This window comes from Elaeis guineensis, chromosome 3 (genome assembly GCF_000442705.2).
Source record: "Elaeis guineensis isolate ETL-2024a chromosome 3, EG11, whole genome shotgun sequence".
NCBI lineage: Eukaryota > Viridiplantae > Streptophyta > Magnoliopsida > Arecales > Arecaceae > Elaeis > Elaeis guineensis.
In genome coordinates, this window is record NC_025995.2 from 125,396,366 (window position 1) to 125,468,454 (window position 72,089).

Here is a 72,089-nt window from a genome sequence, read left to right on the forward strand (position 1 = left end):
ACAAATAACATGAAGTAATTTTCATAATCTTACCAAAAGACGTACAGTAGAACTCTCGCCCTCGTATCCAGAAACTGCATACTGAGACTGTCCAATGACTCGCACCGTAATGCTAAAAAATCAAGTCATGTAGTTATCAGTATATGAACGACCTCTCAAAATAGGATCACCATGAACAATATGATCTCGACGTGCATCCCAAATATCGATGTACTGTGCATGTCTGATACGCCAGTCGATACAAACTCTCCCTCGTCGATCAATACGATGAAGTCCCTGGCTGATATCAAACTGCTCTGGACCCACAACCAATCGAGACGGGACCCACCGCCGGGAGAGACGGGGGCTGAGGACCGCCGTCGGGGCGCGGGAGCCCGCCGTGGCCATCGGGATGCGGGGCTCGCCCCCGGGAAGTACGGCCCGCCGGCATAACATTTTCTCTCCTAATGTTCTGAGACACGTTCGAGTATGTGTATCCATATGCACAAATCATAATATCCAATAATTTAAAATTAAATAATATAAAATGAAATCAATATTTAATATTATTCAATAGAATCAAAATGTTAAATATATCAAAAAAAATAGTACAACAAAAATGTAAAAATACTAAATACAAATACAACAAAGACTAAGTCCCACAAGGACGTCGCGGCGCCCGTGGTCGCTTGGACCTTCTCAGGAAGGTCCTCGCCGGCTGTTCCTGCTGTGATAGCTCCTCTCCTATATCAGTGGAGGAGATCTGCTGATCATGCTGCTCAGGAATAACTGATGCTGTCGGATCATCTACGGACTGAGAGACCCGTTCAACTCTCTCATCTGGATACACGGATGGACCTGAAAAAAAAGTATCATACTCATGTGGCCAACTGGTACCCGGTGATGGCATCTGGGGGATGTAGGACGAAGAAGACGCTGCCATCTGTGGATGAAAAGGCGGTGGCATCTGTGCAGCATCGAATGATGACATATGCGGAATATGCGGTGATGGCATATGTGAAGCATATGGTGACGGCGTATAACTCATATCTGGCGTCCGAACTGCTCCATACCAAGGCGCACAGGTATGTGGATCAACACCAATCACCCTCAATGCTCCAGAACCTGTTCTCTCCATCTCCCGCAGTATCTGAATCCGCTCGTCCTCATCAGTCGTAGATAAAGCACGACGAGTGTCCAACACGAGATCCGACACAGAATCAGTCTATAAAATAAAAATAGAACTGTTAGTATAAAACAATCAGTATAGTGTACAATATAAAACAAAAATATAACACAAATAACATGAAGTAATTTTCGTAATCTTACCAAAAGACGTACAGTAGAACTCTCGCCCTCGTATCCAGAAACTGCATACTGAGACTGTCCAATGACTCGCACCGTAATGCTAAAAAACCAAGCCATGTAGTCATCAGTATATGAACGACCTCTCAAAATAGGATCACCATGAACAATGTGATCTCGACGTGCATCCCAAATATCGATGTACTGTGCATGTCTGATACGCCAGTCGATACGAGCTCTCCCTCGTCGATCAATACGATGAAGTCCCTGGCTGGTATCAAACTGCTCTGGAATGCCCTGAGTCTGACCAAACTGCCGCAGGACACGATCGGAAAGATGCCACTCTACCACATCAAAACAAATAAGCGGCACCCTAGCAGTCCATATGTCGTGTCCAACTGTACACATCTGCGGCAGTATAGCCAATATCCCATCTGTATATGGCTCCCACAAAAACTGATATAATATAGTTAAAATAAAAAAAATTAATAAAAATTTATAATAGATTATGAATACTGTAAATTGATATTTGTAAAAAATTTAAAATTTACCCGTCTAGATGTATCAACTAATGTATCCAACTGGCACCTATAAATCCGTGCCACTCTTGTCGATACGTGATGAACGTTGAATGCAACGTTCCATCTGTTTCACAATGTACTAATATTAAATAAATTTAAAATAAAAAAATTTAAAAAAAAATAATAATATTTCGATACCTGTATCCTAATGGTCCGTCTAGTCTGAATGGAACATCAGGATCCTGCTGCTCTGATGGCATCTCGAGCAACTGTCGTCGTAATGGACTGATAGTCGGCATACGCTCCCATACCCAAATCTGCAAATTTCAAAAATTAAATAAATAATATATTCAATATCAAATATAATTAAATATTAAAAATAAAAAATTTTAATTCACATACCTACAATAATACAAGATAACCGCCAATCTCGCTCTGATCAGCATAGGCCCCCCGACACATAGCTCGGTATAGACAAGCTAGTACTGCACTGCCCCAACTGAGTCGACGAGCGAAGTCTAAATCCTCTAATAATGGCAAAAACATCAACTTCATCTTATTCGATGAAGTATCAGGTAACAGGACACCACCTAACAATCGCAGCACCTGACCCCTAACATATTGCTGCACCATCTCCTCCGGTGCATCATCCGCAATATGAAAATGACGATAACGATCATCCAAACACTCAATCCTGAGTCGTGAATGATCGAAAAAATGTGCGTCGGGCTCAAACCCTAACAATCGCAAGCACAAAGCCTACCACTCCGGAATGGTAAGTGCGGGATCAACTCCGGTAACTGGATCTCCATCAACTGGTAGTCCAGTAAGGATGCTGACATCCTGTAAACTGATGGTCGCCTCACCAAATGGAAGATGAAATGTGTGTGTCTCTGGACGCCATCTCTCAAGCAAAGCAGTAATAAGACCAACGTCCATCTGTATACGACCGATCCGATATACTCCATAAAATCCCAGATATCGTAAATAATCTAACACTCTATCTGGGATATCCTCTGTCCTCCAGAAATCTGCATCGGATCGTCGTAGACGAAGATGTATGGACTCCTGCAATAAAATATAATAATTAGATAACGTATATGATTTTTAAAATAAAAATTTAAAGAGTAAAAAAGATTGTAATGCTTACGCCGCCATCTAAAATAGTCTGCGATCGATGATGTTCCTGCAATGTAAGAATACTGCTGTCTCGAGGACCGGGATATCGTGGATCGTAAGCCATAATACGCTGTCTCAAGCAATATTATCACAGATATATTAAAAAAAATAAGATAATATATTTAAAATTTTTTTTAAAATATAATATTATCACACAATACAACTTAAACATAAAATTCAGTTCATTTCAACATATTTTATATATATTTTATACGGATAACGTAGAATATTATACATTGATCAATTGACATGTCTACGTTTTCATGAAATACAATATATTTAAAAATTTAAAATACAATTGAATCTAATTAAATAAAGATAAAAATAAAAATAATTAATGAGATAAAAAAAAACGAGCGCCGGAATCCATGGACCCCACCGTCATCGCAACCCATCGCATCGGAGCCATCACCATGCGGGGCCCGCCTTCAGGGCATGCGGCCCCACCGACCGTCTGGGCCCACCGCCGAGACGCGGGGCCCGCCGTCAGGGCATGCAGCCCCACCGGAAGAGGCGGGGCCGAGGACCGCCGTCGGGGTGCGGGCCCGCCTTGGCTACCGGGACGCGGGGCCCACCGTCGGCCGTCTGTGGCCAGCAACTGAAGAGAAGGGAGAGAGAGAAGAAGAGAGAGAGGAGGGCGCGGGGCCCGCCGCCGGGGGGAGCTCGCCACCGGCCGCCGGCCAAGGAGAAGGGAGAGAGAGAGGAAGAGAGAGAGGAGGGGGCCGGGGTCCACCGTCGGGATGCGGGGCCACCGCCAGGATGTGGGCCCCGCCGTCGGGAGGCGCGCCCCGCCGCCGGCCGTCTGTGGCCGGCGGCCAAGGAGAAGGGAGAGAGAGAGGAAGAGAGAGAGAGGAAGAGAGAGAGGAGGGGGCCGGGGTCCACCGCCGGGACGTGGGACCCGCCGTCGGGACGCGCGGCCCGCCGCCGGCTGTCTGTGGCCGGCGGCCAAGGAGAAGGGAGAAAGAGAGGAAGAGAGAGAGAAGAAGAGAGAGAGGAGGGGGCCGGGGGCCACCGCCGGGATGCGGGACCCGCCGTCGGGACGCGCGGCCCACCGCCGGCCGTCTGTGGCCGGCGGCCAAGGAGAAGTGAGAGAGAGAGAGGAAGAAAGAGAGGAGGGGGCCGGGGGCCACCGTCGGGACGCGGGATCCGCCGTCGGGATGCGCGGCCCGCCGCCGGCCGTCTGTGGCCGGCGGCCAAGGGGAAGGGAGAGAGAGAGGAAGAGAGAGAAGAAGAGAGAGAGGAGGGGGCCGGGAGCCACCGTCGGGATGTGGGACCCGCCGCCGGGACGCGGGACCCGCCGCCGGCCGTCTGTGGCCGGCGGCCAAGGAGAAGGGAGAGAGAGAGAGGAAGAGAGAGAGGAGGGGGCCGGGGCCACCGTCGGGACGCGGGACCCACAGCCGGGGCGGGCGGCCCGCCGCCGGCAGTCTGTGGCCGGCGGCCACGGAGAAGTGAGAGAGAGAGGAAGAGAGAGAGAGGAGGGGGCCGGGACGCGCGGCCCGCCGCCGGGACGCGCGCCCCGCCGCCGGCCGTCTGTGGCTGGCGGCCACGGAGAAGGGAGAGAGAGAGGAAGAGAGAGAGAGAGGAAGAGAGAGAGAGGAGGGGGCCGGGAGCCACAGTCGGGACGCGGGACCCGCCGCCGGGACGCGCGGACCGCCGCCGGGACGCGCGGCCCGCCGCCGGGACGCGCGACCCGCCGCCGGCATGAGAAAAAGAGAGAGAGGGGAAGAGGAAGAGAGAAAGAGGAAGATGGAGAGAGAGGCGGGAAGACCTCACCGCCACCGAGACCTCGCCGCCGTGCCGCCGTGCCGCCGGAGAGACGCCGGAGAAGATCAAGAAGGGAGAAGGGAGAAGGGAGAAGGGAGAAGGGAGAAGAGGAGAAAGAGAAGAGGGAAAAGGAAGAAGAAGGGAAAAAGGTCCTGGGAGGGGAAAACGCCATTCTCTATGGCGTTTTCTCCTTTTTTTTTTCTTTAATTATTATTTCTAATCTTTTAATAAATAAATTAAATTAAATAATAAAATAATAATTTAAATGATAATTTTTAATTTAAATTTAAATTAAATTTTTTTAAAATTTATAATTATAATTTTTATTTTATTATTTTTTTTAGATATTTTTATTTATTTATTTTAAAATAATTATCATTTGAAATTATAATTTTAGTTTTCTTCCTTTTTTATCTTTTTAGCATTCTATTACGTATTCTTTTCTTTTAATTAAAAAAATATTATTTTTCCTAAAGTTCAATTTATAATTTTTTTTTTCATATTTTTTCTCATTTTTTAACTTTACACTGTATTTTTTTTATCAAAATTTAATTCAAATTAAAATTTTAATTTTTCTCTCATTTTTTTTCTTCATTTAAATTAGTTTTTTAAATAATAATATTTAATTTAATTTAATTATTTAAAATATTATTTTTTATTTCAATTATAATTTTAATTTTTATTTCTTAAAATTAAAAATTATAAACTTTATTCTTCAATTACAATTACAATTTCTTTTTTTTTTCAATTCTTTATCTTTTTATGAAATTTTTTAAGGCTATTTTTAAATTTTATTTGAAAAATATTTCAATTAATTTAATTTTAATTTTACAAAATAATTTAAATTTTTTTTTATTTTAATTAATTTTTATAATTTTTTTTAAAAATTTTAATTTATAATTCTTATTTTTGGTGACTTCTTAAAAATTTTCACTATTTAACTTTTCCTCATTTCTTTAACTTTTTAATGTATTTCTTTTTTTATCAAAATTTAATTCGAATTTAATTTTTTTAAGTCACATTGATAAAATACCCTAACAAAGAAATTATAATTAATTTAATTTTATTTTATTCTTTTATGATATATTTTTTCAAATCTTTATATTTTAAATTTAAATCAAAATTAAATTTTTAATTTATTTACTAATTTCAAATTTTAAAAAACAAAATTTTTCAATTTTTCATTCAAAATGGCGTTTTATATTTAAATTAATTTAGTTATTTAGAATATAATTTTTTATTTTATTTATAATTATAATTCTTATTTCTTAAAATTAAAAATTATAAACTTTGTTCTTCGATTACAATTATAATTTCTATTTTTTTCAATTCTTTATGTTTTTATAAATTTTTTAACCCTATTTTTAAAAAAAAATTTAATTTTTTTAAAATAAATTATTTTTAATTTCTGAAAGTAATTTGAAATAATATTTTTATTTCAATTAATCTTTAAAATTTTATTTCTTTTTAATTTTCAATTATAATTCTTTTTCTTTGATTACTTCAATTTTTTTTAAAAAAAAATTTTAAGACAAATATTTCGAATGATGTTTTTCAATTAAATTTCAAATTTTATTTCTTTCTCTTTTTTTTTTACTATGATAATTTTTTTTTCCTAAAATTTTTTTGACATCTTTTAAAAAAATTTTGAAATAAAAATTCTAAATTAATTTTTTAATGAATTACAAATTAAAATCTTTATATTTTAAATTTCAATCCAAATTAAAATTTAAATTTATTTACTAATTTCAAATTTTAAAAAAATAAAAATTTCCATTTTCCACGATTTTTTCCTTTTTTTTTTGGGTGGGAAAATTGGAAAACGCCGTTTTGAATGGCGTTTTGATAAACGCCATTCAAAATGGCGTTTTTAAAGTCGCCATTCCAAATGGCGTTTCTTCATTTTTTTTTTTTTTTTGGGACGATGCCAGCGTGGAAATGGGGGGTGACGTGGAAGGGAAAAAAATGCCATTCAAAATGGCGTTTTTCCCTTTTGCATTAGATTGGTAAATAAGTTTCCTTTTGATATATTTTAGTAAATAAATTTTTTTTTAATATTATTTTAGAAAAGTACTCTAATTTCTCCCCGGCTGCTGCCCGTTTCGGTTTTTCGTTTCTCGAAGCTTCCGATATGGCGCGCAGGGTGGGATGGCCCACAGGTTTAGGCTCGTGGATAAATCGTCTAATTATTGGATGGACCAGGTCCACTGGGCTCGTCCGATGGCCCCTCCCATATTTACCTTTGATATTTAAACAATTTGATATTTAAACAATTGAGGATCAAATAAACGGTGCTTGCCTATCTATCGCGCTTCAAAATTGGACTGAACACTGAACCTGGTCCATGAATGATTTCTTGGATAAATGGGCCGCGAGAGCGGGACGTAGCGTCAAAGCCTGTTGGTTTGATGCCGCTGATTTGAGGGTTGTCAGATCTAAGGGCTTGGGTTATCCCTGGATGAAAACTTGCGTGGCACGTTTTCTTGGTTTGGGAAATCAGCTGCTAGCTGCCGGCGAAACAGCTTAAAGCGGTGATCGAGCCTTCCTTCTCCTCCTCCTCCTTCTTCTTCTTTTTTTTAATATTATTTTTTTAAACACTTATTTCCTAATCTATCTCCTTCCCAACTTAATTTTCAAAATACAATAATGTAAATAAAATAGTACAGACACTATAAAATTGCATGTTGAAAATATAATTTTTGCTTGAAACCTTATCTTCAATATACAATTTCAAATATAAGATAGATAAAAATTTTAATTTTAATTTTAATTTTAATTTTAAAATTAAAACCGTATATTGGACATGCAGTTTTAGCTTTCAAAAAAAAATTGAATCTTCAACATACGATATTTTTTTTTATCGTTTATGAACGCAATTTTTTTTTTTCATTTTCAATTTCATATCGGACCAGAGAGCTTCGCTGAAATCCAAAAGGGAGGGGAGGGGGGACCACACAATCTGTTAGGAAAGTGGTCGGGCGATGGAGGTAGTGGTGTGCGGCGGCGGGGTGGTGCGTGGGGTATGAGCGCAGTGGTCGGAGGAGGGCGAAGAGGTTCTAGGAGGTGGGGGGCAACTTTTGTGTTCGCACGGACGGATGCCAGGGCTGGGGGGAGGGGAGGGGGTTGGTGGTCGCATGGAGCCAGGGGGGACGGCAATGCAGGGCGGACAGTGATGGGGTGGGGCCACGAAAGGTGCGGCACTGACGGCCATGGCAGAGAGGTTGAACAGATGTGAGACTTGCGAAGGATGGCGCAGAGGATGGCGGTGGAGTGGGGCTGTAGGTGGCGCACCAGAGGGGGTGGATGCAGGTCAACCATTGGCAGAGGATGGTCAGCGGGAGGGTGGGAGGAAGGAAAGGGAGAAACAAGAAAAAAAAGAAAAAGGGAAGGTCCTCCGATGCGCCACCCACGGCCCCGCTCCACTGCCATCCTCCACGTCGTCCACAGCGGCCCCTCCCAGCCATCGTCCGCCCCCAGCTCTATGCGACCACCACCCGCGTCCCGGCCGCGGTTTCAATTTTAAATTTTTTATCTATCTTATTTGAAACCGCATATTGAAGATTAGGTTTCAAACGGGGGTTTTGCTATGGTACTCCAAAAAATATTTTAGTCTTTTTATTTTTTATGTATTTTTGACCATTGAATTAAATATGGACCATTCAAATTTTAACCGAATGAGAGATCTATATACATGGTTGGTGCAGTAAATATTTCAAACATTAAGGTTATTTTATACCTCCATTTTTTTTTTCAAAATACCCTCTCTGTACCATCGAGAAGGGGAGGAGTGGGAGAGGATAGCAGTGGGGGGTGTGGCATGGAGATGCCACAATAGGGGTGGTGGTTTGAAGAAGCCATCGGTGCCACCGAAGGTGGAGGAGGCACAGGAAGGGGGGTGGGGGTATGGCACGGGGAAGCTATGGGTGGGGGGGGGGGTTGGCATGGAGAACCTTTGGGCTGTGAGGAGGGGGGAGGATGGTAGCACGGAGAAGCTACGGGCCATTGGAGGAGTTGGGAGGGGCTGTGACGGAGGTGGAGGATTCCGTAGGCGGAGGTGCATTAGGAACATTGTGGGCGAAGCAGAGGACCCACTAAGGAGTGGCGGGGGTGCCGTGGGTGAGGGAGTGAGGCACGGTAGCGGAGCCGCACGAGCGGAAGAGCATCGATGGGTGGAGGTGGCAGTGGATAAGAAGAAAGAAGGGAGATGGCGCTACGCTGGTGAGGGGGAGGGAAGACCGATGGGGGAGATGGGAAGACCGCTAGGAGACGAGGCACGGCATGAGCATGAGAGGGGAGGGTTTATGGGGGCAGCACAACCACGAGAGGGGTTTGGAGGGGGGAAGTGGCACGGGAGAGGAGGGAAGACAGCCGGGGGAGGAGGCGTGACACGAGCACAAGAGGGGGGGGGAGGTTTGTGGGGGCAGCAAAGAGAGGTTAAGGGGTGGAGCGGCACGAGCGCTGATGAGAGAGGAAGAAGATCGCCGAGAGGGGGTGGGCATGAGCATCAGGGAGGAGAGGAGAGACCGCGAGGGAGAGGGAGGGGGGTGAGGTGGTGCGGTGCAAGGGTGGGACTGATGGAAGGGGAAAGAAGGTAAAATTTTTAAAATATTTTTTATAATAAAATATTATAAAGGAGTATTATAGAAAAATATTCAACATGCGATTTCGTATTCGCGCCACCTCATTTAAGCTGCCGTATTTTGAGAAATAAGTTGAAAAAAAGATAAATTGAGAAATAAATATTAAAAAAATAATATTAAAAAAATCTTTCCATGTTCCAACCAGAACTGAGGAAGGAGTCCATGCACTAAAAAAAATAAAAAAAATAAAAAAGCCCCATCTTTATTTATTGGATGATTTTTTAGCCTCTCCGCTGGTGTATGAGGGTTCAGGTTATCACTTTAGAGTGAAAGAATGATTCATCTTCTTTAATGCAAATAAATTGAGTTGACCATAATCCAATCTAATCCGATCTATTTACATTCGATTTGATTAGATCAAATCTAACAGATCATATCTAACCCATTTAGATCTAATCCAACTCATTGTAAATGATCCATGAAGCTGAGTCGGATTCTAAAATTAAAGTTGTTTCATTTTTTGAGTTGAATATGGATTCATTAAATTTGAAACGCAACCAACCAGATTCCAATTCGGTATAATATTAAAGTCCAAATTTGTTTGAGACTTTAATTTATGCTTTAAGATTTGTATGAACAAGATATTTGACATAAAAAAATAAATTTAAAATTATTTTTGTAACATAACTTATTTTAAAAGTAATATTATTTTTATCCATTTAAGCTATATTATTATCCATATATCATGTATTTTGGTTAATATCACGTCATCTCCTTCATCTAGACAGTTTTTACTCTATATAAGTGTCGATTTTCATCCGCTTTGATTTCCGATGGGAGAAAGTGATTGAAATATGGAGAAATGATCATATTAAAATACTTCATAAAGTATTTGGGCTAAATATTATGTTTTGGATGTCCATGGATGTTTTGAAAAATGCACGATGGTTCAGGAACTAAAAAGATAATTTATCAAATTATTTATTATGTATTTTATATAATTAATAGTAGTTAGTTATATGATAATTATATATTTGATTCGAATCTAATCTAGATCCAAATCTTTAGAGTTTGGGCTGGATTATATGCAGGCTTGGCTTGATCTGAATGATTTATTGGTTTGGAAATTTTAGCTATGCACCTAATCAGATCCAATTTGATCATCTACTAGATTGTGTATAGATCCAACATGAGAACTAGATCTACTAGGTTGTGTATAGATCCAACATTAAAACTAGATCAAGGAATTTGATTGGATTGAGATCATTCGTGATCTGATCCAATATAACTTATTTGCACCCGGATTAATAACATTAATCATTGGATCCTATTTTGCATGTTTTTTAAGATGCTCCTATCTTTTATCTGCTGTATAGATCATGCACGCAACATATTATAAATGCTCTGCAGAATATGATCCACCGTTGATATCATAAAAAAAAAAGGAAAAAAAAAAAAAGAGAAAAAAACAAAGAGGAAAATCAATCATTCTCCCGTGCAAAAGGAACCCGTGCTCAAGCTGGGCTGGAGTCGTGCTAATTGGTTCAATGCAATATGGCGCAGGTGACTGTACTCAGGGTGAGCTTGAGTCATTACTCGAGTTAGAATGGCGGCGAGTTCGATACACCGCTTACCAATAATCATTATCTTGCATTTTGTTTCGATCTCGCCACTTAACTTTTGTGCACGGCATACTATCAAAAATCATGGAGAAAATAGATAGATATTGTCTGGAATTACACATCATAATGGCAAAGAATATGGACGATTGGCTGCAACTTCCACTAAATCAAGCCGATGAATCGATATCCCCTTTAATGAGATCGAGGGCCATGATTTCGTTCATCATCGTTGTGTCGTGAGACCTATCAATGGCCATTAGCGTCTTTAAATCGTCCATTTTTCCGGACGGTAAGGGCCATCTCGTCATATCGCGTCCCAGTATGGTTTGCCGCCAAAACCCTCCATGTCCACCCACCGTGTATAAAGGTTCCAGGCCAGGTTCCCCCTTCCAAAGCTCTTGATCTCCCTTCGGCCCCATCGTTTGTCCCCGTCCTCAGGAAAGGAAAGATGCAGCGCCAGAAGTCCATTCTCTCATTCCTTCACAAGCCCTCGCCGGAAAACCAGCGGACCGGCGGCCCTACTTCGTATGCCGACACGCTCGGCCGCCGGTCGGCGGCAAATCAAGACCCTCGGCGGAGCTCCTCCGTAGCGGAGAAGCCCTTGAAAGAACCCTCGCCGGAGATCCAAGGAACAGACACTCCGCCGGAGAAGCCGCGCCGCCCGATCTTCCCGGCGGGAGTTCCGGCGACCGACGATGACCACAAGAACGCAACCCGGTCATTCTCGAGCATCATGCATAAATTCACCAGGGAAGGCAGATCGGAAAGCAGCAGTAAGGGGTATGACGTTTGTACCGAGCTAGGGTTTTATGTGATCTCCTTCTGGACCTTTTCAATTATTCTTCATCTTTTTTGGCTTATTTTTGATGGTTTATCCTCATCTTTTTGCTTGGATTACAAATTATGTTCCGACGTGTTTTTTTTTTTGCAAATATTTTTTTTAAAGAAAAGATGGTCTCCCATCGGTTTCGTTAAGACAAGAAAAAGTTACAAGTCGCAACCGTTTCCCAGAATGGGAAGGCATACATACCGAACATACAACGAGTGATTGGAATGGTGGTGAGAGAGGGATGGTCGGAAGGGAGATGAGGGAAGGGGACTCTCTCAAGAGTTCCATGTCTCAATACCTGGATTTTCGCCTCCTCTTGGAGATCCAATCAGAAATAAGAGACCAAGCCCCTCGCCTAGTTGCTTTTTGACTGCTCCTCTCATTTCATTTCCCAAAACCCTGTTATTCCTCTCTATATACTCCAGGTGATTGTCTACGACTCGGAATCTGTGCAAGATCTCAGTCCATAGACCTTGGTGAAGATCCAGTCAAAGAATGGATGAGTAGAAGTTTCATCTTGGATTCATCAGGATGGTTATGCGGAACAGGTTTTCTTTGGTTGGCAGTCTGTTCTTGTGTAAAGCCCAGTTGAGGATCCTGAATTTGAGAGGGGCTTTGGTCTTCCAAATGCCTCTGAAATTAATCATATTGTTTGTTGGCTTAGTTGAGAGCACACTTTTGTTATCCCACTTCTATTGAATTTCATCTTTATAATTATCTACTCTCTGCTTTCTTAACATAGCATACAAGGAACAGGCTCCAGTTACAAGGTCGTTCTTGGGTTCCTGGGTAAGTTGCAGTTTCCAACCATGTTCCTGCCACACTTCAGCCACTCTAGCTTCAGGAGGGAAGGCAATTGCAGCAAGTCAAGGAAATTGAGATCTGGCAGCTCATTGTCTCCTCAACATTCCACTGAGTGTTAGATCATTTGAATGCAGAGATATTAATGCATCCCTCCAAAGCCCTGTGTCTCCTTTAATTGTCTTCAACCATCAAGTTTTGATATAGATTTACACTTTTTTTTTTGGCTTGAATTCATATCTGTGTTTCTTTGACCCACGATTATCACTGTGTTCAATTCTGTTGGGATCCAGGAGAAATTAGGGTTTCCCCTTTCTTTATGGAAAGACGATCTATAAGAAAGAAAAATGCTTTCTTTCTGCTCTGTTTAATAAGGATACATGATCGTCATAAACTTTTTTTTCTTTTTTTTTTGAGAGTCTTTTTTTTTGCTGGATTTATTGCATATTTTAGTTAAAACTTCCTATGCAAATAGGCATGAGATATTGGTTTTTGACCAGATTCTTCTCAGTTCAATAGTTCATCTTGGACAATGACAGCATATCTGCAGTTTTTATCCTGACCTATAATGAGATGAACTATTGAACTGAGATATTAGTTTATCTCTGCGAAGATTTAAGGCTGAATAAAATTTAAGAGAAACAAGATACATAGAAATGTTGGCTGATAGGTACTGCTCTGTCCCCATGATGCCATTGATACTCTTTTTGCATTAAATAGTAAATATGGTAGGGCATACACTCAAAGATTAAAACATAGCACTTAACAAATTTTAAAATCGCAATTTTAAAACAAATCTCTGGTATGAACTCTAACTGAATCATTTTTGTAATCTGAATGTGAATGCTTACCATCATAAAGTAACACAGGCATATTCTGCTACCAGATTATTAGTTACTGGTCAGCTTGTTTCTGTTTTTGCCTAACCATTAGTTTCTTTTTTCTTTTCTTTTTTTCACCTGAAGGAGATTTTATGTTCTTCGGTATGTGATCACAATTTGACTTGGAATGCTTTACCCTTGTCTTGTGCAAGCATTTCACACTCTTATAGATTAGAGAATGAGAAGTGCAGGAAAGGTGGTTGTGCTGGCCCAGCACTAAAACTGAGCTACTTGCTCCTTTATGGATCTCTTGTAAATTCAGTTTGCAAGAAAACTCTCTACAACTGTGTATCTATGTTAAAACATCGTTTATGCAGATATGTGCCCGTGCTTACCATTAATTTATGCTAAACTTTTTCCTGGTGATTTGCAGGAACCTCCTACTTGCTCCTTTATGGATCTATTGTAAATTCAGTTTGCAAGAAAACTCTCTACAATTGTGTATCTATGCTAAAACATTGTTTATGCAGATACGTGCCTAAGCTTACCATTAATTTATGCTAAACTCTTTCCTGGTAATTTGCAGGAACCAAGATGACAGTGGTTCCCTTGGCTCTCATTTTAAATCTGATACCCTTGAAGAAGATCATGGATATGTGAAAAAAGAAACACGGTCCCTTGAGCATGCAAAATATCATTACTTAGTGTCTAAAGATGACTCCAAAGGGATGGAGCCTCTGCATTTTGAACTGCACTCAGATGTCTTGGGGCCAGAAACCCCTGCCACCCGGCCACTTGTTCCTCGTTTAAAGCGGGTACAGGAGGATCCTTGTGATAGTGAAAATAAATATGATTCTCTCCTTTTGTCTTCTAGCAAAAGGTTGAAATCAATTCAAGATTCTGTGATTGAACAAAAGACTCGTGGTGAAGTACATGAAAGTCTGACTAGCAAGTTTGAGTGGCTCAATCCTTCTGCTATTAGAGATGCAAATAGAAGACGGCCAAGTGATCCACTTTATGACAAGAGAACACTGTACCTTCCACCTGATGCATTAAAGAAAATGTCAGCATCTCAAAAGCAGTATTGGAGTGTGAAATGCCAATACATGGATGTTGTCCTCTTCTTCAAAGTTGTAAGTTCCGTTATCAGTCACACCAGATATGCTTTCTAAATCCTGTAATTTGCTCAAGCAGTCCTAATTAGAGTTTCTTTTTCTTATTATCTCATTTAGATGGCTGCACCTTGTGCTATTTAAAATAGAGGATTATATGCTAATAATTATTTGGTTTCCCTGTAGCAACAGATTGGATCTTTGAGTTCCTTCTACAGTAAACTACAGCTGATCTTGCTGTTTCAATGTCAAAGAAAGAAACACCATATGATGCTTGTAGTTGTAGCTTCTGAGGGTCTATTCATCTTAAAGATTAGATGGGCACTCTGCATGATGAACATATCTAAGTTGTTTACGTCAGGTTTTGGCAGAGGGTAAAATGGATTCTATAACTTTTCTGTATCAATCAATTAAAGAACTACTCTAGTAAACATGCCCCAAGAATTTGTCTGAATACTCTGTGGTAGCTGTTGTTTTCCATATTCGTGAGAATAACTGGATTTAGTAACTTGCCTGTCTCAAACAATTAAAGAACTGCTCTGTTAGATATGCCCCAAGGATCTGTCAGAATGCTCCAGGGTAGCTGTTCTTTAACACATTCGCAAGCACATTTGTGATCCTTTGATGCACCAATACATCATTCCTACATAATTGCATATTTGCTTTCCAAGCAAGGTTTTTGGTTTTTCCTGTTTCACTTAATACTCAATGTGTGCAGGTGAACATTAAGGAGCAGGTGTTGGAGGAAATGTCCTATCTCAGTTAGTACATGAACTTAAAAAAAAAAAAAAAAAAAAAAGAGAAAAAGGCAAAGAAATGATCACATTGTTCATGTTTTGAGCCACGTTCAGGTGGCTGAAGTCTGTTATATACCCATCCATCTTTTTAATGGCTCTACAATCCCATCATTGACACCTAAATTATGTTTTGCTTGCTTTGGTCATAATATCTTTCTATGCTTATTCATTTGCCATAGTTCATGATTTTCGATTCTGAAAGGCTAGTAATTCTTCTAACATGCTTATCTTCTTTATATGGCACATTGTTTCTCAGAATATTCTAATGGCAACGTAATCTTTTACTTTTTAAATTTTAGGGGAAGTTTTATGAGCTGTATGAGTTAGATGCTGAGATTGGCCAGAGGGAGCTTGACTGGAAAATGACTATGAGTGGTGTAGGTAAATGCAGACAGGTAAGCTGGCAATGCTCGTTTTGTGTTGTACAGGCATAGTTATATTATTTGTAGTTTCATACCCATTTTTTTTTTGTTTATTATTTCTTAATGTCATAATGTTATAATAGTCTTATCTTCTCTGTACATTTGAATTCAACTGCAGTTGTTAAATTTTGTCTTAGATTGCTTGTTTCTTGTTGCTATCGAAGCTTTTCTCCTTGCAACTTGATATATTTTCTTGATTTGTTCGCAAGTTTATTGCTGATGATCATCTCTGAAATTTATCTGCATTACCACATGGTAATCTTTTGTTGTGGTCGTTCAAAAATTAATGTTAAACCATTTCTTGGAATGATGCCCACTGGTCATTATATAACGAAAACAATGACGGTATGCTATTCCACAACTTTGGTGAAGCTTTGGAAGCCAAAGGGCACAGAGTTACCTGCTTTTCTTGTACCACTGTCAACAATGTATACAACTGTGTTCCCTCAAAAAGAAAACATATGTGACTGTACCTTGTCATCAGTACAGAAAACAAACTTAAATTTTCAATGCTGATTGTTCATTATGTTTGAATTTCATGTATTTTGTCTTTTCCCTTGCATACAGAGGTTTTATTTGAGATCATCACATAATTAACTGGACTTGGAAAGGATTAGAATTTTCTTTCACAATTCAAATCATGAAAATTGTGCATGTGTTCTTGGAGATGAGTTTCTAATTTTTCTTTTAATCTTTTATGTCATAAACTGCTCTTGTCTGTGTGAAGAGAGGGTTGGAAAGGTGCAACCCAGAAATGATTTTGCATTAATGATTTTTTGTTTCTTTTGTTTTCAAAAACTGTTATCCAATAAAGAGGGTTTCTTGTGCTATATTATATGTGACTACAGATTGCTATCTGACCTCTGTCTGTGTCGCCTCCATGTTTTCTTCTTCTGCAATTTTTGCTAATGTTCTTCCAATGCTAACTTATTGTTTTACTCTTTTGCACCAAAATCACATCCGCGAGGAAAAACAAATAACAGAAAACATGTACATTAAAAGGTTGGTTTTTAAAGAAAATCATGCTGTTCTATATTTATCATTATGTTTACATATATTATTTGATAAACAACAGTACAATCCAGTACTGTTTGATACTAGGTTGACATTTGTTGATATGCAACCACCGTAGATATGCAGGTTGGTATCTCTATGTAAGCCCAGCTTTCTTGACTGGGACTGGTTAGTGTTTACAGCAAGAAATAGAGTTTGGCATCAAGCTTAATCTTGAACATGATGCTGCGAATCTCCTGTTTGGCATGTTACCATTCTTTCTATGTTCGAATCATATTCTATTTGTGGATTCAAACCCCCTGGTCAGTAAATTGGATTGCACATTATGGTCTGAAAATCTAATCCTGTATGTTTCTAGCCTTGTCTCTTTATATCTAATGTACAAGTAAAATGTAAGTAGAATGCCTTGACTAATACCATGAAATGGTTAACTGATTAAATGATTTCAAGTTTACAGGTTATGTCTGTTTACTTAAGTGTATTGTCTTGGAGCACCTCTAATTGAGCTTGTTCTGAGATAATTAATACGGGCAACCTCAACATTGTTGAAGACGTCAATAATGTCTAGATCCTTTTTTTTTTGTTGGTTCTATCAATTGGTTTTCAATCTCTTGTTACTGTGCAGCTTTAATTTTATTAATCTGTCATTGCTGGGAACACGGAATCTCTTATCATTCTTACAGGTTGGCATTTCTGAGGCTGGGATTGATGATGCTGTTCAGAAGCTTATTGCTCGGGGGTGAGGACATTGGTTTTGTTGCTTTCTACAATTGTTATCTCACTGTTTTTTAGAGTATTTGTGCAAGAACAGATCACAAATATATGCTTTTTGGTTGGTGATCATAATATCAGGAACTTTAAGGGTTGCTACAGTGCAGTTTATGCTTGTATATACAAAAACATATTTATGTCACCACTTCAATGTTAATTAAAACTGGAAACATAGTTTGCCATAGTGCAGTAGATGCAGATGTACACATATATAGATGGTACACGCAAATGTACACTCACAGATATATATATGTATGTATGAATGTATGTACGTATAATGCATAAATGTGTTTCTCACAGCTGTTAGCATTGACTAGGGCAGATTGGCTTGCTTTCTTAGTAGATACCTATGAGTCTTTCTTCTTGTTGACTTTGTAATATGATGTTATTGCAGAAATGTTAAATAGAAAACCATCTCCTAGGTTTATCTGTCCTTCTCTCTATCTGGTTCTTGCTTCAGCCTCTCTGTCGCTTGCTGCTTGCTAGCAGCGGCTGCAAGCTTAAGTAGGTGGGAGGATGGTTGATGGACATTCATCGGTGGTTATGGCATGGCAAGAAGTGGAGGAAGCATGCTCAGCAGCTTTGGAAGGGTGTTGGAAGATGGAGTTTGATGGTCTTGTTGGGGCGAGTCATGGCCTCAACTTAATTACCAAAAGCCTGGTGTTTATGACCAGTACCTGATTGTGGGGACTGCAGGTGATTGGTTTACTGATTCTGATTAAAAATGGCCAACTTGGTGTGTTGGTGACTAAGTGGAGTTCCAGAGATGCTACATATAAAATACCATATTCTAAATTCACTGTATCATCTGGCGATAAAAATGACATGTTCTTGAAGATTAAGATTTTTACAACTAGAAATGGAGCTGGATCATTTTCTGGTCTGTTTGTATCAATAAATTTTTCTTGATGAATTACCAATAAGTTAGCCTTCAAAGTTGAGTTCTTCTGAGAGTTCTCTTTATTGTCCCTTTTGCATTAAAAGAATTGATGTAACATGTAAATGTATTCTTTACAGCTCATGCATCTTAGTGGTTCTATTCTTTGCCAGTTGCTTATAACTGTTCACGTGATCATAGGTATAAAGTTGGACGAATGGAGCAACTTGAGACCTCCGACCAAGCCAAAGCTAGAGGGAGTGCTTCTGTAAGTATTTGCTGAGCTTATGGATGCATCCTTCTTCAATGCAAGGTTTCATTGTTGTGGTTTTTGGATCTCTCTCCGTAACCAGTAGTAAATTAGTTAATTATGGAAGATTATCATGCAGTGGGAAATTCGTGTCACGTGGTGGTGTTTTTGGATGAAGCTTGTGAGCACTGACATAAGAAAGCTCTTAAAGCATTCAGGATTAGATATACGATAACACCATTTCTCAATCAACACCTTATGACTTGGACTAGTCTTCAAAAATGAGGAGCAATGTTGCAACTTGAAACCAATGCAATTCAGTGTCAGAACTCAGAAGCTTGAGAGTCCTTATCTTCAGTTCCAAGAATCAAGCTGGGTATTCTTATTACAGAATTTCTGATTCTGCAGATGACTTGAGTCCTTAAGACCTTAGATTGTCTCTTGACCTAGGAATAAGGTGAACCTTGGTGCAACAGTAAGGTTGCCCTATCATGACCTATGGAGGTCATGGGTTTGACACATGAAAACAACCTATCTGCACCCAGAGGTAAGGCTGCATGTATTCGACCCTCGCCAAACCCTGCAATACTGGGAGCCTCATGCATCGGGCCATCTTTTTTCTCTTGATCTAGGAACTCCAATAAACTGTGTGATAATTTAAATATTACATTTGGAAGTATGGCTTTTGCTAACCTTCTGGAAGGAGAGTGGTGAATTTGTTGAGTTGACATATTCATATTGTTCTAAGCAAGGTTCGCGGACTCGGTATCAGAACTCGTGTCGGTTGTCGGTCGGTACGGTACTGTACCATACCGTACCGACAATAAAAAAAATCCAACGGCCAAAAAAAAAGAGAAAGAAAACTAAGCCGAACCGGACCGAATCGGTACCATATCGTACCGGACCAAACCGTCTGGTATCGGGTGGTTTGGGCCGATACCATACCGAACCGACTGGTTCGGTCCGATTCAGATCATTTTTCGAAAAACTAGCCTGAACTGAACCGGTTTTCTGCCGGTACAGAGTGTACCGGTCGGTTCGGGTCAGCATGGAATACCATGGTTCTAGGTTAATAGGACTTGTAAGATGAACATTTTATCTTGTTCAATCATTATTCATGACTTGTAAGTCATAAGAAATTCAGTTTTATGCAGTAATGAATGAATAGTTACAATATGGCTACTCTCTGGCTGTAAAACTAGATTAACTGGTCAAGCCCATTGGGGCCTGTCAGAGTTATATTTCGAGCTTTTTTTTCTTTCAAATTCTGGTTCTTTCAGATACTTTTTGTGCTTGATCTTAGATGGAATGGATATGTATTTTCGTTTTGTATTTATCTTATGTTTATGAATGTGATTTTTTCAGGTTATCCAAAGAAAATTAGTTGAGGTTTCAACACCATCCACTATAACTGATGGCAGCATGGGACCAGATGCTGTTCACCTTCTTGCCTTGAAAGAGGTGCTGTTCTTTTTTTCCCCATTATTATGTACTTTGTTTATGAATGTACTTGACAATTTGCCAGGTACTTCATCTGTTGGCAGGAAACATTATTTATATATGTTTCTAATTTCTTTCAACTTCACTAAAAGGACTCCCCTCCCTAAAAAAAAAGGAGTAATAATAATATAATAATAATAGCAATTATGATAGTAATAGTAATAATAATTAAGGGACAAGCAAATCCCTATTTATTTTCTGTGGTTTCTCCCGTCTAGATTGCCAAACATGATGTTCCACATGTTTCTGATGGAATTCCGTCTCAAGTGTTTGTCTAACTCATTCTCTATGTATGATATTCTTTGATGTTAAGCAGAGGCCTTATTCCTATTTATAGTGGTTGGAAGTGTGATACAACCAAGTGATAAATTTTGGGAATGTTTCATTGCCATCTGTGAATCAACATCAAGAAAGAAGAGATTGCCATTGGATCTAAATTTCCAGTTGGTGGGCAGGGCAATTAACCTTACAGTTAGGTGTTTATGACTTATACAATCAATCTTCAATGCTTGTTTCACTAAATTTGGAAGTCTTAGATGTAGAAGTAAGAAGGCATAAATTGATGTGGAGATTTGCATTAAGCTAAACTAGATATTAAAACCCGTGTGATGCACGGGTAACAAAAAAAGAGGAGAGTATATGAAAGAAAAATTGTATATTTTGTTAAAACTAAACAGAATAATAATTGAAACTAATTAATTGGTCTAATATTGAAAATGATTAATAAATAATTCTTTCTCCTAATGATTAATATAAATTTTTTTATTAAATTGTAATAAATAATGCTAAACACTCAGAATGCCACTTGTCAAAAGATCACCAACTTGGTCCTTCCTATTAAATTATAATAAATAATGGTAAACACTCAGAATGCCACTTGTCAAAAGATCACCAACCTGGTCCTTCCTTTTATATATTATATTAGATAATAAATATTATGACCAAAGCTTCAAACTTTACTAGTCTAAATCTTCTACCTATGGCCAGCATACCTGCTTTAGAATCTTCTGGGACTCTTGAATATGTTTCCACTTCCTAAGCACCTCCTTGCTGAAAGTATTCCTAAAGTATCCAGTTCCCAGCACGCTCTCCCACTCCTGATTCTAGGAACTAAGATTTAAAATGAACACAATCTGGAAATTATGATAACATAGTAAAATGCGAGGTAATGTTTTTTTTTTTCAACCTGAAATTTGACTCGCACTGCTCTAAGATGGTTTTTGGATTCGACAGAAGGGATTATTGCAAAGAATTTTGAAGTTGTAAAGATAGCACATATCTAAAAGCCATTGCATGGAAGCCCAGCAAAGATTGCAACAAATAACATAAAGTATAGGTTTTATAGCTAGGAATGCAGTGAATGGTATATTTTTATTTTTTTTGCAATAACTTGTGATCCTGCAGTACATGATTTATCTTTTAGGAAACCAAATGAACAATACTGACTTTCTAAATGAACTGCATGTATACATTTTATCCTGAGAAAACCATATCAAGAGTGGGAACTTTATGACAAGAAACACATAAACTCAACATAGGCTTCTAAGCGTACAATATGCAGACCCTAAAGTATGAAAATGATTGAATTCAAGGGTCAAGCTATTCTAGCCCTGACTTATGGTTGAAACCATCCTGGTCCAGGTACTTTCTAACTCCTAATCTAAACATCTGTTGTAACAAGTACACTAAGTTCTTGCCAGTATACTCTCAACTTCCAACTACAATACAGATTACCATCAGTTCTTTCATCAAGCTAACCACAGACTCTTTCATCACCATACAGTTGAATGCAGAATCCAGTAAAGCTCCATTATAAATTCTCAAATATTTTGCTTACAACAGCTTCAAGCACAGTTTTGTGATAAGTTTCTGGGAATACAAATCACAACATTTTCACCAGTCCATTAGACTACACCATGTAAAAGATGTAGTCGAGTTTCACCCATGATTTTTTTTCTTATATAGAGTACACTGCAGACTTCTTGCAGTGAGCCCTTTAATTGATTCCTGTTGTTTATCACTTGCATTTTGAACCTCAGATGAACTTTTACAACTCCGAATGCAGGACCTTATATGCTTCAGTTCTTTCTTTCAAATGCCACACCCTTATTCTACTTGTTCACTACCAATTTTGGTGTTAAATTTTGGCTATCATGGGTCATTAGTTGGCCACACCCTATTAGTGTTTGTAGCAGTTCAATGCTCGTTATTCAATCTTATGTGATGCAAGATCACGATTATCCACATGCAAGGTTCGCGGACTGATACCGGAATCCATGCCGGCTGGTGGGTGGTATGGATCGATACAGTTCTGTACTGGATCAGACCGGACCAGTGCGAACCAATACAGGCAAAGGAAGCAAATCGGGAGGAGGAAAAGAGAGAAAGAGAGAGAAATAGAGAGGGGGGAGAGAGAAATAGAGGGGGGAGGGAGGGGAATCCGTCGGAGATGCCGTCGGACAGCCTCTGGCTGGCCGTCGGATGGCACATTCTGCTCGTGCTACACTGCAGGCATGAAAGAGGGGCGATGCCCCTGTTTCACGGTTAGTTTTTTATAAAAAGTCCGAAATACTTGAAGCCGGCAAATTGATTGTTGGCTTCACTATTCATCTTCATTTTTAAAAAGGATGATGAACATGGGCTGTGGCCCTTGTTTTATAGCCGCAGCTCTGGCCTGCGCGGTTTCCACCACTCGGTGGCCATGGCGGTCACCCGGCAAACACTGACGGCCCCTCCGCCGGCTGTGCGTCCTTTGGTACGTCGCTCTCCCCCTCTGAGCTCTCTCTCTTTCTCGCTCTTGTAAAAATCCTATCGGACAATAATCGGATCGCAGAAGCCCTTCGGTGGCCGCAGCGGGCAACCGTCGGCCTCTGGCGGCTAGGGCTTTCTCTCCCTCTCCTCCTCTCTCTCTCTCTCTCTTTCTCTGTTTTCCTTTTCCTCCTTCGGTATATCAGTTTTACCGGTCGAACTGTCTCGGTTCCCCGCCGGTCCGGTTCATTATGGGATGTACCGGCCGGTTCGAACCGGTACGGAATTCCTTGCCCACATGACATACATACATAACTATCATGGCCTGTTGTTGGTTTAGAAGGAGCTCTTTTTTTTGGTTGGCATAACTATCTTTAATTTTATTATGATTGAATATTTAGGGAAAGCAGAGTTCAGTGTATGGTTCTATCGTTCACTATCATGTCCTGTAGTTGGTCTAGAACAACACTTTTTCTTTTTGGTTGGCATAACTATCTTTGGTTTTATTATGATTGAATATTTAGGGAAAGCAAAGTTCAGCGAATGGTTCCACCATATATGGGTTTGCTTTTCTGGATTATGCTGCCTTGAAGTTCTGGGTGGGTTCTGTATCTGATGATGATTCTCATGCAGCTTTGGGTGCTTTGCTGATGCAAGTAAGCTCTGTTATTCACCAATTATTTTTTTACTTTGGTCTAATGAACTTGCATTGATGGATCCAGTTTTGCAGGTTTTACCAAGGGAAGTTATCTATGAAAGCTCAGGTATAAAGACAAACGTTTTCTCTTTGAGTTGCTAGAGATCAAGGTTTAAAAACTCATAATTTTCATTACTTGCAGGACTCTCTGAAGAAACTCACAGGGCATTGACAAAATATGCTTCAGCAGGTGATCACTGAAATATACAGAATTAATGACATAACTGACACTAATTATTATGAAGCAGAGAACTAAACTTCTGTGAGTTTCTATAAAGCTTCTCACCTCCAAAGAGAAATTCGTGAGATGTTTTCCACTATGTACTAGTGGGCTTGTAGTGGGTTGGAGCTGAACATGACCGAATGCAATCCACATTGGTCTCAAATCTTGAATTGGACCAAACCTGACTATCATAACAGGTTCCAATTTTAAATTGTATTTGTATTGGTTGTAAGCTGCATGGCTAATTTTCCACATTTCATAATACTTTCATCAGGCCTGGTTGTGTTGGGTCATCTCTATTTTATAACTGACTTTAGCTACCATCGACTCCTTTCCTTCCTAGCTTGTGGATCTGGTCTACAGGTCTAGATCTGAAATCAAGATCTTCCATTTTGGTGTACAGTCAGTTCTCTGAGGTGCATTCTCGAATATTTGTGAATATTTTGTACACATGGAATGCCTTATGTATCTTCAAGTATCGTCCTAATTCCTAAATGATTAATATTGTTTTACATTTGGTTCAGAACATGCCTGTTGGAAAGTTTGCAAACAGTGGTCCTAAGTTCATAATATTGTGAAAGAAATTTTGTTCCGGATTTTAAATGTTTTTTCTTCTTTACATGACTGTTAAATATATTGATCACATTTTTCTTGCTGCTGTCATCTGTAACTTGAAGCATGGGTGCTCTTGGTAGCACATATCTCCAGATAAATTTCAGCTACAATGCTGTAGTTGTCGCCCACATCACTTCAACAAATTTGTCTAGTTTATGCTGAAATCTTTTGTGAGGTTGTCATTGGATGTTTTACGGTGCAACACTCTTTCGGGCTTTTGCATACTCTATACTTTTGTGGGTTGTGTCATTTAACTACTTTCTCTGTCTGGCTTAGCTGTGATTTTCTATAAGGTTCTTTGCTATGTTGGACATTAAACATTCAAGCTGACAAATGGTTTGCATTTTGAAGGTATTTAGTGGGATACATTTATCTATCAGATTTAGTTGTTCCTGCTTTTCTCTTTAATTCACCAAAATCCAACTGGTGAGAGAGGTTCCACAGTGTACCAGCATGAGCTTATGAAAAATATTCATAGTGTCAAAGTATTTTAGAAAAAAAAGTCCCTCAGCGGTCAGCACCTTAATGTTATTAGATAGCTTTAAAGTCATTCTCCTTCAAAAAATGGAGAAGCCACTGTTTCTAGTTCTTTTAGTACTGACACAAGCATTTTTTTTGTTGGTTAGGTGATCTATGTTGTATGTTTCATATCATTTAGAATTCCTTTAATCTGTTTTTCAAATGTTGAACTGAAGGTGTGGTGAAATAGGAGGGGCTGGATTGCACATAAAGGCCATCTACAGGTTGACTATTATGTGGTATAAACTTATGGGCAATGTATGCCTGCTGCAGGATGGGCAATGTGGGCTTGGGTCTGTCTGTTAGAGAAAAGGATAGGAGTGGAAGACCTATGAAAACCTGCATGAATTTGCGAGGAACTATTTAACCTTAATAAGAAACGGATGGTAGAGAAGAATCCCCTAACCTGAATGAGATAGCCCAGATGTGTAGTACTGTTTTTTGGTAATTAAACATCGTCCTGAAAACATGTTATGACAGTGTTCTCTTACAATGCAGGTTCCACTAAAGTGCAAATGACTCCTGTAATGCCTGGCACAGACTCTCTGGATGCTTCCAAAGTTAGAAAATTGATACATTCTAAAGGATATTTCAGGGGATCTTCTAATTCATGGTCTTTGGCATTTGATTGTTTGATGAACCATGATCTCATTATTTGTGCTCTTGGTGAACTTGTTGGTCATTTATCTAGGCTAATGGTGAGTACAATGGTATTTCTTTTCTATCATTTAGTTTCCTAGATTAGTTTTTTAAACTGACCTTGGAAATGCAAAATTATATGCAACCCCTTTCTTTTCCTACGTGCAACCCCATAAGAGATGATGGTAGTTCAAAAGATGATGTTTTATATTTGATAGTTAATTTAATTTCTTCTTTTCCTTTTTTCCTTTTCTGGGGCAAAACCTTATCATTCTAGTGCTTTACTAATCCTAATACATACACATATCCTCAGTCTCAAGAGAGGTTCGTCAAACTGGTATTGGGCCTTGTACAAGCCAGCGACAGCTTTGGTACAATACCAATACATACCATACCAAGCTGAGGTGTATCGGAGATGAAAGATTGGGAGAAGACCGAGAGAGAGAGAGAGAGAGAGAGAGAGAGAGAGAGATGCTAACCCTAGAAGGAGAACCAGGAGAGAGAGAAGATAAGGGGAGAAAGAGGAAGAGGGATGAGAGGAAGGTGTGCACCAAGGGAGATCATGGAGAGAGAGGGTGAACCTTGTGGAGAGAGAGGGTGAGCCTTGTGGAGAGAAAGATTGCATGGAGAAGCTTCGAGAGGCCACTCACCTGCTTGCCCTCTTTGTATATTAAAAATGATCATGCTGATTATCAACCAGTCTGGTTTGGTACGCCTTGACCTGCCTAGTTTGGCATGGTTTGGTGAACTCAAGAGACTTGAATAGTGATCCTGCTTTCATCTCTTCTCCTTATTTTTCTCTTCCATTTTCCTGCTCATGGGGTTGTTGATGCTGTGTCATTTCTTGTTTTAAGATGTGATTATGATGAATCCATTTACTTATAGGAGTTACAAAGAGCCAAATCATGGGGTCATGCATGTAGAGACTTTCATCCATTGGATGGGAGATTGTAATTATTGAAATCTGAAAGGATAACATGCAATTATCACTATTTCCAAGGGTTTTGGTTGTTCTAGCTCTTAGATTGGTTTTCACAACTTCTGATGCTTGACCTGTTTCAAACCAGCTAGATGATGCTCTACGTAATGGGGAACTTTTGCCTTATCATGTATATAAAAGTTGCCTAAGAATGGATGGCCAGACCCTCACGAATCTTGAGATCTTCAGCAATAATGTTGATGGTGGCCCGTCAGGTAAGAACCTGAATGTTACCTGAACTTCCTAGTCTGTTGTTTTCTTTGCTTTGAAAGCTGATAACTTTTTATTCAGATGCCCTGCAGATTTTCTATTTCCTTACCAAGTTCATTTTTCACAAATCCAGGCACATTATATAAATATCTTGATCACTGCATAACTGCATCTGGTAAACGGCTTTTAAGAAGGTGGATATGCCATCCACTAAAGAATATTGATGATATCAAGGATAGGCTTAATATTGTGGAGGGATTAATAAAGGATTCAGGGGTAACCTACATAATAGCTGAGTATCTGCACAGGCTTCCTGATCTTGAGAGACTGTTAGGACGGGTTAAGGCTACTGTTGGTTCATCATCTATGCTCCTTTTGCCTTTGGTTGGAGAAAGAGTACTGAAACAACGGGTAGTTGATTCTCTCTCTCTCTCTCTCTCTCTCTGCGTGCGTGCGTGTCATGCTTTACATATTTACATCCTCTTGTTTGGTTCTAGTATGGTATTTTCATGAATGCATGCAGCCTTTTGACTATATTCATCATCACACGTGTGCGTATGACCAGTTTGTTCTTGCAGTGTGTTCATTTTTGATATGTGAAACTTTATCTTGCTTTCTGTCAATGAATAGTGTTTATTGGTTTCTCCATAGTTTCAGCATGGGGACTTGTATATAATCATGGGCATAATATTCTGATAATCACCTCATGTTTGATAAAGGATTTGATGTTATTTATTGGGCTCAACTTCAACAAAATTCCTTGCAAAATATGAAGAACATCAGCAGAGCAAGAGGATGGTATGAAAGGTGCCTCTGAAGCAAGAAGGCTCGGTAGAGCTATGAAGCATAGTTTTACAACTTGGCCTAATGTGAAGCTGCCCATGGATTCTGCTAGGACTCCAGGTTTACTAATATTCATGGCAAGTGGGCTACATAATAAAATAACAAAAAAGAAAATTAAAATTAAGATAATAAACTTATATATATATATATATATATATATATATATATATATATATATATATATTCATATGTGAAAGAGAACAATAAAGCTTACACAGTCATGAAGGCAGATCTATAGATGATGCAACTATGAATAAATGACACTGCTTCTAAGAATGCATCCCCACATTTTTTCTACTAGCAGTATTTTGCGAACCTGAACTAAGTTACAAGCACAGCTGCATCAAAAATACCACAAAAGTCAGACTGATAGGGCTTAGTCTCCACATATTGTAGGCCCATCATTCAAAGTCTAAAAGTCCAAATGCATTACTTTCATCTAGTTTTATCTTAGCATTGGTTACTGATGTGTATCGTAACACACCAAAATTATCCTTACTACTATGTAGATAGGGTGAGTTGAGATCGTATCCGCAGGGATCTTAGTTGATTATTTCGAAAACGCAAAAGAAAAGAATAATATATTATAAAAAACTAAAAAAGAAGCATGAAAATTATAATAAAATTATTTTTTATTAATCAAATAAAGAAGCATATATAAAGAAAAGAAATAAAATTATGATACAAGACAACTAAAACAAGTTGATCTTTTTGCTGCGTTTGATGGTGGATGTCTCCTTGAATCCTTCGTCTTCCTCTGTGCAGACAGCGGCAGGATGGCTGGAAGGTTTGATCTAAGAACTCCAAGAAGAAAGATTGATGGAAGCGGGTATGTAGAAGAGAAAGGGTAACGGCACTAGGATTAGGACCTCTTCTAGATTGATGGGATGTGAAAAAGGGATCTGTGGAGGAATATGGTGTCGTGCTAGGGTTAGTACCTTCCCTAGACTTATGGAGAAGAAGAAGAGGGAGGAGAAAGAAAGAAGTTTGAAGAAAACTTAGGATTGGCTTGATTAGAAGAGAGAAAGGGAAGAGCTTTAATGGAGGAGAGAAAGAGGAGATGATCTCCACAAGGGGCTGATGTTTTTAGAAATAAGGGCTAGGGGTGCTATTTATAGAGTGGGGAGGCTAGGGTTTCATGAAAAGAGAGGTGGGAGTGTGAATAAGGATCCAAGTCTGGTTGCCTGGTTTACTCAAGTCTGATCCAATTTGAGTCTAATTTGAGTCATATGAATCCACTCTCAATTACCTGCAAAATAGACTAGAGAGCATCAAATTTCAATAAAATAACATCAATTATTATAATATTTAGTACTTATAGTGACTTAAATTAAGTATTCATCACACCCCCTAACTTGAATTTTATTCGTTCTCGAGTAAAATATATACATTAGTATGCGCACCAAATTATCCTTGAATCAAAAGTTATCCTAGACATTCCTAACTGTAGTGGATATCCGGTTAGACCATTAATGAGGTACTTCATTGGATTATCAATTCGACCCAATTAATGGCTGAGTATTAGTCATAGAAATTTTTAAAAATCTTCTTTCACCAACTTTTCACTCTACTCTTTAAGTCCTCTAACTTGATGTGAGCAAGGTTTATTGTCTTCTTACAATTTATCTCCTTATTCTTTTTTTTTCTTTGTAGAAATATTTACATGTACAGTCAGTGCAATGTCCTAACCCCTTAAGCTTTCTAATTGACTCTTATAGTGAGCTTTAGATCAATGACTCCCAAATCAATTGGCTTTAGGGTATTAGGTATAAAACATCCTCAGGCTTACTGACTCGAGTCAAAAAAACTACGAGTTAAAAACTGATTATACAAGAGGTTTCTTCACATTCTCACTTTTTGATGCGAACAACGCTTAGGCGAAGGGGCTCGGTTACTTAGTGAGAAATGTTAATTTTTTTTATTTTATCTTTTTTGTAATAAAATTTTTTTTGCATACCTCGATCTTTCCACCCATACCTCCATAAAAAACAGTCTTCATTGAGAGGTGGGAAGAGGGTTCTAGAATCACTTAAAAATTTAGTCTGGACTAAATTCTCTCATTAATTGAGCATCTTTAATAATTTCTTCCTCAATATCTCTAAAATTATCTAGACCGTTAATCACTCAATAATTATTGTGCCTAGTTAACTTCAAATCGAGATAAAATTCATATGCACAAAATTAATTATTTCTAACCATACTCGAGGACTTAATTAAATTAGTTATTCTTTCCTCCAACTTAATTTTCATTATCCCCAATTAAAGAAGAGAATCATAATAAAATATAACAAGGAAGGATACCATCTGAGTTTAATGTGCGCATTCATTGTTGAGAGATTCCTCATTGCTGGGTGTGGTGTGTTCTTGATTTCAGCTGGTGTGAACGTGGCTTTCCCTCCAATTTGGCTATTAGCATCACTTATCCACTCCACTATAAAGATTCAACTTGGCTAATTATTTTTTTCGAGATTCCTACAAAAAAAAAAAAAACTAAAAATATTGCATAAGCTGGGTTGTTTCCCAAAAAGCATTAAGTTTAACGTCTTCAGCCGGATGCTGTGAGGGAGTCCCTCCTATAACTAACTTGGGTACATCCCTCAAAGAGTCAAAAGGACAGGACCAATCAGGAGGCCTTGTCATCATGGCAGAAAAACGTCTATAGAGTGTCTTATGATGATTAGCCCGAACCAATAGAATGTACTGGGCAAGCATGCAATTTCAGGGACTAACAATATTCTCATAATTTTTTTGATGATTGAAAAGGGATTGTGTTTGTTGGATCGAGATTAGGGTTGGTAGTTTAAGAGTTTCTTCAATTATAACCTGATCTACTCTAATTCCTATCGCGAATATGGCATGTTTTGGCATCATCTCTTCCCAGTCTATAGCATGGCACTTTTTCTTAATTAACACTAAATTTGTCTCTATATATCGTTTTAACATCATAGAAAGATTTTGGAGACAGTCCTTGATAGTAGTGCCAAAAATAGAGAAATCAATCATAAAAATCTTAATATCATTATCCCTCATTTTAGAGATATCCCATCCAACAGCTTTTTTATGTATTTTTAGAATACTTACAAGTTGGGCTTCCTGATTAGGGATCACTAGAAGGGTGTCAGTAGGTGCGTCAGGAAGTGGCTTCAGTTCTAGAGTAGGTGGTGATCTAATAAGAGAGCTATTGGGAGATTAGGTGATAGCTCATATTTTTCGATCTAAAATAGAGCAGTTTTAGGGTAGGGCATATCAACTAGATCATTTGTTTTTGTGATATATCCATCGACATCAAAATCGTCCACCTCGAAGTGAGCTAAACAGGGATCTAAAGAATCTTGGGAGAGAATTATGGGTGTAACTTTCTTTATTATGTTATTCATTTGTGGTCCTCGAAAAGTCTCAATTAATTTTATTTCATCAATTTGTCTATCTTTCTTATAAAAAGAAGTGGGTGATTCTAGGGTATTTGAAAAGGGGGCGATAGGTAAGTAGGATAATGATGGAATTGGTTAGTCCCACCATTCGAATTTTTCTCTAGATGTTTCTGTCTTAGTCAAATTATTTGTGCTGGTCATTTTGATTGTGCAGGGTTGTTTTAGGACTATTTCATTTTGAAGAGTCATAATCGATTGTTCAGAAAAAATTACAGGGATATTAAAATTTTTAGTCAGGTATTGTCTCTCAGGATCACTCTCAGACTGACTAATCAGCTCTTCTTTTTCCTCCTTACTGATTGTAATTACTGATTGATCGACTTGAATTTCTATTTTGGCCAAGGATGCATAGAGGAGTAAAGGGTCTGATTGGTGCTTTCAATCCTATTTAGTGCTTGCAGAACCTTCTCTTCAAATGATGAGCTATAAGTAGTTGGAGAAGGTTGATATTGTGAATAGGACAAGTCGTAATAGGATGCTTCTACAAACGTAGATCTTTGTGCCCACTGGGTATGAGTTCCATGAAAAATTTGGTTGAACCCCCTAACCTGGATTGTAATCGTTAAAGAATAGGTTATTTTCTGGTTCATAGGCTATTTGAGTTTGATCTTGATGAACTTGATCATATCTAAACTCAAAAAATTGGTGCACAGTTGGGCATTCAACTTGTTGTGCAGGAAGAAAAGATGTAGAGAGTGTCTAATAGCTGGCTGGCAATTTAATTTATGAGACAGCTCATCATCTCTACTGTAGAAATTCATATTCCTAGCACAGATCTAATTTATCGGATTGTTCTTGATTGATTTCAAGAGATCTATGTCTAGATCAAAATAATCTCCTAATTTTTTTTAAGGAGAGAAGAAAAAGAGAAGAGGAAGAAAGAGAAGTTCTAAAGATTAGAATTCTAAGAGAGTCTTAAACCTAGAGACGATAGATGCGAAGATTATTTTTAATTATTTTTATTTTTTTATTTTTTAGATAAGTGATGCAATCAAATCAACTCTATTTTAGGGTTAACCTAGATCTAGACAGCTTCTAATTGCCAAGGTCACCTTTGAGTACTCCAAGTAAAAGGCTAGCTACTCAACTGGCTAGGTAAGTGTAAAGTTGGTGGGTACCAACTATATTGGTCAGGTCAGCGAACGGAACCAATTAATGAACCACCTTCCTTCGGGACGTAATCTTTGAACTACTTTTCTAGACACCAATTAAATCGACCAATCTTAACTCGATCCAACTCTTAGGGTTCCTTGTCCTATTGAGCTCGAGAGGTCAACGTCTAATCGATTTTAAATTAGAGGTTTAGGTCAATACGATTACAAGATGGTGGTTTGTGGGCCAAGGAAGGGTGATGAAATCCCTACCTTATGTTGATTAAGATTTTGCCTTTAAGATTTTTTTATGAAAATATGCAATGCAAAAAAAAAAGTGTCCAAACATGTTAAGTAGCTTTTAAAATTTAATTAGTTTATTTATATTGGTTAAGTGTTATGTGTTATCTTTGTATTCCTTTTATATTATGTTGTTTTTAAGCAAGAAGAAATAAAAGGTAAGTTTTAAATTAAGTTAATTAGATATTAGAAGATCTAGTAAATCTAATTAAATAGAAAGTAAATAATACTAAGATTAAAAGGCAAGTAGGTAACCTATAAATAAAGCAATAAATCAAATCTACTTTTAAGGTAATAAATTATTCTAAGCTATGGAAAACAGTAAATCACTAGGAATAATGGATAATAATAAATAAGGTAACTACTCACTACGCAAATAAAGTAATTTCACAGTTAAGAATAAAAGGTAGTGCGTAATCTAAATAAAAGGCAAAGAATCTAATCTACTTAAGAAGCAGGAAATCACTAATTATATAAAATAGTAAATTATTCTAAGCTATAGAAAGCAGTAAGCCACTAGGCTATAGAAAGTAGAAAATTTTTTTATGCATGCAAATAAAGAAATCTAAATATAAAATAGTAAATCTACCATATACGAAAAGCAATATAAGGCAGAAATTTTTTAAAAATAATAAATAGAAGATAATTAAGCAATTAAAATAAATTAACACTACTAATCAGCAAAGTAAAGTATGGAGAGCAAGAGTATAAGAGAAGGAAATAATCAACTAAAAATATAAAGTAGTAAAACATATAAGGTAGTCAAGCAATCTAAAGTAAGAAATAAAAATCTAAAAAGTAGTAAAATATTTTTTTGTTATTTTACAGATTTTTTTTTATTTTTTATTTTCAAAACAATCGCGCCAAGATCCCTGACAACGACGTCAAAATTTGATGCATATCGTAGCACACCAAAATTAACCTTATTCACTACTATGTAGACAGGGTGAGTCGAGATCGTATCCGCAGGGATCTTAGTTGATTGTTTCGAAAACGCAAAAAAAAAGAAAAATAGATTGTAAAAAATTAAGAAAGAAGCATGAAAATTATAATAAAATTATTTTTCATTAATCAAATAAAGAAGCGTACATAAAGAAAAGAAATAAAATTATGATACAAGACAACTAAATCAAATTAATCTTCTTACTGCCTCTGATGATGGATGTCTCCTTGAATCCTTCGTTTTTCTCTGTGCAGACAGCGGCAGGATGGCTGGAAGGCTTGGTCTAAGAACTCCAAGAAAGAAAGATTGATGGAAGCGGGTATGTAGAAGAGAAAGGGTAGCGGCATTAGGATTAGGACCTCTCTTAGATTTGATGGGATGTGAAAGAATCTGTGGAGGAATATGGTGTCGTGCTAGGGTTAGTACTTCCCCTAGATTTATGGAGAAGAAGAAGAGGGAGAGAGAAAGTGAGAAGCTTGAAGAGAATTTAGGGTTGGCTTGATTAGAAGAGAGAAAGGGAAGAGCTTTAATGGAAGAGAGGAGGAGATGATCCCCACAAGGGGGCTGATGTTTTTAGAAATAAGGGCTAGGGGTGCTATTTATAGAGTGGGGAGGCTAGGGTTTCATGAAAAGAGAGGTGGGAGCGTGAATAAGAATCTTTGGATCTTCATATTGATTCTCCTCCGTTGATCTTTAAATCGTGTTCACACTGGAATAGGAGCTGGTTGCCTGGTTCACTCAAGTTTGATCCAATTTGAGTCATGAATCCAAACTCCCAATTACCTGCAAAATAGACTAGAGAGCATCAAATTTTAATAAAATAACATCAATTATTACAATATTTAGTATCTCTAGTGACTTAAATTAAGTATTCATCAGTTACCTCCTTTTTTTTCTTATTCATATATCAAAGTCTATGTCATGAGGTACCCTGATCTATGGTGTATTGCAAAGCCACTTTAATTAATACCAAATCTTATCTTTTATTAGCATAAAAATGTAATTTTCATATTTTCCTTTAATTGGTGGTTGCATCCTCAGCATTCTTGCGTCTCTGCTCCATTTGCCCCTTTCTATACAACATAATTAGCTTTACATAATTCTTCATTAGTCTTCTCAGCAAGCATGTATCACATGAATGCCAATGTGGTATTGTGCTGTCTATTACAGCTCGCTTGCTGTGTAGTCCGGGAAATATCTTCATTTGTCTTCTACTTTCCATTTTTAGTAAATCCTAGGTACATGATAGAGTAATTTGAGGAAACTACTGTGAGCTTAGCTAACCTGCAACTAGGTTGGTTTTGAGTGTTGCATGGGCATAATAGATGCAGGTCGGATTCCGATGCATTCATGTGCCTGACCCAGCAAGAAAGGAAAAAAGGAGATGTGGGATATATATAGAATAAGTTATAATTTTAACTAAAACATATTTATATCTTTAATACTATTTGTTTAAACATGAAAAATAAATAATAAGATGATATTGTTTATCAAGGTCATTCTATATACATGTTTCTAATTCATACTTCCTAATGAACTTAAGGGCATAGAAGTATTTGCAAAGTTAGTATGGATTACCATGTTTTCTTGGCATCATTAGTACTTTTTGGCAAATTGAGGTTCCATGTAGTATGGATTACCTTGTTTTCTTCCATATCTGGTAGGAATTGGTTGAGAATTTTACCCATCATTGTTTCTTTAAGTGATAAGAAAATTGAAAATTGGGCTTGTCATCACAAAGTTTTGAAATATGAAAGCAGAGTTTCTTCGTTCAGATTGGCATTTCCCTCCCTCTTTTTTGTGCTTATAAAATAAGCATAGTCATCAGAAGCATGTCTTCCTTTGGCATGAGATTGCTATGTTTTTATTGGAAGATGAATGGATGGTAAAACAGTTTGTCATCCTCCTTCAATGCCATGTATATACACATACACATGCACACATTTGCAGCTATGACCATAATGTGTGCTCTCTTATTTAATTTTCTGTTTAATTTTGTAAAGAAAATGTATGGTCTTGCCTATGTGTGACATGCATGGTCTTATTTTCAGTCCCTGATGTCAGCACAAGCTAAATATCTGACAGGTAACAGGTTATTCTATGCATCATAATAATTGTGGATCGGTAATTATCATAGTGCTTGCCTTGAATTGATTCACTTAATGGAGGTTATAATCTTTCTAGCACTAAAACGTTCTATTTTAGGGAACAGTTAATATTGTGCAGGTAGTTCTGTTTTGCTTGACAGATTGTTATTTATTAATATCAACATGCATATTTTTGTGGTCTATTCAGATCAAAGCATTTGGGTCTCTTGTCAAAAGTCTCCGAGTTGGAATAAATTTGTTAAGTGTTCTACAGAAAAAGAACCATGAAATCTCATCATTGTCAAAAATTGTGAATCTTCCAATGCTCAGTGTGCTTGATGAACTGCTTCACCAGTATGAAGTAGCTCTGGATGATGATTTTCCACAGTATCAGGTTTGCCATACAGAACTTTGTGCCACATTTTTTTCTGTTACCTGGCATTAATTAAAAGACTTCCCATGTTCTTTTTACCTCTGGTTTGGAGGTCGACAGATCACTGGCATAAATGTATAAATCAAATCTTAAGTTTTAAGAATGTAATGTCTTCACCGCTAATATCATTATGGATCTTCCAAACTGCACGGTTATGAAATAAGTTGTCTGAGATGTTGCTAATACATATCAAAATTCTGTGCACCATTTTCTTCCAGTTTTTAAAGTGATCCTTCTCAACATTTTCAATAACATTGCTGCTCATCATGTATTAAGTCACATATGGTCTTTTCTTAACTATAGATTGGTGAAATTTTTACTGTCTTTTTAGTGAATCTATTGTATGTAACTCAAAGCATGGTCTAATGGCTGTTTTGTAATATGCCTACCAGTAACTGCATATAATATATCAAAAGTCTGTGAAAGACCCGTATTTAAGTTTTGTAAAAGTGCTTCTTCCATTAAATTCAAAGATACTTTTGCATAATGGCCATCTAACTAAAAACAATGAGTAATGCTTTATGAAAATTGATGTACAGTATTTGCATTTCTTTTTCTTTAATTTTGTGATCATTTCCTTCTTTCTTCAGCTTAGTCTGATTTTTGATGGGTGCACTGATAAAAAATATTATGTAATATCTGAAAGTGTTCCTAAATATAAATACTCTTTTATTTTAATTGTATAGGCTCTTCCTTTTTGTGTAATATGCTTCATCGTGACTTAAAAACCTGATATAACTGGAATTACCCACTGATTATACCATGATGCTCGGCTTAATGATGCTCGGCTTAAGTATATTGATTTTATCATGACTGCTAGGATCATGATGTGAAGGACTCGGATGCTGAAACATTAGGTGTTCTAGTTGAGCTGTTTGTTGGAAAGGCTACTGAGTGGTCACAGGTCATCAATGCACTGAACTGTATTGATGTGCTCCAATCATTTGCTCAAGCTGCATTTCAATCGCATGGTTCCATGAGTAGGCCTGTATTTCTGCCAGCTAGTTCAGATTACATAGATTCACACCGAGAAAGTGAAGGACCAACACTGCAAATGAAGGGTTTATGGCATCCCTATGCTGTTGCAGAAAATGAAGATGGTCTAGTTCCCAATGACATTTATCTTGGTCAAGACTCAGATGGACACCATCCTTGTGCACTGTTGTTGACTGGACCAAATATGGGTGGAAAATCAACATTACTTCGTGCGACATGTCTGGCTGTTATACTGGCTCAGGTTAGATATTAGACAACTGAATTCAGTTCATTTAATCTTCAGGTATTTTATGGTTAGGGGCAGGTGTTGAACTTGCATGTCCTCATTGGCAGCTGGGTTGCTATGTTCCCTGTGAAATGTGCGCATTATCACCTGCTGATGTTATCTTTACACGGCTGGGTGCAACCGATCGCATCATGTCAGGCGAAAGTGAGTGCACCATGAACAACTTATTCCACATCGATTTATTGGAGATCAGAATCATGTTCAACTTTTTAATATTTAGTCTCTTCTAGGTACCTTCTTTGTTGAATGTGCAGAAACAGCATCAGTTCTTCAAAATGCCACTCAAGATTCTCTTGTCTTGCTTGACGAACTTGGTAGAGGAACAAGCACTTTTGATGGATATGCAATTGCCTATGCTGTAAGTAGTCTTTTCCACTAGTTAAGCATATGCTCTGTGGGGTTATTGTGTGCAAAATGCCATCTTACAAAGCAAGATCAGGAAGATCCATTATTTAGCGGATCTTACTGTACAGTACTATAGTTGTGACAAAGATCCAACTCAGGTGATTCGACTACATGAATACTGCCTAGCTGTCTCATGAGTACCGACTTCATTCCGTACAAAGTTCTGGAACTTGCCTGTAAAAATTGACAGAACTGCAACCCGTTTGGAGTCGGATCTTGCATGGGATGGAAAACACTTTTCAGTTATTCATGGGTCCCGATTTGAAGTTGTAGGTCAGGTGATAGTTCAGTCAGGTCTTGGTTGGATGACCACTTCAAAGTGCTATTGCACCTGGCCTTTATTGCGTCACAAAGCAAACATTTCTAGTTTTATTTATGTTTTATAATGATAATAGTAAATAAAATTCTGGGGGCTCAAAGACTAGCAGGTGTGAGACTGAAGATGCTCTGGGCTAGCTGACATATAGAGCTCCAGATTTCCAACATGTAAATACATGCCAGGGCATCAATTGATCGGACAACCCCGTGTGTGAGACCCCGGAGTTGTATTTTTAACTACATGAATTTCCATTTAGTTAAGAGTATGCATGGGTAATCATATGAAAAGATTATTTTAGACATAAAATAGCAAATTGTAAGGTGAAAAGCACAGCTTGCATCACGATCTAGTTGTTTCAGAGGACTCCATCTTTGTCAAAACATTTGTTTTTGATTTTCCCAAAACATTCCAATGTCTAGCCCATGACATGTTTTTCAATGCACAAATTTCCTTTCAAGGTATTTCGACATCTTGTGGAAAGGGTTCGCTGTCGTTTGCTTTTTGCCACGCACTACCATCCCCTTACAAAGGAATTTGCATCTCATCCTCATGTAAGCTTGCAACACATGGCTTGTGCATTCAAGGCTAGAGCTGGATGCTCCTTCGATAGGGATGGAGACCTGGTATTTCTCTACCGGCTTGCTTCAGGAGCTTGTCCAGAGAGCTATGGATTACAAGTCGCTTTGATGGCAGGGATTCCAAAACAAGTTGTTGAAACTGCATCAAAGGCTAGTCAAAGAATGAAATTGATGATTGGTGAAAATTTCAAATCCAGTGAAGGAAGATCTAAATTTTCCACCCTCCATGAAGAGTGGTTAAAGACCCTGTTGTCCATCTCTGGGATTAATAATGATTGTTGGGATGATGATGCATCTGATACATTGCTTTGTTTGTGGCATGAACTCAAGGGTTTCTACAGATAGGATAACTGTAGGACGTAATGATATAGGAGGGCAATTGTTGTCTTGAAGATACTGATGGGTATGTAAAATTTTGATCTACGACAAACTAACTAGCTGTATGGTGAAAAGTGTGAAGATCTGGTTGTTAGCAGGCTTGGGATGTATCAGCTGCTGTATGGTTGCTGCTTATTATGCATAATTGTAGTTGGAAAACAAGTATCATTTGGCCACTGGATTATATTCCATAAATGCAAAGAAAAACATTTTTTTCCTTAAGAAAAAGAGAAAAAAGGGCCATGCCCTGAATGCTCTATATGGCTACACCGGTTATCTATGCTGCAGGACGACTAGTGCGATGGTCTCTTAAAAGGGCCCAGTTTTGTCAGCGTAATGGTCGCCGAGCCTTATTTTATTATTATTGTCATTATGAAAAAGCAGCCCAGAAAAGAGAGGAGAAAAACAACGTAGCCGGAAAAGCCAGAATACGGTAATGGACTCTCTCGGCCCTAGCGACCATAATAAAACGGCCCGTAACGGCCATCCAACTCATATGACAATGTAGCATCACCAAATTCGGATCCATAGAAGGTTCGTTGCATTCAGAAGCCCAAAAACTTCTACATTGAGTGCGGGCCGTCGATATTTCGCATCTGCTCAGCTCAGCCGTCGAGCAGGATTTTTTTTTTTTTTTTTCTTTGGAGAGAACGGTAAAGGGTTCCAACCCTACACTCTTACCTATCCCAAAACTGTGTCCGATAGATTGAGACCCTGCAGACATTGCTGTAGATAATCGTAAGATTTTGCTAGTGAAGTTTTTAATAAAACAAATATTTATTATTTGGTAATTATATTTCAGAAATGTTGTGCAATTTTAACATCTTTTCAGCAACCTAGTCGAGAAAGTATTTTTAAAAATTATATTATTTATCTATTTGTACTATCAAAAATGTTACTATAAAATATTTTTAATTTATAAATTATTTAGCTTAATATTTGACCTAAATAATATAATAAATAATAGATTTTTAAATTTATTAGATAATATAAAAAATATTTTTGCAGTATCATTTCAATATATTATGAGAGTACTATATTATATACTATTATAGTATAAAAGTATTTAAAGTATTACTATAATATGATTATTGTAATATAATGATGATGATGATGATGTAAGATTACCACCTAAAAAAATAACCTCTTAATGCATCTCAAGTAGAGCTTCCCCTAAAACTCTAAATTGAAGCTTTTCTTTAATAGATTTTTTTTTTCAGTTTTTTTTTTTTTGAAGAAGTTAGAAAGATATTTTAAAATTTTTATTAAACATCTCAAAATTATTCAAAAGAGCCTTTTGGCAATCCAGGAAACAATTTTTGGTTCTTCAAAAGCAATGCCAAACGAAGCCCAAGCCTAATACTTGCAAAGCCACTGTAAGAGAGGAAAGCACATGTCAACATGAAACCTTTTTCCTTAAGTGGTGGATGGTACCATCCAAATTTATGTATGGCAAATGTAACTAAATTTCCAAAAGTTGATAATAATGTTGTGGCAACCGATTTAAATAAGAATTCAGACTTCGTCATCAGCTGCAATAGCATTTAACTTTCTTAAGTAGGTTTTGGAAAACCTACAAATAGGTGTCAGCAAATTTTGGATTTATTTATTTTCTCTGAAAGATTTTCATCTCTGGCGAGCTGAATGCTTTAGGAAGCAAAAGACATCATGTCAAATCCAACGTCTTGTGTAACCCCCCAACACCCCCCCTCGCCCCACCCAAAAAAAAAGAAAAGAAAAAGAAAAAAAAAAAGAACCAATATCTTGGAAAAATGGGGAAAACAATATACAACAACTAGGATCTGCAATTAGAGCAAGTGCACTTTTGAGAATTAAAAGATGCTCATGCATTATCATTGCAGCCAAAAAAAAAAAAATCAAAGAAAAATAGACCAATTGAATAGAGCTTTTTTTTGGTGAAAAGTAGGCAGGTGCAGAATGATAAAAACCAGACCCGTTGCAGAGTTAAATATGGCTGTTTACAAACTCAAAAGCAAAGGCATTCAGCTAAAGTTTGGGCAAAGTGTCGTACAGCAAAAATAGAAGGCAAAACTCACATGGGAAAGAAATAACTTGATAAAAGCAACCAGATAGATGGTGGTTGTCTTTGATCTCAACATACGAGGATATGTTTGAAAAAGAAATTAACCACTAAGATCAGTAAACTAAATAGATAATTATATATTTTGCTGATTAATTATAGTTATAGTTTGGGTATCTATACACTAATAGCAACTTCATGGTTATAACGACCATGTTGTCTCAGTAATAAATAGAAAAAAAAACCACTCATTCCATGAACCATGGAACCGTGGATAGCATTGGCTGCTATTGGTTCAAAAAGATTTGAAAGGAAAGAGCACAAATCAATACATGCAAAATGCATGAAATCTAGGGGTAATAGAGGACTTAATCTGATGAATTGAATCTAACAGAGTTCATCAACAATATAAGCTCCCATGCTGACCACAACAAGGAACCTCTCCTTGTAAAAAAAAATTAGGAGATAACACTGAATATGACCATGGCTACCAAGAAGGCAACTGCAATATACAGAGAGTAATTTGATATGCATGATAAACAGGCTAATCTATCAGGAGAACATGCGTATTAAAAAAGAATTGAGCTATGCTGTCCATTACTGCTATAATGCTAGATATGAATATTTCATATTATTAATTGCTTTTACAGCTACCAAAGTGGGTGATTATCTTTTTAAAGTTGCAACGATGGTCATTCGTAACACAAGTAACAGGCGGCAAATAGTAATCCTATTGTCGAAAAAATCAAAAATGAGACTAAAAAGCCTTACTTTCTAAAAATAAAGATAAATGAATTGAATCATATGAATGTTTGAAGTTTTGTGCAATATGAATATGTGAAAGGCCAAGTATATACTTTGAAGTAGAGTCAGATATTGTTCCTCTGATACTTATCATTAGATGCAATAGTTGGGCAATTAAAGTATAGAATCTGGAGGCAAACATGCATATGATTCAATTCATTTATCTCGAATGAATGGTACACAGAGAGGAAGATTTTGAAACACCAAAATAGAAAGAGGAAATAGGATAGCATTCTTAATGCCTTTTCATATTAAATCACACCACAGGACCACCAAAAAGAGGACCTAGATCACACACGAAAGTGGAGAACTATGATCCCCCATCGCTGATCTATAAAAAATAGATATAAGATATATAGATTAACTTCAGAAAATCCTTGACAATTTGAAAGTAAGCAGGCATTATGTCAACAAACATGTATGTAAATCAAGTTGTACATGAGGATTTGACGTTGCATGGTGCCAAGTAACCGAACACCATGACGTCTTCCATTGTAACCAATGGGAAACTTCCATACCATACATATCATATTATAGCATCTAATTTCATAACAAAACTATATGGGAGAGAATCTTCTTCATTTTCTTCAAAAACAAACATGTATATAACATCTAACTGAGGAAGTGCCTTAATGAACCAAATTTCTACCACCAAGTGCTCACTCGAATAATATCACCTCTTGCTATTTGGGCAAGGGGATAGGATTCTTGTTGCCATCGACCCCCAAGGGATAGGATAGGTATGGGGTAGAAGGTGGGGATTAGCCCTTCCTAATCACAAAAGTGGACTTTTTCCACACCATAACAGAGATTCAGGTCCCAACGGGATGTTCCGTGAGACATCGGGATGGGATACCATCCCATGTGTTGGGACAGACCATCCTGCTAGTGTCCTAGCATTCCGATCGGAACGCCTTGGGACATCCTCTGTCCCAAGTGTCGGAACGGGGCGGGACGGTGATGCGTCCTGTTCCATGGAAAAACCAAGGCAGCCCCATCCCACGGGATTTAAAACCTTGCACCATAATGCAATTAAACTGTTGCAATACTTATCTACATTTGGTAAACGCAACCAGTTTGAAAATTAAAAAAAAAAAAAAAACTTGCAAAGGCCAGATCCTCTCCAGTGACTAAAGACATTCAGTTCAATCATCCACTCTCAATGAATCATGCAGCAGACGGAGATTGGACAAGATCTGGATGTAAATATCCCAATGCACCTTGACTAATCAGCTGCCATTGTGCCATAAGCAGATGGTAGGCAACATGGAAATGTAGCTTTCCAATCCAACCACAAATTGGGACAAATCCCAACTCTAGTCTGTAACCTATCACGATGTGGGAAATATAAGAGGGCTAAGATCAATGGAGACACGGTAGGAAACAAACTCAAAAGTGCAAGAAAAGCTGACAACGAACAAAATGATGAGTATCCATAGACTAATTTTAGAGTTACAACGAGGCTTGACTATATTAACTTGTAATGAAAAAGAATAGAAAAAGGACACCACAATCCAAACAGAGAATGCTATGAAAGGAAAACAAAATAAATTGGATGGTCAAGGAAAAATTCAGTTTTTTATTAAAAAAAGATGATTAGAATTAAAGGCATGTTAAAAAAATAATTCTATCTAACATCACAACTTCCAATAAAATTACATAAATTGGAAAGTAACTTATTTAAAATCCAATTTGTACAATTAGTAAATAAAACTACTTAAAAGGAACTCATGGCACAAACACAAAAGAAAGCAATGCAATCTACACTAAGGCCCATCCGGCAAAAAACACTAAACCAAATTTTACTAATGTCATCAAAAACAATTAAAAGAACCAAAAACTTCAACCAATGATTAACAATATCAACTTGGTGAACAAGAAGAGCAAGCAAAGGAATATCTGTGCAAAATCTTAAACAATCACTTTGATGCTCAAAGTCCTAATTTTATATGCTCATAGTAACATAATGCATATGAATAATCCATAAAGACCAGAACTGCTGTAAAATCTCCAGAAAAGGTTCAATTAGAAAACAATAGCTACCAAACTCTTTATCATCATCTGTAAGCACAAACAACCACATTGAAACAGAAAACTTAAGAGACATAACAACTGCCTAACATGCATGAGAAAAATAAGAAGGCTGAAATCAAATTGTCATAATAGAAGACAATTTAGAAGCATGGGATAAAGACAATTTAAAGCGACAAGCCCCATAAGAACTTAGCTAATTTCAACTTGAAATGAAAAAGGACAGTAAGAATAAAACATCATCATTAGAGATGGAGGGAATAAAAAGCCATTTCAATTTTTTTTTTTTTAAAAGATCAAAGTATAGCTATTAAGCATAAGTTCATGCAATTAATGCTGACCTTGATATAACTGATATCAGATCAGTGAGGGGAAGAACTGAAAGAACATCTGTGCAACCATATCACAAAAAGCAACATGGACTCGCATAAAATTTTACACATCTATAATAATTGTACAACCACCAATCACTGAAATAGAAAACTTTGGGTAAAGGAACAGTACTAAAAGAAAAGCTGTGGCAGCAATTAGAGTGACAGTTATCTTGAAAGTTCATCTAACATTGTTATCTCAGATAAAATTATGTAAAATAACAAAAAAAATCTATTACCAGTTTATTACAACCACTGAAAAAACTAGATAGAATTATTTACCCTACCTAGACAAATAAAAATTCAAGGGGGGGGGGGTGTGGAAATGATAATAAAGGTAGCTGGAAAAGAATCAAGTGATTAAAAGGTTCATCATACACAAAGTTTTCCAGTCTATGTGTGCATGTGTGTGCAACATTGGGTTTCGTCACTTTCCAGTTGGTGGAAGGTTGCTGCTGATGTAGTAGTTCGTGAGTCTTGATCCAGAACACTACCACCAAACAGATGCTCTGCGAGGGCCAACCAATGTTCCATTCCGCTGGCCACTGAGACACCGCCTCCAAGGAGATATTGATCTATGGATTCTACCTCCCTAAGATAGAGTATACTAGGAGCCTTGGTCGTGCTGAAAGTGTTTTCCAACAAAAAAGATTGAGCAGAGTGAGGACTATTGGGAACATTACCAAAATTAAAGCAAAGAACTACTAGAGGACTAATTGTGGGAGGACTAACCTGAAATATTGGTGGGGAAGGAAGATGGTGTGATTGCCTTTCCTTACCCCAAAACCCCTGGGGAACTAAAGACTAGGATAGGAAAAAATGCTATGCCTTGCTGATGCGAGATTTAAACTAAACTAAGAGCAGAAAAGAAAAGGAAAAGACAAGAGAAGAGAAAATAAGGCTTCACTGAATCATTACACCCTTGGCCAGAACCTCTTGCAGTGCCCAAAACCTCCACATCCTTCAGAGCATAAAAACAATAAAAATTTGGCCAACTTATACAGATAAACTTTCAATTCTCTTCTGCAAGATGTGCGGGGCTAGAGAAATTAAGCAACGCTTCTAACAGGTAGAGGGGCTTATTTAGGCATCCTGGGAGGCTCCTAGCTTTTGACGGAAACCTCATTATGATCTGGTTCTTTCATGAAAACTGGAAGCATGCAGCCTCAGATGCAACGCAAAATACCATCATGATCAAACCATTCTGGCAAGAGGTGTCCCAGGTTGTCATTATTTAAGGCACTTGGATTGTTTATGGGGCATCAAAAGGTGGGGGGTGTATACAGTCTGTGCATGTGTAGGCCAGGATATGGGTCTCTCTCTCTTTGCGCATGTGTGAATATCTATTTGTGGAAGATTGAGAATGGGCACAATGACTTCCGAGAGAGAGAGAGAGAGAGTGGACACAGTGCAATAAAACTGCATCTGAAGACCAGGTGTCATGCAAGTGAGATGGTAGGCAAAGAGTAAGGAAAAATGATAGGTGAATAAGTATGTTAGTCTTGAATAAGATGTTTGCAAGATGAGATCGGAATGAAAAGTAAACAGTAAAGAACTGAAATTTCTTTTTGAAAAGCTAATATGATAAAATCCTATATGTCACAGGTTCTGATAACATGTTTTTAGCAACAGAAAGTAACATCAAACATTTCAAATAAATTAATGTGGGAAAGTGGAAAAGAAACACTAAGTAGTGTTAAATAAGCAGCAGACCAGACAAAACCAAAGGTCATAGAAAAAATATGATTCCTAAACTTATACTGTTACAACCCAAATAAATCTTTTATTTAAAAAAAAAAAAGATTCAAATAGCATGACATACAAAAGAGTAAAAACATATTTTTATAAACTGATGTTGCTTCCCTTGATGCTACAAGATCCATCAAACTCTTTTTGAGTAGACCAATCTAGAGTTGGATAGAAGACCACAGACAACTTCATATCAAAGTTACACTGGTCATTTGTCCATAACTAAAATCAAAAAAAAAAAAAAAAAAAAAAAAAGAGATAGTTGTAGGATAAGCTAATGCCCCATGAAAAGAAACATGGAAGTCTACCACAGTGCCTCAAAGATATAAGGTTCTCTATTTGACTAAATCATCCAACAAGATATGAAATACTTCTTTATCACAAGTCATTAACTCTACGAAGTTTCAAACATGATATGTGACCTAGATAACTGATGAATAATATATAGAAGTAAATTACAGATGCTAATTCTGGAGAAATTGTTTGACTAGGCTATAAGAATTTTATACCAATTCTTAACCGAAAGGTTGGATCCCAGAAAAAGACAAAGTGTCAACAGCCAAGAAATAAACTATGGAACTACTAATCATTTTTAGTATCAATTGTCTCATTTAATATAAGTATTCTATACCAAGTTACCATATTCATGTGGGTTGAGCTGTATAGGAAGAGAAGATTTTGATAAAGGTGGAAGGCCCCGAAAAGCCTACAGCAATCACAAGAAACTGAACAACCAAAGTTCTAGTTTCTTCTTTTTTATTACAAGGTAAAACAGAACCATGTGACATTCTTCTATATTTCATTCCAGAACTTTACAAGTTTGGTGAGTGATGGAGATTCCACAAATGGCCATCACAAACAACACCACCAGCTGCCAGGCCACATCTGTCTTATCAGTAGAAATCCATGGTTGCTGAGGCAAAATGGGACGAACACAGGGATTAGAGCCTCAGAGGGTGTCTGCAAGGGAATAGAGTGAAGATTTTGATCAATGATGGTTCCCATCTTCAGAAATAGCCTTTGAGAAACACCACCAAACCAATGGGAAATCTTATACGAAGCAGCAGTGCCTCAAAACCAAGCACAAATGCTGTTTTTGATGCCTGTCCACATTACAAAACCTACTGCTCAACAGATTCAATGGATTACATTGTGGTTAAAATGTTTTCATGTGCTGGTTTGTGCTGACCAATATGTATCATGCCAAGCCATTACCAGCACCTGGCAGTGGCACAGGTCAGCATGGCATCTCTTTAATCTACCTTTTTATATTTTTTATCAAAAAAGGGATTTCAAGTACCTTTTCTTTCTTTGATACAAACGACACATGCCAGAATGGCAGGGGCACGATGCGGTTGAAGGTGATCGGCACAGGTACTGGCACTAATACCTAAACCCTTAGTTGTTAGGGGATCGAGAAGAAAGTATTAAATTTTGAGATAATGGATTGAATGCAAGGACTAACAAATGTACTTTTTGGTCCCTAGATGTTCTTTCTAATATTTTTCTCTTCCACTTCAACTAGTGAACAATAAAAACCAGAATTGCAAGAATTTCAGGACAGTGGGAAAAAATGGATTTTAAAAAGAACAGTTAGAAGGAAAATACTCTGTTGAATTTATTAAACAAAATAAATAACCCAGAGGTGCTCGTATGGAATTTGGATATATTGAAAGGTGAGCTATGTCCAGGTTAGGCTTGATGCATAGTCCATTAGCATCTCCTCAGCCTATGGCAGACTCCTACTCTCTCATTGGCCTTCCATCATCGATGCACTATTCACTACTGAAGATCTCGATGCAAACTTTGACCTCATGGTACTCATCCATCCTCATCCAAAAAGTGAAGAGAAGATTCCAAAGGTAGGAAGACGGGAAGGCTGAAAATAGAGCTTGGAATAAAAGACAAAAAAGGTACACACATCTTCGTGTGAAACTGCATCGATGCTTGAAAATGTTTCACAAAAAAAAAAAAATCCTTTTTTTTTGGGGGGGTGTGGATGAACTGGCATGGAAACAGATTAAACAGGAAGAGAAGCAAAAAGCAACCAATTTCAACCAAGCAACCTTAAATAATTGATTTAAATTGTTTTTGAATGTGTACATCAAAAGAGAATTTTTTAACTTAAATAATGAAAGAACTGCAAGCAAAAGAACTTTCATGTTAGAAAAACACTATTTAGTCAACATAGAAGTCACTACTCTTGATAATCTGAATAAAACAGCATTCTGGATGTTGCTGTCAATCTGTTCTGAATGAAGAGAAAGGCAAATGCTCACATGCAAGTGCAGTGTTAAACAAGGTTAGCCACTAGCCATTGCAAAAGGAGTTGATCATTCACCACTTTAATATCAGCATCAGATATATGATCACTTTGATCAAAGTGAAAAGACAAAAAGAAACAATCATAACTCGTCATAAATCACTGACAGTCAATTGTGATGGTTGAAACCATTACAGTTCTCTAGTTATGTGAGAAAACAAATTCATATCTCACAATTCAAGAAAAAAACACCTTTAAGAACAGCTACCAAATGCACATGTACATGTTCAAACTTTATTCGCAAGAAGATACTATTGATAACATAAAAACATGACTGTTATGGTGTGTGTCCTTTGCATCTCACATTTCTACACTGCATTCAGATCTTTCTTGCAAGAAGATGCTAAAAATTCATGAAAATCCACTAACTGAAAATGCACGAGTCGAAGTAACTAATATTCACCTAATATCTTGAAGGTAAATTCAACCACAGTTAGCAACATAAGTAACATCTAGTTCAAGATGGCTAGTATGGTAGCTAATACACTTGCATAGACTTTACAGCAGGTACACATTCAATGCATTGTCAGCATGACAATATACACTCCTGTTTAAGCATGTAGGCGAGTTTTGCATGGGTTCATAATTGAGATGTCAAGTATGATTTCCACATAAGCAGTGAGTCTTCTAATAACTACATAAATTTGACTTAATGCCAAAACTAGATCTATGTAGATAACCACATAAAGAATGAATAAATACATATGGACGAAGACTATATGTGTTATGAAGTATAAAAATTTTTGCTGCAAATCCATCAGCAGCTTGCAGATATAAACACCAAATATTTAAGCCCTCCAACAGATCAATACTAACTGAAAGATACATCCATCTAACTCATAAGTCATAACATAGTTTGAGCTAGAAGTCTGCAATAGACATACAATGCTGAAATGCTTTTCTACCAGATCCAAACATTTTTAAAGTGGATCAAATCCTGAACCATCTAAAAAGCCATACAACAGAATATATTGCATTTGGGTCTTTTTCCTTAATTACAGGACTCATTAACTGCTGTTTCATACTGAGGCAGTGTATATGGGTGCAAAGGTCAACGTCTCTGAAGTCCATATATGTATAAATTGTCTTGGATGAAAGAAAAGTATAAGATGGATTAAATGAGGTCAGGACCAAGATAGCTGAAAATGTTGCAGAGATTCTTATAAAATTCTTACACAGCAAATAAACAAACTATCCTTTGCACAAAAAGATTCTGATATTAAATTGCTTCCTACAACAAATACTGCCTACCATCATTTAATAATAATTTAAGGAAGATGAAATAATAAAAACCGATGATATAAGCACATTGTATTCATACACTTTAATAACAAAACACCATAACTCTGGCACTATCTTCCTGTAAGAACACAGCCAAACAAAGAACTAATATAGTAGCCTTCAAACTAAAAATTATGTCTTTAATTGATTATACGAAAATCATGCACAAAAGGACAACCTTGCATATGTGTCGCTGTTCAAAGGCCAAACTACTATTCATATAGTTCACCTTATGACATGAATGGCTCTAGTCAGAAAGAAGAATGGAATCAGAAAAAACATGTGATGCTTCATGAAGTGACAGTGGACAGATCTTAATTGATATCGCTGCCATTCAGCATCTCTAACACAGCAATAGCAGCTTTCTGGAATCGTTCTTTCTCTTCCTCCAAGATCTTATTTTTAACACCTGCAGACTCCTTGGACTTCTCTATTTCTTCCATTATCTCAGCAGAGGTTTGATCAATCTCACTGTTTATGTTGATGAGTACAATCAGAAACAAGAAATTAACAAAAGGAAGATAGAAAACTGATTGATATACAAAGTTACAGCAAACAGAACGGTCAGCTTTGAATGTTTAGATCAAAACCCAATAAGTATGTATGGATTAAAGAGCAAAAGCAACAACTAGCATATAAAAAAATTATCAAAATTATGACATGCTGTAAGAGAGGAACAAAATTAAAATATCACCCTTTTTTTTTAACAACCAGAGGGGTTTCCAGCCCCCACTCAATTCATGAGATAATAAATTTTAAAGTCGTGTAAGTAGGACCTAAACCCAGGTCACTGGTAACTACTCCCAGCAACTCTACCAATTGAACCAGTTGACGCCCATCCACTTGTCTGCAGTAAGGCACTAGTTAAGGAAGTCATGCTTTTTCCTCGAAATACAAAATAGGTTATGTTTCTTTAGATTGAAAAGAACTGGAGGGTAATTTACCTTCAAACTATTAGTATGAAGATGATAACTAGCAAGAAGCTTACCTGGTCATCTTAAGCATGTTTTGGATAGCTATCTGCAGCTGCTGTGACACATCTGTATTAATTAATGGATGGTAAAGTAAGAACTTGTACCAAGATGAGAAAGCAAAATTATAATATCCCTAATGACAGAAAATTGCAATTATATCAGGGACTTCTTAACCCTCTATTTAATAGCACTTGCTGATCAAGAGCATGTGCTCAAATATGATACTGCCTTGAATAAATTTGGATCAAGGAGGGATGCCACCTCCTTGCAAATGTAATATATCAAATCGATATTGATCAAGAAAGACATGCATCTATTTCAGAAAGCATCAACAACAGTATCATGTACATTCAAATGAAATGATAATCTCACCTTCTAGTACCACAGAAGATTCCATAAATAGAAAGTTTACAATCTATTGAATCTCTAGAAACCATCTTATGAAATTTTTTCTGAATCACATAAGAACACCTAGAAGTTCAGAAACTTTGTATAACTTGTACAATCAACCATCAAGCAAAGCATATATGAGCACATTTCAAAATGATTATGGTAGAACTGAAATAATGCTCTGGTAAACCCAAAATGGAATAGAGGGGAGAGAAACTATCAGAATCAACTTAAGAAATTTCAATCATTAAATCCTAGATAAAAAGGTTCTCAGATCTTCAAAGATTAAATTTTAATTCCAAAGTTACAAGCCATTGGCAACAATAAGATCTTGATACAATCAAAATAGAATCTGGAGAGCTTCCAAATATTAATTAAAGAATTCTCTTAGGTTTGCAAGAATGCAACAAGATGGTCAATTTTACTTAATTTCAATAATAATGATCTGAGAAACTTTATATGAATTTTACCAACTCTGTTAAACCTTCAAATGCAGAAAGAATCAACCAAGCTTCCCAATGAAGAGCACAAAATCCTGCTGCAGATGATATAACTTGAAATCGTATAATAACACAACGGATGGAACTGTGTTTTGCAGTGCATGAACTAAATTTCAGATACATTCAGTGTTAAATAAAGATATCATCAGTTAATCAAATATCAGTAAAGACTGCAGTAAAAGTTATCAGAATTGCATGGATTACACATAGAAGTTCAGAAGTTCAGAATGCTTCAAATAATCTGCAGAACCTCCCAATAACAAGAGCTCATGAATGTATATGGCAACAAACTTATGGTAGAAATTTAACTGAGAAAGTACTTAGCACTGTTTTAAATGCAATGCATATTGCAGCATATGCACCTGCATATGCATATGCGGCCCCTTGACCATACAGCACTGTTTATATGCATTACTATATACAGTCATATCTCATATGGACCAAAAAGACAGTCAACTTAGCGTTGCATGGCCTCAAATGTGGCCTGCTTAATATCATATGGCTGCATTTATTATTTTGGAGCTATATATACGGCCCAATCTTATGTGGGGCCATGTAGCTGGAGCTGGTTCAAGCTGATGGTTGGGTTTGTTGAGGTTCAGGTGGGATTGATATGCGTATTAACGGTGCTAAAATATTGATTTTGCTATAATTATTGCTATTAGATGGTAGATATTAAGTAATAAACACTAATTTTTAGTTGTTGTTCATATTAATATTGTTGTTATCCAACCATAAAAAATTACTTTCATTATTTTCTTTATTGTACTTAAAATATTATATTTATTTTAAATAGTTAAAATTTAGTAATTGTGTCTGTATCCACGTAGCACATATGTTCCATGCAGTCCATTGACCATCCACATATCCCAGCCACTTTTTAGAACACTGGTCCTTAAGTCAGCCCAAAATGGAAATATGTCAAGATTAGTCCAAGAAATTATGATTCTTGATTCCTGGAAAGGAAAATTTTTCCAGATATTTGAAGATCAACCAAAAAGTTCCAAAGTTTGCAGGCCAAAGCATCTAAACATGAGCTTTTGAGCAGTAAATAGGGTCTAAGATGAAAACCAAAACAAAGATAAGCGTTAAAGCATCCCTTATAGAAAACTATAAATTTACAACCTTGTTTCAGAATAAAGTAAACCACCCATTGATCAAGTGACACATACAACTCTCTTCTCAGATCTTCTCGTACTGGAGAAGACTCCACAAGAAAAAAAATTATGAATCCATTCAATCTCCAGAAACCATCGAAATATAATTTCTTAAAATTGCATGAGCACATTTAGAAGTTCCTGTGACTTTGAATAGCCTGTAAAATAAACCAGCGATCTAAATTACAGGGCTCAGGGAAAAGAAACTATAAGACTCCATTCGAGAAATTATAGTTTTTCACACCTTGATAGGAATATTTGCATATCTTCAGCCAACTAATTCCAAAAGTAGAAATTCAAGATATTTAAGCATGGAATTCATAAGAAAACTTAAGAATCTTATCCGAGATTCATCAGAGAAACTTCCACTAGTTTTCTGTGGATTCTACAAAATGCACGAAATCCTTGCATATAGAAAGATTCGATGACTTCACATATTGATTCACGCAAATAAAAGGAAAGCATATTCCTTCCAAAAATAGCCTAAATACTATACTGATGCTAATCAAGAAACACGCTGCAACTCTGCTTTTCCGCGCATCAACGTTAAAGATTTCACAAGAAAATATCTATATGAGAACAAAATTACTGTAGAACCATCGTAGCACTTAGATAATCCAAAAATAGAAAAAAAGGGAATAGAATCTATTAGAATTCGTTCAAGAAACTAAAGTTCTTGAATCCTAAAAGGGAAATTTTTCAGATCTTTCAAACGGATCAAGAAATTCCAAATGCCGAATGCAAAAGCATCTTAACATGAATCTTTAAGCAGCAAATACGATCTTGATAAGATCAAAACAACAAATAGGCGAAGCAGTCGCGTATCCAACAAAGAAAACCCAAGACTTACAAGGATTTAACGAGATTGATGATTTTCTTAGATTCTGGAAAAGAAAAACTGATCCCAAAAAAAAATTTATAAATATTTTTCTATAGGTTCTACCGAATCTCTTGAAGAAGCTACCAGAACGATGCAATGATGGGCAGAGGTTTCCAACAAAACGTCACGAGACAAGAATCTAGGGTTTCCGAAGGGAAGGAAGCGTACCGCAAAGGAGAGCTGAGATAAGGGATTCCCCGTCGGGCACTAGGGATTCAGAGGGAGAAGAGAGCGGGAGGATCGCCTTCGTGTTCTCCATCTCAGGAGCTCCGAGAACAGACGGACTGGTTCCAGCGAAAGTTGGAGCGCTCGGCTCCGCCCCTTTTATAGCCGCAGCTCTAAGGAGGGAAATGTCGGTTTCGAAATTGTTTATGACGACCTCCCATCCGATCTAGTTCGATGGACAAACAAACGACCATAGTCATGACCGTCCAACTGATTGACTTGATAACTTTCTTATCTTCGCGCAAAAGAACTATCTTTCGCGCGAAAGAATGATTCACCTTCTTCCTTCGTGATGTGAACCGTTCGATCGGACAACATCTGCTTCGAGATCCAGTAGAAAAGGTTGGAGTGTGTTATGGGGTCATGCCACTTCAATTATAAATCTCACGGCTCATCCTCAAAAATTTTGGATCGACAAGAACGGACGTCATCAGATCCAAAGCTAAGACGAAATGACCATGAATCTCAAGGCTCACCCTCGAAAATTTTAAGCCGATAAGAACAAGCATCATCAGATCCACCAAAGAAAATTAAGACGAAATGACCACATCTATTCGGATGCTCATAAGCCTCCGAGTCAACTTCTAGCCGACCTCCGACTCGGGATTCTTTTGATCTCTGAGTCAATATCTAAGCATCGATGGGAATGAAGTTTGTGACCGACAACGATCTCAGGACTGGGATTTTGCCGACTACTAAAGGCAAGATCTCGCAATCCATGTTGACATAGATATGATCAGGGCACCACCTCGATCACAAGTTGATCCCAACCTATCGACTTATCGGTCCATGAGGGCAGCCAATTGGAATCTCTCAACAAACTTTCAGAATGTGGTCACGTGGGCATAACAAACACTCACGACTAACCACCTATGGGTCCAAATCTGACAATCGACGGGCCTAAGAATAATAAACTTCGACATCTCCCTATATAAGAAGGTAATAAGGGGACCTAAAGAAGGGGCTCTAGTAAGCCTACCTAAGTCACCACTAGCTCCCATATCTCTCTCTATCTGTACTCGAGCTTCAGTTGACTTAATCATCAGAGGGTCTCCCGTCGGAGGCCCTCACCTCCAATGTGAGCGGGCTTTTTTTGCAAATCTGTCCGGTGTCCCGGGATATAGACCACCCTCCACCTACGGCCACATCAGCACCTTCGGAGCCTTGATACTTGGCACTAGAGAAAGGGCCCCCAGCAACCCTACTTAGAAAGAGAGTATATCGTGCCGCTCCTCCATTTCCCACTAACTATTGACTGGCAGGGCTGGGGCGGAACCTCTTGTTCATCCACCTCACACAGTTTGGTGGAGCCAGACCAGCTACCAGTGATGGTAGAATCCCAGTGATTCGACAACCTAGTCCGTTAGATCCAAGCACTGATAAACGCCGTCCAGCACCTTTAATATGTTATAAAGCAATGGCAATCGGCCCAGCCTGCTCCCCAAGTGATGCCATCATGATATAGTTGCCAAGACCAATCTCTAGTTCTGGAGAATCCTCCTCAAAGGATAGATCGATCGACCTCCCCCGATCGACGACCGTCCTGCCATCATGGGTCTGGCCACGATTGACGACGCTGACGGTCTCCTACTTCTTCCGATAGAGACTTGACACCGAGCTACTCCCCAAGCCATGGCAATCTCATCGAGATGAAGATCTTGAGCGGAAGATCTACGAGATCGACCACCAACTCACTAAGGCCTAGGTGGGCAGCGGAGAGAATGATAACATTTTCAACTTTAGTTGCTAGCCACCCTTTATTCGCTGTATCCTCCAAGAACTGATCCCTAGTCAGTTTAAGATACCAGTGGTAGAACCATATGATGGCTCCACTAACCTCCTTAACCACTTGGAGTGTTACAAGGCCCTCATGATACTCTAGGGCACCACAGACGTCTTTCTCTACCTTGTCTTCCTCGTAATCCTGATGAAGGTAGCGTGGACCTAATACTTCAAACTTCTGTCGGAGTCCATTTCATCCTTTGAACAACTCGGCACCAATTTGTTGCTTAATTTGGCCACAGTCGGATCTAGCCAAGGACCTCAGACAGCCTCTTTTCTTTTCATCAGGAAGAGGGAGAATCTCTATGTGATTATGTGGCATGTTTCAATACAGCCATGCGAAAGTGCGCAATCTGGACAAAGGCGTTGCCATGTCGATGCTGAAGCGAGGCCTCCATGATGAGCACCTTATCTACTCCCACGACAAGACGTATCTGAAGGACTGTGCCGATCTCCTGACCCGGACCCATAAGCATATGCAAGTCGAAGAAGGTCGGATCATATGTCGGTGCGATGAAGGTCGGACCCCCAATAAAAAGAAGCATGCATGGGAGGATGCACGCTTGACCCAAGCTGAAGCAGAATCCTCTTGATCATTGAAAGCACCAAGAGCGAGGAGTCCACCTCGGTGCTATACAAGCTATGCCTTGTTGACCGTCCCTCGAGCCCAGATCCTCGTGGAGATCGAGGGTAAGGTGTATCTTCACTGACCTCCGCTGATGAAGACCCCATAACCCAATAAAATAAACGAAAATATTGCTGCTTCCATCATGACTATGGTCATGACACGGAGGAGTGCTTCTAGCTAAAGGATGAGATCGAGGCTCTTATCTGATGAGGCTATCTCGCAAAGTATGTTCAGGAGCAGCGAAGCTGAACCTCAGAGGAGCCACCCTAGCACTAGCCTGATAAGGACAACAACAATAACTGACCGACAGCTGGCGTCATCAACATGATTTCAAACATCGAAAGCTATCGGGGGGAAGGAAATGGATTAACACCACTTCTATCTTCTGGCCTTCAAATGCCAAGGGATCCGAATGTACTGCTAGTAAGACTTATAACTACTCATTTTTGTTAATAAAATTAACTTTCCACGAATTTCTATTTTGGACAATTTGAAGGGGTCGAATGGCACTAAAGGGAACAACCTTCCAAGGGCCCTATTTGGCCCAAGTGGCGCTCCTCGCCCATGTGCAAATCGAGCACAGGCCAGGCCAACATCGACCCCAGTGGTACTCTTTGCTTACGGGCAAGTCAAGCGGTGGTCACGGCAACCTCGACCCAAGTGGTGCTTCTCGCCCACGTGCAAGTCAAGCACAGGCCGCGCCGACATTGGCCCCAGTAGCTCTCCTTCCCTGCGAGCAAGTCGACTGGTGGTCACGACGACCTCGACCCAAGTGGCGCTCCTCACCCATGTGTTAGTCGAGCACAGGCTGCATCAACATTGGCCCCAGTGGTGCTCCTTGCCTATGGGCAAGTCAAGCGACGGTCATGACGATCTCGACGCAAGTGGCACTCCTCACCCACATGTGAGTTGAGTGTAGGCTACATCAACGTCGGCCCTAGTGGCGCTTCTTGCCTATGAATAAGTTCAGTGAGGGCCATGTGAGTATTGGCCAATGTCCCGCTCCTCATCATGAGTCGAGGGCGAGTACATCGATGAAAAAAATAACCCTTCGGGACTTCGACCAACTAGCTAATGCCCCTTGACGAGTCGAGTGAAGCTTTGAATGATTTTGGATGATGATGGCAATCACGCGATAGATAAAGAAGACATTTATTAAATAAAGAGAACATTTATTTCATAAAGGCAACATCATTGGTACAAAGGTGACAATGACAAAGAAAAGCTATAAGATGGGCAGTCCCACTGACATCCTCAATCACCAATCTTGGCAACTGGCCTAAATTGCACTTCGAGGTCCTCAAAGACATTTATGCAAGAGGACCTCCAGCAATGGAGGATGCTGATCTTGGGGAGAAGATATTGACGAGGGCATAGAAGGAACCCTCCCAAGAGCACATCCACCTCCAAGATATTCTGCTGAAGATGCCCAAGAGTTCACCTTGTTGGGGAGGAAGAAGCATCCCCTCAGAAAGGTAGAAGGCCCTCCTTTGGAGCACTGCATGGAAGCAACCTCCAATGACCGCCAGTCCGACTCAATTATCGGAGCGGTGGATATTTCTAACACCTCTTATGCCAAATCGGACTTCACGCCAGTGTGTTCCTCCCAGACATCCGGCGACTGGTCAAGCAGCAGCAGAAACCTTTCTAGCTAGAGAGATATGTGGACTACCCCCTGACGACGAGTGGAGCAGCACCACCACATCACGAGGGACTTTTGGCTGATATCGGCTTTAGGTAATAGAGGCTCAATTTATAGATGAAGTTAAAATTAAATGCTCTCAACTACCCTTTGCTGGCCATGTGATAGGTGTCACCTTGGGGAATGACTTCGAAGACCATGCCTTATGACAGTCAAGCTTCCAATTGTCTATTTCCATGAACCATCATTATGAAGGAACCAGATTTAGGGTTTCAGGGTTAGATCTTGAAAAAGAGGGTTAGATCTTGAAACTTTTTCAAGATCATACAGCGGAAGACTAAAATAAATCAAAATTTATTTTCTAAGATCAAAAAATCCCTAGATCTAAGATCCTATTACATGATTATTATATGGTATTAAATCAGAAATTAAAATATATAAATATAGCATGAACTACATGTTGATCATATCAACATATTTCTATACTACATCTAATGTATGTATTAAACAATAGATCAGATCTATTACCTTGCAAGTTAGACGTTCTAACCTTGCTGATCTGGGCTTGAGGATGATGTTGCAAGCCGCACACGCATCCGACCTCTAGGAGTCATCCACACGAGCCCACGAATCTCGATCAGAAGTCCTGCTTCAGGAAATCAGCACAGTATGCTAGTACTGCGCTGATCCTTCTTTGATGGTTGATCAGGTGCCTCCTTCTTCTTGATTTGGACTCTTCCAAAGATGAAAAGTAGAAGGAGGAGTTTCAGATCTGAGACACTCTCAGAAAACTCAAGATGGAGGGAGGAAAGATATGAAAACAAAAAACCCAAGAAGAAGATCCTCTTCTTCTTCACATTTTTCTCTCTAGACACTCAAACTTGCGTCTTTTATATCTCCATGACCCAAAGGTATTTCTCTTTGATTTTTGGATGGCACAAAGGTCTCTCAAATCTTTAATTTTTTCTAAAATTTCACGAAGAAACTCATCTTATATAGAGAGATATGATAGAGTCCTTGTCTAGGTCAAACACCTAGTCAAGGCTTATCCAAACATGGCAAGTTAAGGGACGCCCAACTCTTGAGCACCTCCTTCATATTTTTGTGCATGGATCACTAAAAAAGGGTGTACAATGTATACCCTAAAAGCCACAAAAATTTTAAAAAAAATTTGGATAAATTCGGTGCAAAATTGAAAGAGTTTTGGATTTCTAAAACTCTATCTCCTAGAATTCGAAATCCAAACTTATTCCTTTTAGATTTGATCCAAACCACCTTCCATGTAAGAAAGAAGAGAGGAGACCTTTTGTGAACGTGGAAGAAATCTGGGAGAGGACTTTTGTCGCACAAAATAAGTAGATATTGGCGTTGAATAAGAGAGAGGGCGTGGAGAAGGATTATGTGGCGCAAGGTGGAATCCTAGTCTTACTAGGATTCTGTCTTATGACTTGTTTTAATTTAGTTTTCCAAACCAAATCAAATCAAAATTAGATCAACCCAATTAAAATAGATCTTAACCCAATTAAGAACTTAATTTAATCAGATTAAATTAGATTTAAATCTGATTTAATTTTCTAATCAAATTAGAAATTAGATTGACCCAAGTCCTAGTTGAACTAGGACTAGTTTTTCCTTGCACTTGGCTTATCCAATAAACCAATTGGACTTGATCCAATCAAGACCAAAATAAATCTAATTAAATTATATTTAATTAGACTTAATCTCAGCCCATTGGCTTAATCAAATTAAGTCAATTAGCAATCGAATTGCTAATCGATCCTCCTGCAACACTTGCACTGGGTTAAATGTCAATCGTATTGATCATTTAACCCTAGAACGATTCTTAATAGTTGATCAACCATCTGATCGGATCATGAACTCTAATGTGTGTGACCTCATAGGTCTGAACCTAAGTCGGTAGCATAGGAATAAATTTCTATACCAATCGAAGTGATCATCTAGCAATGGTACCCGACGACTGGATAGGTCGAATGTGTAGAACAACATCCTTAGAACCCATGCGGATATAATTTTCATATAATTCATCCTCTTGACCAAAATGATCATAGGACACCCTAGAGTTTAACTGTCAACTCTGATCAGGTTGTCCACATTGTATTTCAAAATATCAAATCCATATGATGGATTACCCTGGCCAAGATTTTGTTAAATTGAAATACAGTGACTCATTCTTCTCCAACTCTTGGAGTGGTCAATCCCATCTCGATCACACTCTGACTTTGCAAGTACTTGACTGTGCCCAGAAGCCTTCCGTCCCTGAATTAGAAATTCAGTTAGTCCAGTACCAAAGCACAGTGAGTTGCTTGCAAGTCACTGAGGCGATCTCAGGTCTAAGGGACACTTATACCTATATCCCATCAGAGATATTCTCGACAGTAGAATACTCTGGAGTTGGTCACGTTCAATGATGATGTACCCTTACATCTCACCTGTATGCCATACCAGTGTCTCCATACTCCTTGGTTAAGAGGACAACCAACCCATATGGCCTACAGCGACCTATGCTCGATAGAAGCTGTCGTCCTTATTAACAGCCTATCATTTGGTCGTGAACAGTTTTAAGGACTAATCGATAAATCCTCTCTTTATCGAACTTAAATAGTCCTAAGGACTTCATCATAACAACGGAGTTCATTAGAAGATGAAAGCTTATGATGAAAATATCAAATATATTTTATTTATTAACAAATCAATTACAATACTTGGTTGCTCAACCGTCAGCTTGACGATTGGCTTTTTGGGACACATTTCCCAACACATTATTGGGATATGCCAATATTAAATGCAAGATTTCTTTGGACTTCTTCGAGTATGACCCTCCAAGGAATGACTCTCTGGATATTTTGGCCCATCCAACATATTGGACTCAACCAAGTCATCGATAATGGCAACAAAAATCATAGGATATTCAAATGATTGTTTGAACCCCAATGTCTGGATTGGCGGATCAATCCCTCGGAGATAACTTGGCTCAGGGGCTGAGACCTCCGAATATTGAGTTGGCAAAGCACCAACGAGAAGGAGGTATTCTGATCCAAGTTAGAATCTCCATAAACAAATTTTGGAGATATCTCAGCTCAGCCGAGATCTATGAATATCGAGTCGGCAAAGTGCTGATGAGAAGGAGATGTCCTGACCCAAATTAGGACCTCTACAATAAATTTTAGAGATACCTCAGCTCAGGCTGAAACCTTCGAATATCGAGTCGGAAATGATCCAATGACAAGAAGGGAATATCCTGACCCAAGTCGAGGCCTCCACGAACAAACCTCAAAGATATCTTGACTTAGGGGCCGAAACCTCCGAATACTAGTCGGCAAAGCGCCAATGATGGGGAGATGTCCTAACCCAGATTATGACCTTCCATAGAGAAAAAGTCTCAGAAATGATCCGATGACAAATGACCAAGGTCAAATCAACCGATGGAGGTAACTTGGTAATAGGTTCGAAAAATATCTTAGAAATCTTTCACAAATAAATTTTGGAGATATCTCGGCTCAGACCGAGACCTCCGAATACTAGTCGGCAAAGCACTAACGGTGAGAAGGAGATATCCTGACTCAAGTTAGGACCTCCACAAATGAATTTCAGAGATATCTCAGCTCAGGCCGAGACTTTCGAATACCAAGTCAGGAGTAATCCAATGGTGATTAGGAGGCATCCTAATCTAAGTTAGGACCTCCACAATGAGTAGATCGACAAACCGATCCCTCAGAGATATCTCAACCTAGATTAAGACCTCTGAATACCAGATCGAAAGCAGTCCAACAATAGGAAAGGGATGTCCAGACCTAAGTTAAGGCCCCCATAAACAAGGCCCTTAGAATTGGTCCGAGGATGCGAACGACCCAGACCTCTCCAAATGAACATCCTGCGAATAATCAAGCGATGGGATACAAGATTAAAGACCAGTGAAAGACTTGGCCCAAACTCTCAAAGAGTTAGTTTGGGGACGAACTCAAGCAAACCAAACAATCAAAGGTAAAGGTAATATAATTTTGCTATTCATTAATTCAAAAAGTTTTTCAAAAAGGTGCCTAGGTGCCAAAAAAGCAAATACAAAATGGATGATGATCTAATCCTCATCCAAAGAGGAGGCTCCAACTTCGTCATCATTATTGCTGGGGAGGAGGTGCTTGAGATCCAACTTCGGGATCATCCGCTTCAAGTGGGCTTTGCAATTCCTTGAAGCCATGGATGAAGGCAGAAGCAGCGATATTGATGACCTCCTCCTCATATTCTGCTGAGGCCTTGAAGTCGTCGATGCAGTGGTCTCGGACCATGTCAGGGATCTACAAGGAAGAGCTAGAGGCCCTAGCACTTCCACCAAGCGGGGAGGGGCCCATCCTGCACCTTATAGGAGTCGGACCCTATCCTGATAGAGGAGCACGAGCCACCCCTAGGGCAGCGACAGGGGATCACCTCAGCTTCGAGGTCCTCACCCTCTTGGATGAGGACTCCTCAACGGATAGTAGCCATTCTCTCTTACACCTGCTTTACGGACCACGCCGATGGCATCATGGTTACAGAAAAAGAAAAATATAGAAAGATGGGTCAAGATAGTGGAGACTCGTAAGCAACCTCCTTATATAAACCTGAGAAGATGCGGGTGCAACCATACAACTATTGGATCGTGCCACATGAAGCGACAAACCATGTGACTCCTCAATCCCATGACCACTCGCAAAAGGATGCCTTGGGAATTCTCACTATCTGTCATGTGGCGAACCCTGATGGGCCCAATTAAAGACGATCTTCAGAATTAATTTTCTCGGATTGCTCCCTGAATGGTCGAACAACAACCATTGATGCTTAGTCTTTCGAGACTGAGTTAGTTATCTGTTTCGAGTTGCCCGTACTTCATAAATATATCAGGATCTTTGAGATGCAAAATCTTCCTAAATCATTATGGTGCAATTTGCGAGACAACAAATTGGCAGTCAAATGGGATGGTGCGATGGTCCATTTAAAAATCAAATATGTTGGATTCGCCCACTCGACTGGGCTTTGAGGACTATCTATCCTAAGGATTACTTTCTTCGTCCGAAGCAACCACTTCGGATTTGAAAGTAAGGGACAAGTATTATGGGGTCATGCTACTTCAGCCATGGATCTCGAGGCTCATCCTCAGAAATTCCGACCGTCGAATGGGCACCATCGGATTTGCCAAAGGAAGCTAAGGCAAAATGACCATACATGTTCGGATGCTCACCGACCTCCGGATCAACTTCTAGCTGACCCCTGGGTTAGGATTCTTTCGACTTCCAAGTCAATATCTCATCATCAGTGGGAATGAAGCCTGTGACTAACACAGATCTTAGGGTCAGAATTTTGTCGACCATTAAAGGCAAGATCTCACAGTCTTTGTGACACGGATCCGATTAGGGCACTACCTTGGTCACAAGACGACCTCGATCTATCGGCTCATCGGTCCATGAGGGTAGCCAGTTAGAATCTTCCAACAAACTTTCAGAATGTGGCCATGTGGATATAACAAACACCAACGACTAACTGTCTATGGGCGTAGGTCTGACAATCAACAGGCCTAAGCATAATAAACTCCAGCATCTCCCTATATAGAAAGTTAATAAGGGGACGCAAAGAAGGGGCTTTGATAAGCCTACTTGAGCCACCACTAGCTCCCATACTCTCTCTCTATCTATACTCGAGCTTCGACTGATTTAATCATCGGAGGATCTTCCGTCGGAGGCCTTGACCTTCAATGTGAGCGGACTTCTTTTACAGATCTTTCTGGTGTCTCGATATCCAGACTGCCCTCCGCCTATGGCCACATCAGCACTTCTAGAGCCTTGATGTAACAAAGTGCTTTAAATCTATACAAAACAGCATCCAGTGGTTAACGTCATGAAAGAAGATCAATCAACCTTCCACGCGAAAGATACAACCCGCACCCAAAATTATTGTTCGTTTAAGTGAAAGTTTTCTGTGACCAGTGGAAGACTCTTGGTTCTTTTGATAATTGGAAAAAAGAGAAAATCTTTGTGCACAGCGGACACTATAGAAAATCTAACATGAAGCGCATCACTTTATATGATTGATCCACATAGCCATCGCTTTCTAACGCGTATTTAATTTCTGTAGTTTCACTTTTTTGTTTGAAATCTTTGAATAATAAAAATATCCCTACTCTTTGAAAAAAATTATGACTCTTATGTCCATATTATAACATCCAGCATGCATAAAGTCATAATTTTGATGCAAGATGTCATAATATGACACAAGATGTCATAATTTTTTTCAAAGAGCAAGGATATTTTTGTCATTCAAAATTTTTAAATAAAAAAATAAAACTGCAAGCATTAAATGAGTGTTAAAAAGTGGTTGGACAAAAATATCTTTTCTATATTATGATATTCTGGACCATATTATGATATTCTGCATGCAGAAAGTCATAATTTAATACAGGATATCATAATATGCCACAGAATGTCATAATTTTTTGGACCATATTATGATATTTTGTATATAAGAAATCATAATATACCACAAAATGTCATAATTTTTTTTTAAAAAGCAGAGATATTTTCGTTATGTAAAATTTTTAATTAAAAAAATAAAACTACAGGCATTAAATGCGTGTTAAAATGTAATGGTTATGTGAACCAATCATATAAAGTCATGTACTCCATGTCAGATTTTCTACACAGCCCGTGGTGCACAAAAATTTTTAATATTGCCGTCTTTTCTGATGTGATTTAGCTTATCCAAAAAAGCAGTGATTTGGTGTCACTGACCGCTCCACTTGCTAAGATTCATCTCTTAGCGTAATTATGAACCAAAATTCTTGCCAAGAAGATCTCACCGCTCTATAAGATTTTCTAATATCCAAACAATCCCTTAACCAACTTGATAAAGTGTCATCTCCTACGGTTAGATCTAAACATGAGATTGACATGAAGCTCCCCATACAATATTTGTAAACTTTCTTTGAGATGTTCTCTCTCTGTGATTTTTGTTTAAGAATGTGGATTGTGGGCCACATGCTTGCAGAAGATTGCCAAATTAAGCCTTGATTTAGCCTGCATTTCTAGTTGTAGGGCCTAAAAACCAAAACTAACCTATGATCGTACAAATCGGGCATCCATGCAACATCCATTCTCAAGCACATGAATTGTCCGAACTTGCAAATCACGCATGAGAGATTATCTTGATTCATGGATTTATCATGTCTCATTCATGGTCAAGATCTGATGATTAATTTGAGAATCCATGCAAGCTAACTGTGCCACCCCATTTAACTAAAACATCTGTCATGAAAATTGGATGCATAACTAATTCTCTATTTATGTTATTGCATATCATAAAAAGGAAAAACAAAGAATATCTATGTTTCTCCACTGCAGCACAAACTCTCTCATCCAAACACAAGCCTAAGAACCTCGCCACCAAGAATTTTGAATCTTGGCCACCAGCCATTTCCAACATCAGAGTAGTTTATACCATCAAACATCTTCAACTTGTTCTCACCAAAATCCAACCAACCAAACTAAATGGGTGGATGAATGCTAACTGACTAGTTATGCTCAGAGTGCCCAAGCTGATCTACTCGGATGAATAAAACTGTTCGGAGTTCTGAGTCCAACCAGCAAACATAAGAGAAAACATTGAAGATCGTCGGATTTCGTTTAGTAGAGAACCCTTAATGCCTGAGTCAGGAAAGGATTTTGAGAAACATTGGAAGTTCAAGAGAAAGGAGCTAGCATAAGAGTGCGCTTATTTGGAGGGTCCCTTGGATATTATTTATATAAGATGAGGGTCAATATCGTTACCAAGAAAGACAGATATATGCCTTGACTAGCCGGTGGCAACTTACGTATTCTGCGGGTCTTTGGACTGTGCAGGGATCCAAATGGATTGCATCGGATCAGAGATCACGAGTGAATTTGATTCGATCCAATTTTTTGATCGAATTTTGATATTGAATCTATATCCAATCCAATAAAAGATCAAATCGGATCCATGATTAAATTTTTTGATCCAATAGATTATTCGGATCAGATCGAATCGGATCGGATCGAATTCATATATAATCCAACCCTAATCCATGAAATACGGATCTGGCTCGGATCCGATTTGGATCCGAATTTGATCTGGGTTAAATTGTGGATCAAATTAACCAACGGGCATCAGCTATAGCTATTCAATCGATTACCATGAGTGAAGTTGAAGTTGATCTTATAAGCTTACCATTCAATGACACTTACAATACAATGATTTTTGGAGTGGTCATCAACATGTGACAATTACATCTTAGAAAACTACCAAGATATACTTCATATATATATATGGAAGTCGGTCATGAAATACAACTTAAAGTGAAATATCTATTTCCTACTAATCTTTTAAATTTTTTGAGTTGGAAAGCCTGCGTAGGTTTGATGCGAAGGATTTATTGTGGAGGTGGAAAGAGAAAAAGATAATATTTGTTAGGGACTTCATCAGTTTGAACTAGTGAATGCCACTCAATTATGAGGGTAGAAAGGGAAGAAGATAATATTGTAAAGGTGGGCAGTCTGCTGTAATTTATTCTTAGCCCATGCTAGTATATAATAGGTTTAGATCATATAATGGGTTCGGATCAAATCGGATCATTGAGCATAAAATCTATATAAACTCAAAAAATCAAGTAGGTCGGATCGGATTGGATTAAAATTTAGTAAATCCATACTCGATCTGAGAAAATAACGAATCCAATTTTAAAATCCGATCCAAATCCACGGATCCTTTTAAATAATTCGATTCGGATCTCCGTGGATCGAGTTGAGTTGGGTGGTGGGTCAACTCGACCCATTGGCAGCCTTAGGACAGCGCTTAACTGCACAGATAGGCTAAGTTGAAATGGTCACCCATTAGGTAGGATCTTTGAGAAATTCTTCGTACACCACAATTTATGTAGAAAAAATATACCATCTCATCTTATTGAGTCATGTAGTCACCGTTTCCAATAAGCATTTAATATTTGCAGTTTATTTTTTTATTTAAAATTTTGAATGATAAAAATATCTCTCATCTTCTAAAAAAATTATGACATTCTATAGTCATATTATAATATCCTACGATCAAATTATAACTTCTTGCACAAAATATCATAATTTGATCACAGGAGTCATAAAGAATGGAAGGATATTTTTATTATTGAAAAATTTTATAAATTTTTTAATGATAAAAATATCTTTCTCTTTTTATAATTTTTAAAATAAAAATTATGACATCTTACGTAAAAAATCATAATGTGATCTCAGGATGTTATAATACGACCACAGGATGTAATAATTTTTTCAAAAAAAAATATATTTTTATTATTTAAATTTTAAATAAAAAATAAAATTATAGATATTAAATATATATTAAAAAATAATGATTATGTGGCACAATCAGATATTATGGTATATTTTTTTTTTACACTAGGTGCAGTGTAAAAAAAAAAAAAATTCCCAACGGTCTTCGAGGAGTCTTTAATGGAGGTCATTTGACGAGCTTTCGTTGGTCCGTTGGACGAAGGTAGAAGTAGGCGTGTCGCATCTTGAATTTACGATCTCACGCGAGCAACAAAGAATCCAGCACCCACCAAATTTTTTTTGTATTAGCAAATAATAAATGCTCTGGCTCTCCTTTTCCTCATGTGGAGTTTCATGACCAATGCCCATCGCCATCGGCTCCCGTTCGCGTTTTCATATATTTGTCCCATTCATCATGCGTTGCATAAACCAATCGCACAAAAGTCCTCCGTAACGGTGAGTATGCATAGGCCAGTCCCTTCCAGGCGTCTGTTGAGGTTGTATATGGTGCATCGCCGAACGACCTTAGCAGATAACGTGGATCATCTTTAAAATAGATTATTATTATTAAATTATTAATAATATTAATTATTAATATAAAAATAATATAAAAATAATATTTTAAAAATTTTAATTGATATATTAAATATAGTAATTAAATTATCGATAATATAAAATTAAAATTTTAAAATATCTCCAATAATTTTGTGATGGTGTTCTTTACTCTTCCTGATAAGAAGCGACGGAAACTATGTAAGCATGGTAATAGCGCAGATAAACAGTAGGTTGAGAAGTGTAGTGAATCACGGGCAATCAGGGAGAGAGGATGGGCACGCGTAGAGAAGCCGTGAAGGTGATTGGATGAGCGTGAAGGAGTTGTGGGAGGGATAGTGGAGGACAAGAGCAAAAGAGCAGCAGACAAGTAAAGGATCGGAGGAGCACAAGTTGTGAGAGGATAGAGGAGGAGCCGTAGGCAAGCAGCGGGTAAAAGAGCCATGGATAGATGAAGGAAGATGGAAGCACTGTGAATGGGGGCCACGCATAGAGAAGTCGCGAGTGGCGCCAGGAGCGGAGGGTGGGAGGAAAGATTGGACGTCGAATTTTGTATGATTTTTAAAAAAACAAATTTATCTAAAATTTTTATTATAATATTATCAAAAAATAATAATCTAGATAACCATTCTCCTATAAAATTATCCAGATTATCTCATAGAAGATAATATATATTATTGAGATAATTTAAATTATCATCTAAAAAAATATATCAACCATAATAATTCAAAAAATTTATTTTAAATTATCGATAATCTACCTATAAAATTACAAAATGCAACCTTAAGGTTTTTGGGACCGCAGTTAGCTCTATCTGTTACTCGCCAAACAGCTAAAGGAACGCTATAAAATTCCTCCGTCCCCTTGCAATGCATGTCCTCGTCAACCTAGCAATCGGCCGTCCAAGTCGTACATGGCATTTTATCTTGAAAACATATATATATAATGAAAAAAAAAAGAAACGCATCTATTTATGAACTGGCCATCTAGGTTTCGCTTACTGTTACCCGCGGAGTTGCTTAAAGGTGGCTCCGAGCCTCTCTTCTCGATATTAACATTAAGCCAGAGAAAAAGTGCGGCAGGCCATGGTAAAGTTGGATCTATATGTCTTGTACCATAAAAAAGTTGGATCTATATTTCCGCGAGTCACCCTGAAGCACGTTAATAATTTAATCCTGATCAGAGAAAGAACCGCGGGAATCCCCAAAGGGGGCGGGCCCGTCTTTCGCGCGAACGAAGGACTCGCCTTCCTTCGCGCGAATCCACCGTTTGCTCGCACGCAGAGCGCTCCGAACGCGTTGCTTTCCGCTGCATCGCTGTCAAAGCGACCAGTCGATGACACAACGGTGGATTCGTGCGAAGGCAGGCTAATCATTCCTTCGCCAGAAAGATACACCCCCGACGCTGTGCGCAGTGTGCATATCCTCTCTCTCTTCCAGCCGGTGGGCAGCTCGACTTGCTCGTTCGCAAGACAAATGAGCCAAAAGAGGAAAGCATAAAGAGAGATGGGAAGTTGGAAAGGGAGCAAGATTCACGTAGAAGTGGGGTGAGCTCGTCCAAAAGCCAGCGGCAGAGCATTTAAATCAGCACTCGCCACCAGAAATAAACAGGGGAATTATAGCGGAGTGAGTCTTATGTAGACCCCTCAGGCCTGGATTCATGGTGTACGCAGAGTTTTCCTCAAAATGGTTATGGATAATCCCTCCACCGCTCTTAGGGTGAAGTGGCTTTGGATCCTCCTGGTGGTTTTATGGTGGGCGGGAAGCGGGGCTCGCAGTGAGGGCTTCACGAATGGTGGGAGAAAGGATGACGGGAAAGCGAAGAGGCCGGAGTCCTTCTTTGACTCCGTCTCGGGCTGGAGTGGTGGTGGTGGTTTCAGGGGAGGGGGTTGGAAGGGTTGGAGTTTTGGGCATTCAACTAGTTTCGGTGATGGCAGGGGTTTTAGCTTTGGGTTCGGGAAGCCTATGCTGGGAGAGGTGCGAGTGGGTGTCGGTAAGGGAAGGCTCAAGGACTGTGTTAGGAAAGGAGGCGCTGGTGGAGGTGGTGGAGCTGGCGGTGGAGCCGGTGGTGGGATCGGTGGTGGCGTTGGTGGAGGGGGTGGAGCTGGTGGCGGCATTGGTGCGGGTGGTGGTGGCATTGGAGCCGGTGGTGGAGGTGGTGAAGGGATTGGCCGAAGTGGTGGTGGGATCGGAGGAGGTGGAGGGATTGGTGGTGGCATTGGCAAACGTGGCCATGGGGGTGTCGGAGTAGGTAGAGGTGCCGGTGCTGGAGGCGGGACTGGTATAGGTGGTGGTGGTGGTGGAGGTGGTGGCAATGGCGTGGGCGTCGGGGTAGGTGGCGGAGTCGGGGTTGGAGTTGGTGTAGGTGGTGGTGCTGGGGGTGGCGGTGGTGGCGGCGGCGGCGGAGGCGGGGGCATTGGTGGTGGAGCTGGTGGAGGAGGTGGTGCAGGCGGCGGCAGTGGTGTTGGTGCTGGCAGTGGATCTGGTGGTGGGTTTGGTGGAGGCGGTGGTGGTGCTGGTGGTGGGCTCGGTGAAGGAGGGGGTATTGGTGGGGGTGCCGGAGGAGGATCTGGCGGTGGTTTTTGTGGAGGAGGTGGTGCAGGTGGAGGAACTGGTTGGGGGTTTGGTAGAGGAGGCGGAGCTGGTGGAGGAGGTGGTGCAGGGGTTGGCATTGGTGGTGGAGTTGGAAGAGGAGGTGGAATTGGTAGCGGTGGGGTATTTGGGAAGGGAAGTCATCATCGTAGCAAGGGAGTTAAAAAAGAACCATCATAAAGGAAAGGGTGAGAAAGGCATTGGTGGTGGACTTGGCGGAGGTGGTGGAATATTTGGAGGCGGAGCGGGTGGTTTTGGCAGCTCTATCAAGAAACATGATGCTCTGTCCAAGAAGCCATAAGGAACCAACATAATTGAAGTGTGTATTTCTTTGTTATGATTGTGCCTTTCACAATAATGCTAGTTCTTATAGAACTGCTCTTTGTTGCAATTCATACTTTTAGAAATTGTCAATTTGATTAGTAGCTAGTCTACTTGAAGTTGTTATTGGGGGTGTGACGTGCTCCAACTTAATGAATGAACTGCTCTTTGAGATTTCCCTCGATATAGTCTTATGCTTTCATTCTATTATGATACTGTAAATTTGGTTCTCACAATCATCAAGAAGCCAGCTCTCATCTTCTATTATGTCTGGTTATATCTATGCACATGGTTGTGTGCCTCCTCTCTCGCCAAATTCCTTATCTAATGCCCTCTGTTGTTTCGTGAATTGGGTTCCATCACTTGGGTGAATCTCGGGTCTTGTTTCCTAATGGTTATTATGGTTGTTTTAATTCATTTTGTGTTGCATGTCCTTCACAAGGATGTCGATATCCGTTCTCTCATATGTTCCGCAGAAAATAGTGATAAGCCACCTTTTTTTTGAACTATTTCTGGGCTTTTTTTTTCTTTTTTTTTTTTTTTTGTGTACAGAACTATTTCTGTTTTTAGGATAAAAATTCTTAGATATTTGCAGAGAATAAATCCTCTAATTTGATAAGTACTCTACAACTAAGTCCTAAAGCTACCTAAATTTTCCTTCTAAATTCAGAAAAATGTATTCTTATTTTCATTTCAAAGTCTTTATTACTTTGGCATGCACAATATTTATATCAGAGTATGTTATTTTTGATACACACGCTCGAGCATGTTGATGGTTGTAGACGGATGCATCATAAAGAGTATTGTAGCTGGTTTGATTGCTGAGAAAAGGGAATCCTTTCGTCGAGCACTGGTTCTTTCAAGAAGACGAGTATTTGGTAATGGCCATGAAAGCTAATGACTTTGGTGCCAATAATGCATGGAAGTGCCCGATCAGAAGTTACATGTCATTTTTAGGACAATAATAATCTCTCGTCTACAAGTGACAGATTGAGGACCAGCACGGACCACTTTGAATTTAGAGTGGAGTCTTAATTAAACATATCACTGAAAGGTCTTCCTGTGATGTTTAGAAGCTTATCTATGCATGCAAGTCCAATGGTGTATTCATGAAGTCAATTATCTCCTTTTGTCATCATGGAAGTGATGAGGGGCAGGAGCAATGAAATGGCGTAGTCCCCTTCGGCTCTTAGCTGGGGTAAGTGCCTAGCAGTTGATTGGGGTTTTCGCAACTGCCAGGGTTGGTAATCCACAAAAAGGATTTACGGGTTATTTGCAAGTTAAAAGGCAGGAGGGAAGCCTCATACAACAGTCGTTGCCCACATGAAACAAGGCCAGGTTCTATGCAAGGCTCAGAATAAGAAAAAATGGAATCAGAATAACTTCGTTACGTGGAATAACCATGCCAGGAGTTATTTCTTTGGCTAAAAGCTCGTTTGACCAGAATAAATTATTTTTTTTGTCTATGCCTGTTTTTATTCAAAAGCTGTTTATTTTGTCTCGTTGCTAATGTTTTAAGATAGCAATTCATTTGAGTTCGGTCAAATGGCAACAACTCTCTGCATCTGTTGTGCCGGAACTATTTGAGTTTTCTGCAATATGAAAGTCTCGGCAACGGATAGCTGCAAAATATGAACTAGTCTCGGCACGAGACATGCAGGGA

The 72,089-nt window shown here is 38.6% G+C and overlaps 2 protein-coding genes across 3 annotated transcripts; one reads left to right on the forward strand and one right to left on the reverse strand.

Annotated features, from left to right (window-relative positions):
* The first annotated feature begins 11,253 nt into the window (after nucleotides 1-11,253).
* On the forward strand, nucleotides 11,254-39,040 carry LOC105040286 (DNA mismatch repair protein MSH7). 2 transcript variants are annotated; one of them, XM_010916750.4, is made up of 17 exons: nucleotides 11,254-11,730; nucleotides 13,988-14,534; nucleotides 15,610-15,705; nucleotides 17,430-17,485; nucleotides 18,596-18,662; nucleotides 20,010-20,105; nucleotides 23,417-23,548; nucleotides 23,623-23,656; nucleotides 23,732-23,779; nucleotides 25,445-25,644; nucleotides 26,653-26,779; nucleotides 26,908-27,185; nucleotides 35,678-35,863; nucleotides 36,723-37,139; nucleotides 37,232-37,328; nucleotides 37,415-37,542; nucleotides 38,367-39,040. In XM_010916750.4, the coding sequence occupies exons 1-17, from the start codon at nucleotides 11,399-11,401 to the stop codon at nucleotides 38,829-38,831; spliced, it is 3,306 nt and encodes a 1,101-aa protein (XP_010915052.1). In that variant the 5' UTR covers nucleotides 11,254-11,398; the 3' UTR covers nucleotides 38,832-39,040. The 2 variants fall into 2 exon arrangements, 1 of the variants encoding a protein (XP_010915052.1); XR_002164317.3 differs by having other exon boundaries at nucleotides 11,257-11,730; nucleotides 37,405-37,542; nucleotides 38,367-38,425.
* Nucleotides 39,041-49,583: 10,543 nt separating this feature from the next.
* LOC105040285 (uncharacterized) lies at nucleotides 49,584-53,739 on the reverse strand. Its single transcript, XM_010916749.3, has 3 exons — nucleotides 53,534-53,739; nucleotides 50,453-50,504; nucleotides 49,584-49,935 (listed from the first exon to the last, which is right to left on the reverse strand). The coding sequence occupies exons 1-3, from the start codon at nucleotides 53,622-53,624 to the stop codon at nucleotides 49,779-49,781; spliced, it is 300 nt and encodes a 99-aa protein (XP_010915051.1). The 5' UTR covers nucleotides 53,625-53,739; the 3' UTR covers nucleotides 49,584-49,778.
* Nucleotides 53,740-72,089: the final 18,350 nt, after the last annotated feature.

What these genes read in the sequence shown, in the direction of transcription:
- LOC105040286 (XM_010916750.4), top strand. Translation starts at nt 11,399, where the DNA reads ATGCAGCGCCAGAAGTCCATTCTCTCATTCCTTCACAAGCCCTCGCCG. An exon ending in AAGCTAGAGGGAGTGCTTCT is followed by an intron (nt 18,663 to 20,009) that starts GTAAGTATTTGC and finishes TGATTTTTTCAG; the next exon opens with GTTATCCAAAGAAAATTAGT. An exon ending in ACCTTCTTGCCTTGAAAGAG is followed by an intron (nt 20,106 to 23,416) that starts GTGCTGTTCTTT and finishes TTGAATATTTAG; the next exon opens with GGAAAGCAAAGTTCAGCGAA.
- LOC105040285 (XM_010916749.3), bottom strand. Translation starts at nt 53,624, where the DNA reads ATGGAGAACACGAAGGCGATCCTCCCGCTCTCTTCTCCCTCTGAATCC. An exon ending in TATCTCAGCTCTCCTTTGCG is followed by an intron (nt 50,505 to 53,533) that starts GTACGCTTCCTT and finishes TAATTAATACAG; the next exon opens with ATGTGTCACAGCAGCTGCAG. An exon ending in AACATGCTTAAGATGACCAG is followed by an intron (nt 49,936 to 50,452) that starts GTAAGCTTCTTG and finishes CAACATAAACAG; the next exon opens with TGAGATTGATCAAACCTCTG.